Below are 68,517 nucleotides of genomic sequence, written 5' to 3' on the forward strand. Positions count from 1 at the left end.
CATTTAGTGGGGAGCTGATGGATGCAAACATGCCAAGTGCCAGTGGGGAGGGAATTTCCAGCTGCTGGAGGTGGCTGTAAAAAATACCAAATGCTCAGGGAAATGAGGGTGGCCCTGGGAGGGAAGATAAATGAGCAAGGAGAGGCAAGCAGGTTCTGCAAGGGAGGGGGCACACTCATCTACTACAAAGGGAGTGGTTTTCCTAGCTCTTGGCCTCACATCAGCATATGAGGATGGGCCTTTCCCTTCACACAAAAGGACAGGGAGGCTGCTGATGTGTAACAAGCAATAAAAGCTGACCTGGCAGTTGTCCTCCACCACAGGTCCCCATCAAGTAGGGCTAACTGTAGTGCTGAACCACTTCCTCCCACCTTGAAAAATAAATCAGGCTGCAGGAGGCTTGGCTATGGTAGCTTCTGGGCACGTTTATTCCAACATGTTCCTTTCCAATTGCATTCAGCTGTGTCTCAGGCTTGCCCTGAAAGGCGCTGCATTGTCTTGTAACTTTAAAAAAAAAATTCTGTTCCTGCTAGGAATTGACTTTGCCCTCTATGTGCAGTGCTGCCTGGCGCTGCCACCTTCCAAAGACCTGAAGAAAGAATCCTTAATTTAATGGCAAGAAAGCTCTGCTGAGTCCTGCACCCCATTTCCTACAGCAGCCAACTGGACACCTTCAGCCAGACAATAGCCCTTCCTCAGTGACAACGCTAGAGTAAGCCCCTGAACACTGAAATTTCCCTTGAACATAGAGTTGGAGAAAAGCTGCCTTTGGCCCTTCTGTGTCCCACACATTGGAATCCTTCCTCTGTCTCTCTACACAAGTTTCTGACTTAGAAGTAGGCAAATCTACAAGTATGATTATATGCCTCTGTGGCATAAGTCATGGGTGTGTCCTCGGAGCTAGGAGCTCCAGGGTCTCAGGTAACTTGTCCGCTCCCTTGAAGCCTTGGTGGCCGACCTGGAGAAGTGCAGGCAGGCAGAGGAGGACCGTGGGGAGACTTCCGGGGACGATCAGGCTTCGTCCCAACCTCAGGCGTGCAGCTCCTCGGCTGCCCAGGTGGGAAGTCTCAGGACTGGAGGACGTCATCCTGGAGAGGAGGGAAACAATCCCCTAGGGAGGACCCCTTCTCCAGGGGATGGACCCGTATCCGAATGCACTCGGGATACTCCTTGGCGAGAGGGGGGTCGGGGGCTTCTTGTAGTGGGGGATTCGATTATTAGAAACATAGAGAGGGGGGTTTGCGATGGATGTGAGGACCGCATGGTGACTTGCCTGCCTGGTGCGAAGGTTGCAGACATCACTTCTTGTCTAGACAGGCTAGTAGACAGTGCTGGGGGAGAGGTAGCGGCTGTGGTGCATGTCGGCACCAATGACGTCGGCAAGTGTAGCTGGGAGGTCCTGGAGGCCAAATTTAGGCTTTTAGGCAGGAAGCTGAAAGCCAGGACCTCAAAGGTAGCGTTCTCTGAAGTGCTACCTGTTCCACGCGCAGGGCCAGCTAGGCAGGCGGAGATAAGGGGTCTCAATGCGTGGATGAGACAGTGGTGTAGGGAGGAGGGGTTTAGATTCGTTAGGCACTGGGGAACATTTTGGGACAAGCGGGGCCTGTACAAGAGGGACGGGCTCCACTTGAACCAGAATGGAACCAGACTGCTGGTGCATAACATTAAAAAGGTGGCAGAGCAGCTTTTAAACTGATCCCTGGGGGAAGGCCGACAGGAGCCGAGGGGCATCCGGTTCGGGACTCCTCATCCCTATGGGATGAGGATGGGGAGGTTAGAGAACAACAAGACAAAGGCAGGGTAGGAGAAGAAATTGGCAAAGGTTGCGTGATGGGATGTAATAGACGGTTTGGCACAATGAGAGGATGCGGGGACAAAGGAGCGAATAAGCAGCCCATCCTAAGCAATCCGTGTACAAATGCTTTTATGCGAATGCCCGAAGTCTACGAGCAAAGGTGGGAGAACTGGAAGGTCTGGTGACAAGGGAAAACATTGACATAGTGGACATAACGAAAACCTGGTGGAATGTGGAGAATCAGTGGGATACCGCAATCCCGGGCTATAAACTCTACAGGAGGGACAGGCAGGGGCGTGCTGGAGGTGGGGTGGCCCTTTATGTTAAGGAAGGGATAGAATCCAGCAAAGTAGAGATTGAAGGTGGGTCCGACTCCACCGTAGAATCTCTGTGGGTTAAATTACCAGGCTTGTGCAGCGATGTAATACTGGGGGCGTGCTATTGTCCTCCAGACCAGAAATCGGATGGGGACCTTGAAATGAGGAAACAGATCAGGGAGGTGACAAGGAGGGACAAGGTTGTAATCATGGGGGACTTCAATTATCCTCATATTGACTGGGTCAATTTGTGTTCTGGTCACGATAAGGAAACTGGATTTCTTGACGTGCTAAATGACTGTGGCTTAGAGCAGCTAGTCACGGAGCCCACCAGAGGACAGGTGACTCTGGATTTAATATTGTGCAGTATGCAGGACCTGGTTAGAGATGTAAACGTTACTGAGCCATTGGGGAACAGTGATCATGCTGCGATCCGTTTTGACTTGCACGTTGGGGGAAGAATACCGGGCAAATCTCTCACAAAAACCCTTGACTTCCGACGAGCGGACTTCCCTCAAATTAGGAGGCTGGTTAGAAGGAGGTTGAAAGGGAGGGTAAAAAGAGTCCAATCTCTCCAGAGTGCATGGAGGCTGCTTAAAACAACAGTAATAGAGGCCCAGCAGAGGTGTATACCGCAAAGAAAGAAGGGTTCCACTAAATCCAGGAGAGTGCCTGCATGGCTAACCAGCCAAGTTAGAGAGGCTGTGAAGGGCAAGGAAGCTTCCTTCCGTAAATGGAAGTCTTGCCCTAATGAGGAGAATAAAAAGGAACATAAACTGTGGCAAAAGAAATGTAAGAAGGTGATACGGGAGGCCAAGCGAGACTATGAGGAACGCATGGCCAGCAACATTAAGGGGAATAATAAAAGCTTCTTCAAATATGTTAGAAGCAGGAAACCCGCCAGAGAAGCGGTTGGCCCTCTGGATGGTGAGGGAGGGAAAGGGGAGATAAAAGGAGACTTAGAGATGGCAGAGAAATTAAATGAGTTCTTTGCATCTGTCTTCACGGCAGAAGACCTCGGGCAGATACCGCTGCCCGAACGGCCCCTCCTGACCAAGGAGTTAAGTCAGATAGAGGTTAAAAGAGAAGATGTTTCAGACCTCATTGATAAATTAAAGATCAATAAGTCACCGGGCCCTGATGGCATCCACCCAAGAGTTATTAAGGAATTGAAGAATGAAGTTGCAGATCTCTTGACTAAGGTATGCAACTTGTCCCTCAAAACGGCCACGGTGCCAGAAGATTGGAGGATAGCAAATGTCACGCCTATTTTTAAAAAGGGAAAGAGGGGGGACCCGGGAAACTATAGGCCGGTCAGCCTAACATCCATACCGGGTAAGATGGTGGAATGCCTCATCAAAGATAGGATCTCAAAACACATAGACGAACAGGCCTTGCTGAGGGAGAGTCAGCATGGCTTCTGTAAGGGTAAGTCTTGCCTCACCAACCTTATAGAATTCTTTGAAAAGGTCAACAGGCATGTGGATGTGGGAGAACCCATGGACATTATATATCTGGACTTTCAGAAGGCGTTTGACACGGTCCCTCACCAAAGGCTACTGAAAAAACTCCACAGTCAGGGAATTAGAGGACAGGTCCTCTCATAGATTGAGAACTGGTTGGAGGCCAGGAAGCAGAGAGTGGGTGTCAATGGGCAATTTTCACAATGGAGAGAGGTGAAAAGTGGTGTGCCCCAAGGATCTGTCCTGGGACCGGTGCTTTTCAACCTCTTCATAAATGACCTGGAGACAGGGTTGAGCAGTGAAGTGGCTACGTTTGCAGACGACACCAAACTTTTCCGAGTGGTGAAGACCAGAAGTGATTGTGAGGAGCTCCAGAAGGATCTCTCCAGACTGGCAGAATGGGCAGCAAAATGGCAGATGCGCTTCAATGTCAGTAAGTGTAAAGTCATGCACATTGGGGCAAAAAATCAAAACTTTAGATATAGGCTGATGGGTTCTGAGCTGTCTGTGACAGATCAGGCAAGAGATCTTGGGGTGGTGGTGGACAGGTCGATGAAAGTGTCGACCCAATGTGCGGCGGCAGTGAAGAAGGCCAAGTCTATGCTTGGGATCATTAGGAAGGGTACTGAGAACAAAACGGCTAGTATTATAATGCCGTTGTACAAATCTATGGTAAGGCCATACCTGGAGTATTGTGTCCAGTTCTGGTCGCCGCATCTCAAAAAAGACATAGTGGAAAAGGTGCAAAAGAGAGTGACTAAGATGATTACGGGGCTGGGGCACCTTCCTTATGAGGAAAGGCTACGGCGTTTGGGCCTCTTCAGCCTAGAAAAGAGACGCCTGAGGGGGGACATGATTGAGACATACAAAATTATGCAGGGGATGGACAGAGTGGATAGGGAGATGCTCTTTACACTCTCACATAATACCAGAACCAGGGGACATCCACTAAAATTGAGTGTTGGGCGGGTTAGGACAGACAAAAAAAAATATTTCTTTACTCAGCGTGTGGTCGGTCTGTGGAACTCCTTGCCTCAGGATGTGGTGCTGGCATCTACCCTAGACGCCTTTAAAAGGGGATTGGACAAGTTTCTGGAGGAAAAATCCATTATGGGGTACAAGCCATGATGTGTATGCGCAACCTCCTGATTTTAGAAATGGGTTATGTCAGAATGCCAGATGCAAGGGAGGGCACCAGGATGAGGTCTCTTGTTATCTGGTGTGCTCCCTGGGGCATTTGGTGGGCCGCTGTGAGATACAGGAAGCTGGACTAGATGGGCCTATGGCCTGATCCAGTGGGGCTGTTCTTATGTTCTTAAATCCAGAGCTGTCACTCAAGTTAGAGGCTCAATGGATTATTCTGTTGCATCTCTGCAACCAAAATGATTACTGGGATGGGGCACCTCAGTTATGAGGAAAGGCTACAGCATTTTGGGGCTCTTCAGCTTAGAAAAAAGGTCATGACTGAGACATACAAAATTATGCAGGGGATAAAGTGGAGAGGGGGGGGGATGTTCTTTTCCCTCTCATACAACACCAAAACCAGGAGACATCCACTGCAATTGAGTGTTGGGAGAGTTAGGACTGACAAAAGAAAATCTTTCTTTAATTAGTCTATGCAACTCCTTGCAACAGGATGTGATGGTATACGGCATGGATGCCTTTAAAAGGGGATTGGACAAATTTCTGGAGGAAAAGTCCATCACAGGTTATAAGCTGTGTTGGGGATGTGCAACCTCCTTGTTTTAGAGGTAGGCTACCTCAGAATGCCAGATGCAAGGGAGGGCACCAGGCTGCAGGTCTCTTGTTGTCTTGTATGGTCGCTGAGGCATTTGGTGGGCCACTGAGATACAAGAACCTGGACTAGATGGGCCTTTGGCCTGATCGAGTGGGGCTCTTCTTATGTTCTTATATGTATGGGGAGTGGGAGAAAGCTCCAGGGAGGGGGCAGAACAGCCAGCAGAGTGCAGTTTGGAAGGGGGCAACACTATTAGTCCAGCAGGGTTTTAAAACTGACTGTTTTTCCCAGGATGGTGTGTACGTGCGTGTGCTGGCTCACAAGTGCCTTCAATGATTTGTTTTTATTTTTTGGGGGGTGACCAGTAGCAGTTCTCTTGTGGTGCTACCACCTACTGCGCTGGTGTAGCTCAGCCACTGCCCTGTGCAACAGGACTCCTGCCCTGAATTCTCTCTACAGCAGGCCTTTCCCTCTCAGCCTCCGTCTTCCCCATTTGCAAAATGGAGGTAATAAAACTTGCTCATCTTACAGGGTTCTCTTAAGGACACTCAAGAATACTGCAGTTTGTGTTCAGAGCTGCTGTTCTTACCCTCTCAAGCAATCGCCTGTCTGCCGCTTCCAGAAACCGCTCTGCCACCCAGCTCTGCAGGCACCGCCGTCTCCAGGTCTGCCAGCACCACTGCACAAGCCTGTGCCGCGCCTGCTGAGGCAGGGGAGAAACACAGGAAATATGGTGGGCTCTGCTATGCACCAAGGACCCGCTCAAAATGTGACAGTTTGGGCCCCACTGAAAAGCAGTTCCCCATTGCCTCGAGGGCCTCCAGAGGTGTTGTACAAAAACAATTCCAGCCAGCCCACAGGCACTCACTAAGTCTTGAACCCCCAGCGCCGTCCCACAGGCGTCCTTCCAGAGAAGCCAGGCCTTCACCAGGTAGCGCGCCTTCCAGGCATCCTGGAAACCACGCACATGGACATTGTCTCTCCATCGCCTCAGGTATTTTCTCCTGTGCAGAAAGGCAAAACAACCACCTTGAGTGATCTAGTATTTTATAGTAAATTAGCTGTTTTATTTTAGTTAATTACTAATAGTTTTATGCAACAATTCTTTAAAGTATTACATATTTACTGTTCTATAAACAGGACAGGTCTCTGCCCTGCAGCGCTTACAGACCAAACTCAAGGAGACCTTGAATATTTGCATAAAGAGCCAACTATTACAGCCAGAGTCCAATGTTACTCAGTGCTTAGTTTTGCTAAATTGAGATAAGAAAGTGGGTGATGTAGCTTTGTATATTTACTTGATGTGTGTTGTGTACTTTCCTCAGTATTTAAAAAGATAAACTCTAAAAAGACAGAACCAAGGCAGACAACACAGGAAGGGGAAGGAAATGGAGGCTGGGAGACTGAAATGCTCACAGGGGAGTAAAATGATGACTGCAGTTAACACAGTACATAGGCTTAACTATAGCAAATGTGGGGGGCTAAGGCCCCCCACCAAACATCTTCAGCAGAGGTGGAAAGCCAGTGTCTGTAATAGTTTCAAATCCTTATATACTTTTCTAGAAAGCAGAAGGGCAGGATAGAAGCTGGCTGCATAAATATTCTGTTTATCCACAGTAAGTTGGCACAGGATAAAAGTTGTGCCAGGATTTCTCTATCTGCTGCCATTTCTCTCACTGCTCTTTTCCAGCTCCCATCCTGTGGCCTCAACTGACCATGGCTTACCCCAGCCACCTTCCATAATCTGCTGCAATGTTGATCTGGGCTGGTGTGGATGTGGATCCTGCCACATGCCAGTTCTCCAGAGGTCGCTGCACAAGAGGCTCTAGGGTCCTGCTTTGGCTACGGTAGATCATCAGCCAGATGCGAAATGAGCTGCACATCAGCCTGGAATTGGGGGCTAGACTTGAATGAAGCCTGTTTGCTCTGTGTCCTCTGGCTGGAAGAAGAGAGTCCAGATTTGAACACATTTGAAGGCTTTTGTTCTGCGAATGAGCCTTTCTGCCCCCTCCTCCTTCAGATTCAGGGTCTTTCCAATTCAGCAGCCCAGCTACTTAGAGCAAAGCGAGTGCCAACAGGATCTGTGGGCACTCCTATTTAACTTTCCAGCACCGGTGCAGTCACAATGGAGCCCCAAGGTAAGGGAACAAATGTTCTTATACCTTGAGGCGGTCTCTATGACTGCCCCTCCACCACAGGATGCAGCTCACATCCCATTGACATGGCTGCACTGGCACTGGAAAATTGGATAGGATTGGGCCCTGCAGCATCATCAGACAATTGCAGACTTTCAAGATAAGTATACGAAGCTTTCATAGGTAGGGAGGGTAAGGTTGCATCTCTCTTCTTAAGCAACAGCTTCCAGAGGGGCAGCAGCCACGTTTGTGGGTTTTGCTACAACAGAGAGTTCTGTCACACCTGAAAGATTCATGCATTTATTTGAGCATGATTGTGTTATTCTATGGATGATCTGGTGACATGGATGCAAAAGCTTATGCTGAAAGGAGCAGGTTAGCCTTTAAGTTGCAATAATGAAGTTTGTGTATGCCAGGAACACAAATGGGGGGAGCATGTGTTTGAATGCTTACACACACAAAGCTTAGTGGCAGCATAGCACTTTTAGCTATGCTAAAGCATTTCATAGGTTGCAACAAGCCTGGGAGGCAAGTAGGGCATATTATTCCCAAACTGCAGCTGGGAAAGACTGAGGCCAAGAGTCTTGCCCAAGGCCGTTGTGTTTGTGGCAGAGTCAAAATCTGAACCAAGAAAGTTCCAATTCACATCTCAAACAGGTCTGTCCTATATGTGTTGTGTCTCCCTGTGCTCAGTGGGGTTGACTCTCAGATGTGAACTGGACTGTTCCACTAGCTCTTTGGCATGTCACTGAAAATGAGTATATCAGGGAGACGATTTGCCTGCAACCGTTCTCCCCAGCAGGCTAGCTTCCAAGTGCAGGAAATGAGCATTAAGTGTGTGTACAAAAGAGAGCATTTATTCATGTGATGGCCACCCACTTACTGTCCAGGACAGCCCTCTTCTAAAAGGACAATTCTCCAGTATGTGTAGATCGGCTTTCAGCTGCCCTCCACAGCCCTTTCTTACCACTCTCTGTCAATTGCAGCCAGGGGGATTGGAAGGTAAGAACTGGGATCCTTACCGATGGTCCACGACAAGAGAGGCATTTTCACGAACTTCCGGGCCCCGATGAGGCTGCTCCTCTGGCGGAAGCACAGGCCAAAGGCAGCTGCTCTTGTGCAGGCCTGTAAAAGGAACATATACAAACTTTGCTTGAGCCCCCTGTGAGCCCCACGATCCTTGTTACTTTTCCATTGCAAAGGAGACATCATGCTGAATCTGGGCAAAAGCTCATCTGGGTCAGCATCTTGTTTTCAACAGTGGTTGCCTTCCACTGTTACTCCCCAGCAACAGACACTGTAAGATAGACAGACTCTGAAAATGGAGGTTCCACACATCCATCAGGGCTAGGGGGCATTGAGAGGAGTAGGGGGCTCTGAGGGAGTATGCGAGCTACACTTTCCTGGTACTTCAGGGCAAGGCTCCTCCCTCACCCTTTGTATGGAGTCCATGCGCTGAGCCCGACACATCCAGGTCACTTTCCTCCAGCGCCGCCATGTGGCCCCCTGCCAGGAAGGTCTCCATTGTTGGTCTCCATCTCTCTGTTGCTGGATGATTCTCACCAACTCTGCCTTCCACTTCTCGAAGCAGAACGTGAGGAGATGCTGCTGCCTGGTGTGTTCAAACTGAACTAGAGTTATGCGCTGTGCAGTAGCATGGGCTACGGCCACAGCCCAGGGGATGAAAAACCTGGAATGTGCATCGAGAAGTAAAAAAAACAAGGGATTTTCAGCTGCCAATGAAAAGGGTGTGCAATTTCATTGGGGTGTACAGCCATTGGTACACACCACATGTGTGTTAGTCCCCTACAAGGATATTTGTTTGTTTAAAAGATTTATAAACTGCTTTTTCAAAGCTCGAAATGGTACACAGTTTATACTATAAGCAAAAAATAAAACATAAAAACAACAATAAAATCATCAGCAATAGAAGGAGCAGATAGAAATATCTAATGCAACAAGAATAAAACCACAAAAGCAGCAAGAGTAACTGTGGGTAAATTTATAAACAGCAACTAAGAAAGGGGTCAACTACTCCAGGGCCTAAAGTCAACAGAAGTCTGCTGTTTTCTCCTTGCTCCTAATATTTAGCAGTTCTCTGCTTCTGAATGTGGAGGTTTCACAACTAACTACCTTGATGAGACCTCTCCGTATCCATGGATTTGTCTCGCCTCCCCCTTCTAAAGCCATCTTGGGGCAGAGTATTCCACAAACTTCAGGGAAAGAAGAGCCCTCTTTTGTATGCACCAAATCTTCTGTTGATCGGTTTCATCCCCAAGTTCTAGGGGAATTATGTATACAGAGCTGTCTTCTATGAGGCAGAAGTGGGTGATGGGACAGCAGAAGGAGCAACATGGGAGAGGATATAGAGCAATGGGACAAAGGCTCTGTTCTCCATAGGCTGAAACGGAAAATATGAAGCTGCCAGACAGAGTTTGAGCCGTGAGCCTCCAGCTCGGTGGTGCCTGCACTGACTGACAGCAGCTCTCCAGAGTGTCCAGCTCAGGGGCCTTTCCTGGCCCTGCCCAGAGATGGCGCCAAGGACCAAGCATGGGTCCTCCTGACTCTCTGCCACCGGCCTCTCTGCCAGGGAGCGACAGCCCTCCATCCTGGCGTTTATCTTTCTCAATTTAGGGGCAAGCCGTTTCTTTTCATTCCTGCTGGGACTTGACTAAAGTAGGAGAGCATTCCTGTTTCTAATTTGAACGGATTATCCCAGCTTCATGGCAGGGGGCTTGCTCTGATGCATCACAAGTTAGGAACTCTAAGGAGCTTCCCCACCACGGCCTGAGGCTCCTCAACCTCCCCTCTCAGCTCTTTCCCAGCCACTGGCCTGTCAGGACTTCAGCCCCGCCTTTCATCTCTTCTCAGGCAGTGGCTGCTGCATTGCAGCAGAGACACCACCACGCTTGCCCTGGCCAGGCTTCCTGGTGAGAATGAATCATTAACAAGGGATGGCCAACCGGCATCAAAGGAGTCTTGTGCCCATATTGCCAGATGGGAGCACTGGATGGAGAGGGGGGCTCATTAAGTGAGATCCCGCTGGGCTGGGGCGAGTTAATTAACCTTCCCAGAGGTTGGGGGGGTGGGCTGGAATGCAGTACCAAATCAATGGAGTCTAATTTAGCCAGGGCACCTGCTCACTTCTCCAATGAAAGGCAAAAGGGATCAAATCTAGCAAGGGGGCTTCTTGCCCCATAATGTTGGCCTCTCTCATTGCAGCAAGAGGCATCTGTGGTTACTCAATAGCAAGAAGAAGGACTTCTGTGCATGCTCAGAGGCCCTCCTCATTTGGGCCTCTTCAGCCTAGAAAAGAGATGCCTGAGGGGGGCATGATTGAGACATACAACATTATGCATGGGAAGGATAAAGTGGATAGAGAGATGCTCTTTACACTCTCATAACACTAGAACCAGGGGACATACACTAAAATTGAGTGTTGGGAGAATTAGGACAGACAAAAGAAAATATTTCTTTACTCAGCGTATGGTTGGACTGTGGAACTGCTTGCCACAGGATGTGGTGATGGCATGTGGCCTAGATGCCTTGAAAAGGGGATTGGACACGTTTCTGGAGGAAAAATTCATTACGGGTTACAAGCCATGATGTGTATGTGCCACCTCCTGATTTTAGAAATGGGCTATGTCAGATGCAAGGGTCTCTTGTTATCTGGTGTGCTCCCTGGGGCATTTGGTGGGCCGCTGTGAGATACAAGAAGCTGGACTAGGTGGGCCTATGGCTTGATCCAGTGGTGCTGTTCTTATGTTCTCATTGCAATACCAGGGATTCCTCAGTACACCCCAAAAGGCTGATATTTTTTCAAGACAGTAATACTTGGCAACTGTGCAACACTTTTCATGTGCAACATGGCAATTTACAAAGTTGCTGCCTACTGAGTCAAAATGTCCATCCAGTTCAGAATTGCCAGCACTGACTGACAGCAGCTCTCCAAGTTTTCAGGTGGGCATATCTCAGCCCTGCCTGGAGATGTCAGAGACAGAATCGGAGAATAACAGAGTTGGAAGGTATCTTAGAGATCATTTAGTCCAACCCGCTGCTCAGTACAGGCAATGTGGAACCTTCTGCATGCAAGGGAAGAAAGCCCTGACGCGCAACTCTGTCTCTCATACCCTGTGCTACCCCAATAAAGTAGTCAGTGGTGACACAAGAGAAAATTGCCAGTATGTCACCCAAAACATAGGTTAAATAATTGATGCCATCTATGAGCTGAAGTGCACACACATGATGTGGAAGAGGTTGCCAACTGTCTCTCTGCTGCATCAGTATCTTTGCTCCTTTCCAAACTGTACTCTGCTGGACCAGCTGGCAATTCTGCCACCACTGTGCAGTACTCACTCACTTCCCATAAAAAGAAACTGAATCGCCCACTCTTAAAAGGACGCTGCCTGTAAGTCTCCGCGTGATCTAGGATTGTCTATTACCAATCCTAATGCAGAATGCAGAAACATGGGGGGCACTCTTCTCTAGTTTGGGGAACAAAGGAGTGGGGAGGCCTGCTTATCTCATACCAATGGCTGGGAAGCATGAGAAGGGTGACATGGCATTGCCACAAACACACATTATGGGTTACCTGGCAGCGCTTGTTCCAGGATGAGAAATCAAACCAGAGACTCTTACCGGGTAAGGAGGGTGCGTCTGTGAAGCTGTTTGGCCTTTAGATTCTGCCGAGTCTGAGCCAACCAAATTCCAAAGCATCTTGCCAGGGGCTGCTGCTGATTCTGGAGCAAAAAAAGATACACCAAGGGTGAGATACAGGAAGCTGGACTAGATGGGCCTATGGCCTGATCCAGTGGGGCTGTTCTTATGTTCTTATGTTAATTCAGTTACATGCTCAGTTTCCTGATATGCACACATTCAACTGTACCCAGTTATTAGCCTGAGCTAAGTTATTCAGACGAGCCGTTCAATGCAAGTACAACCTGTGTATTGATCAGTGGATGGTCAACCTGTACAGATGACGCCAGGCACAGGCATTTGAACAGAAACAGGAATATTTGCAGTTGGGCAATTGACGACTGCATTTGTGAATTTTGGGGGTGGCTGTTAATTTTTGTGTATCGTGAGCAAGTCTGACGAGGAAGGGGCAGATGATGAACAGTTTAAATCTATCAATGACAAGCTCACAGCACTGTCTCTTGTTTACCTCAGTTTTAATGCCTCCAGATGGTGTTCCCTCCCAAATCGAGGAAATGACAATGGGCTGGATCCTGCTGTTGGGGTCAAGGAACCCCAAGGACTGGAAGCCATCTTTAAGAAAATCATTCTCCCTACGAGACAGAAAATTGATTTTTTCTAAAATGCTGATCTGTTTTACATCTAAATGTACAAAATAAATTGTAGGCCCCTGAAGGTTCCCTGAACCCTAACCCCTGGCCTCTCAGGCATGGAGGAGAATGAGGGCTGCAGCTGCAGCCAGTTACTCCCCCCCCATTAGCTTTTCGCCCACAACCTCTCCTGGGAGCCAGGCTAACACCCGCTCAACATCCTCAGCCCCGTACCCCCCCCCCCCCGGCCCAGCACTGGTCAACATGCATTTGGTGTTCAAGGTACTGCATCAATACAATCCTGTTTGTAACTCCCCACTCTGTGATCTAGTGGTTTCTTGTGATTCCCCCATCACAGATGTGGGGTTGGAGGCTGAGAGTGGATTTGCCTAAGGCAGAGGCAAGATCTGACCTCAAGAGGTCCTGTTTGTTGTTTGACTGAGGCTGCAATCCTACCACACTTTCCCAGGAGTAAACCCCAATGATTATCATAGGACTTACTTCTAAGTAGACATGCATAGGATTGGGCTCTTAATTACTCCCAAAGCAAGTCCCAACATCCTGGTGACTCTGATCCTGATGCTGGAGGCTTAAAGACCCCACGTTGAAAATACGAATCCGCTAACCTCAAAGCCAGAATGATATCCAAATTCAGCAGTTTTGTTTTCCACTTTTCCTTCTTAAACTGTAAAGGCTTGACCCTTCCCCCAAAAGGGAACCTACCATACTGAAACTGGATTTAGCTTACCCAGCATAGCAGTTTCTCAGAGGAGAAGATGCTCGGATGCAGAACTCTGTAGACACAGCAACAAAATCTTCTGGGTCAGGAGAGTGTCGAAGAGATGGGGAGTCGTTTTGGGGAAGGTGGCCTGAATCTTCAATGGTCACCAATGAGGAGATGCTCATTTGGCTGTCACTCCCTGGGCTGTTCTCCTGTTCCCAACAATGAAAGGAGAGGAGTGTCAGTCCCTGTGTCTCTACATGATAGTTCATTTATTTTTCAAGATTTATGTCCTGCCTTCCCGCTTCCTTCTCCCTCCCAAAGTGCTAAAGGCAGATTGCAAGAATTCTGCCTGTTATGACAACAAAGCTAAACTCAAAATTCAGTTACTAAAGTAACAAAAGCAAAATTGGTCATTAGAAGCCTAGAAAAAAACAGGACCCACATGCTGTCTCCAACAGAAATCAGACTTGTGCTCCAAAGAAACTCACAAATGGGGGCATCAGATTCCCCCATTTCCTTTGTCCCCAGAGTTTGGTAACGCAAGCCCGATTGTCCCTGAACATAGAGGGGACATAGAGGGAACTTTGTTGGCATGGTTGATAGTTCCCTTGAGTCCATCTGTGGCTGTTTAGAGGAACCCTTGCTCAGGCTGAAAGAACTTTAAAAAGTTTGCCCTCCCATCTATAATTTTCACTTTGCATTATAGTGCTTGAATGCCAGGGTCTGCTCTAACCACTAGCAGCACTGTCTTATTAAAACAGGGACTGCTAAAGTGCCCACCCTGAACTAAGCATCCACTCCTTTAAACACAGTTTAACTGTTGCTCACACCTCATTACTATGTTTCACCTCATCACTGAATGTTTCTGAAGTGCACTGGAAGTAACTGAACAGCATCAAGGTCATTGAAGTGTATGGCCTGGTTGTTTCCCTCAACTTCAGCTAGCTGAGCTATCCCAGTGCTAGTTAGCAATGCCTGCATTCACCAGATCCCTCCCCAAGCTGAGTCTCTGATATCTGACACTAGTGCAGCCATCTTCCCTGCAGGGCATGACTCCTGCACTCTGAAAGAGACTGTTCACAAGATTCTCTCACCTTGACAAACATGCCACCAGAGGCAGGAAGGGCAGGGGCATTGCTGTGGAAGCCTGAGGACAGGGAGAACTCCTCCAAATCCAGTGATTCAAGGACAGGATCCTCAGTTAAGTCCTTGGGGTTGCCTGCAAGATTATTTAGACGGAGGGCCTTCTGGTGCCACCATCGCAGGTCCTCCCTCAATTGCCGCTGCTCCAGTATGTGACGGAAGGCACTGACAGTAAGAGTTGATAAATGCAATCAGACTCTGTAATCAGAAAAAAACCCTGAATTCTATTTAACCCATTTCTGCCCAACCCACAGGTATACACATTTTATCCCTGTATGTGCAATGTTGGGCAGAAATGGCTTAATCAACAAATTGCATGCTAAGAAATTAGCTTTCTCCATGAGGCACTAGTTTTCCAGATGCAGGGATTTTTGTGTAATGTATTGTATTGGCAACCTTCAGTCTCGGAAGACTATGGTATCGCGCTCTGAAAGGTGGTTCTGGCACAGCGTCTAGTGTGGCTGAAAAGGCCAATCTGGGAGTAACAATCCCTTCCACACCGGGAGCAAGTGCAGTCTGTCCCTGGTCTGTCTCCCTGGCTATGGGCCTTCCTTCTTTGCCTCTTTGCCTCAGACTGTTGACCAAGTGTCTCTTCAAACTGGGAAAGGCCATGCTGCACAGCCTGCCTCCAAGTGGGCCGCTCAGAGGCCAGGGTTTCCCACCTGTTGAGGTCCACTCTTAAGGCCTTCAGATCCCTCTTGCATGTCCTTGTATCCTTGCATGTCTTGCATGTCCTTGTACCGCAGCTGTGGTCTACCTGTAGGGTGCTTTTCTTGCACGAGTTCTCCATAGAGGAGATCCTTTGGGATCCGGCCATCATCCATTCTCACAACATGACCGAGCCAACGCAGGCATCCCTGTTTCAGCAGTGCATACATGCTAGGGATTCCAGCACGTTCCAGGACTGTGTTGTTAGGAACTTTGTCCTGCCAGGTGATGCCGAGAATGCGTCGGAGGCAGTGCATGTGGAAAGCGTTCAATTTCCTCTCCTGTTGTGAGCGAAGAGTCCATGACTCGCTGCAGTACAGAAGTGTACTCAGGACGCAAGCTCTGTAGACCTGGATCTTGGTATGTTCTGTCAGCTTCTTGTTGGACCAGACTCTCTTTGTGAGTCTGGAAAATGTGGTAGCAGCTTTACCAATGCGTTTGTTTAGCTCAGTATCGAGAGAAAGAGTGTCGGAGATCATTGAGCCAAGGTACACAAAGTCATGGACAACCTCCAGTTCATGCGCAGAGATTGTAATGCAGGGAGGTGAGTCCACATCCTGAACCATGACCTGTGTTTTCTTAAGGCTGATCGTCAGTCCAAAATCTTGGCAGGCCTTGCTAAAACGATCCATGAGCTGCTGGAGATCTTTGGCAGAGTGGGTAGTGACAGCTGCATCGTTGGCAAAGAGGAAGTCACGAAGACATTTCAGCTCGACTTTGCAGGAGAAATGCAGGGAATGACAGCCACTCTTTATAGCCTTCATAGATCTCACGAAGGCTTTTGACCTGGTCAGCAGGGACGGCCTCTTCAAGATTCTCCCCAAGATCGGATGTCCACCCAGGCTCCTCAGCATCATCAGATCCTTCCACAAGGACATGAAGGGCACTGTTGTCTTCGATGGCTCCACATCAGACCCCTTTGACATCCGAAGCAGCGTGAAGCAGGGCTATGTTCTTGCACCAACCTTGTTTGGGATTTTCTTCGCTGTCCTGCTGAAGCAGGCCTTTGGAACTGCAACAGAAGGCATCTATCTCCGGACCAGATCAGATGGAAAGCTCTTCAACCTTTCCAGACTGAGAGCAAAGTCCAAAGTCCAGCTGAAATGTCTTCGTGACTTTGTGTAATAGTGATCACTAAAACTTCCAATCCCTCCTTCCTGCACAGCAAAATAGCCTTGCAACAGTATGTCTCATGGCTGTGTGTTTCAGGAGAATCTCAGGCTAGAACTCTTGCTGGGCTGGATCATTTTTACACTGCAAAAGGGGGGGGGTGTAAGATAAATACTTGAAATCTCTGATAGAAAACAAGATGTCAAGGGGAAAAAAGGCTGTAACTAGGGTCATATGTTTTCCACACTAACAAAAATTATAAAAATTCTGAGTCACCATGATCCAAATTCCCTAGCAAGGAATGTAAATTTTGCAACATATAAAATTATGCTAAAGTGAATAGCTTCTCTGTTATTTTGCATAACTTTTTCTGCAACATTTGCTGTTCTGTATAACATATTCCAGTTTTGCTCATCATTAGAGGGGCAACAGCTTCAAAGACACTCCCCCAACAAATGCAAAATTATTCTTCAGCCATGTTTCATAAGGATTAACAAGATGCTTTTTAAAAAAAACTAAAACTAGGATGCTCAGGACATTTTCCACAACTGCTGTCCTTGGGGTTGCCTGCAAGATTTGGTTGCCTTTGGATAAGCACTTACTTAGCCTGCTGATGTTCCCGCCATCGCACTGCCCAAATCTGAAATGCTGCTTGCAGCCTCAGCGCATGGTAGAGTCCTTCCAGAGCATTGGCTCCATTCCTTTGGGACCACTTTGTGACATTTGAGCAGGTTTCTGTCATGGGAGCCTCTGGACCTATAAAACAAAGAGTTCTACTTTTAATCAGTTCACCCAAATAGAAGAAAGGAGGAGGAATACCTGGTTCCTGTAACAATCTGAGATTCCTCTTTCATTCCTGAATGAAAACCGTTTGTTGACGTTTCTCTTGGACCACTCAAAAGACGCAATCATTTTAACCGAGAAGGGTTTTAAGTGGGAATTTTGCAGTTCAGAGGCTGCACTCCCTAGAAGGTGGCTTCAAAAAGGGGATTTGAAGGTCCATCAAAGATTATAAGTCATGAGAGCTGGTCGAGCCTCCAGGTCCAGCAGCAGTCTACCTCTACACAGTCTACACAGTATTTGCTTCTACCCAAAACGCTTTCCCAGCAGTCAGAGAAGCCCCCTGCTCCTCACCATACAATTTTCTCAAGGCAAACAACTCCAGCAGCGATTTCCTGGTTCTCTCTCTGATCTGTGTCATCAGGGCCCACTGGCGGAAGCACCATCCCAAGGATCGGGCCTGCTGGTGTTCCAGGCATTGTCTGCCTTGGGCCTCCCGTTCAGCAAAACTCTTCCAGGCATTGAAACACCTGGAAAGATACAGGAAAGATCAAACTCTGAACCACTTGGAAAGACCCAGGGAAGATCAAACACTGAAACGGGCCAAGGGGATTTCGCAAGAGGACCTGAACACATTTCAAACACATAGCAGGAAAAAGCATGGCATATTTTTGTATTGTTCACACACACACACTCTCTCTCTCTCTTTATGTACTGGGGTATACTGGGGTATGACTACACCAGCCATTTTCAACCACTGTGCTGTGGCACACTGGTGTGCTGCGGACGGTCTGCAGGTGTGCCACAGGAATTTGGGGGAAGATCATTTGTTAGTAGGGCTACTGGGGGATGTGAGCCACTACTGTCAGTGTGGTGTGCCTTGTCAATTGTCAAAAAACTGATGGTGTGCCTTGACAATTTTAGTGTCTTGTCAGTGTGCCATGAGATGAAAAAGGTTGAAAATCACTGGACTACATCCTGACAAATCTGCAAAATGGAAACAGCTCAGTGGTAGAGACCACTAGTGTAGCCAGAGGCAGCGCAGTAAGTATTGCAGGTCATCATTGAGACCATTGGAGCAGTGAAAGCGATGTACAGGCGGTCACTGAATGGCGAGCTCCTGCACGTTGCCATCAGTGCCCCAATGGCTCCAACGACAATTGGAGGGGCCATTTACATGGCACATTGTGGCACCTACAATACTTACTGTGGCGCCTGCAATACTTACTGTGCTGCCCCCCCATCTGGCTATGCTATTAGTAGAGTGTAGCCAATGCAAGTCTTTGTTTTGCATTCAGAAGGTCCCAGCCTCTCCCCTGTAAAAGATCTCAGGCACCTCAGAAGCTAGGAAAAATTTTGGAGAGATGCTGCTACTCAGAGCAGGCACTAAGGTTAAGCTGAATTGGTAGTCTGACCTGGCAAAGAGCAGGTCCTTCACAAAACAAATACCGCCCTTCCTTACAAGGCTATTGTGAAGAGTGCTAAGCAATATATGCAAAGTAATTTGAATATTGAAAATGTGCTATTGCAATGAGGCTTTTTTGCTTACCGGCTGATCAATCCCCTCTGTACCCGAGCCTCCAGTGGCAAAATCCGCCTGCTTGCATGGCTGTGGGAGCGCCATGTCCGGAAGGCATCACACAGTCTTTTTTTCTCCAGGGTGGCAAGGGCTTCTTGGAGGTGGGCCTCCTCCTTCTCCTGGTGTTCCTTCTGAAGGCACCATAATCTGAAAGCTGCTGTGTTGCAAGATGTGGAAAGGGGAACGAAAGAGACAGCAGAATCAGGGAAAGAAATTACAGGCCAACCTGTGGTAGTGTGACCCTGGGCATGTCTACTCAGAAGCAAGTCTCACTGAATTCAATGGGACTTCTCCTTAAGTGTGCACAGGACTTGCTATGGCTCTCATATAGATCTGGAATATATAGGAAAATGAAAACATTCCCTTCCAGGTAGAAGGGAATTCCCTTCCAGGGCCAGTGTAGCCCTGCCCAACACCTTTATTATTATTATTTATTGAATTTGTAGTCCGCCTTTCTCCCCAAAGGGCACCCAAGGCGGCTAACAACATTTAAAAGTCATAAAATACATAAAATTATAAAATACAACAACAATAAAATAGATAATAATACAACCAGTAGCAATAATAAACCACACCCATTTAGCATTAGCACCTCCCATTGGTAGGGGGTGCTCCCTTCTCCCTCCCATTGGTAGGGGTGTCCCTTCTTAAAGAAACAGGTGCAGGAAGGCATAGACAAATATTTGTCCTTTGCAATGTTTTTTAGGCAGGTAATTACAGACATTCAGTCTGTTGTAGTTTGTGTGCTGTGCCTTCACTGGAAACAAATAAAGGAACTGTTTGATCCTCTAGAGAACAACACTTACCAGCCAGACGCCTGACATCCCGGACTGCCTGGGCCTTAGTGCACAGCTCAGCCATTCCCTGCGTGCGATGGAGCTGCAGCCATAGGTTTCCCTCCGCCCTGGAAAAAAATAGCCCAAATCTTCAATTTATCTTATAAAGGCAGGATAGCAGAGTGGTTAGAGGCGCAGGACAGACATACAGTTGACAGACTCAGATTAAAATTCCTCTACAGCATGGTCAATCTGAGGGTAGATGACTTCTCCAGCCTGTGAGGAGAGCATACCATCCTAACCGACCTTGCTGTTAGAACGTGGGTGAAGGTTAGGGGCTAACAGCTTAGTCGAATGCATGTTTGCTCAGAAACAAGACACACTGCCCTCAGTGAGGCTTACTGCTAAGTACGTTTGTTTAGGATTCACAGTCTATCCCCTCTGCAAAATGGGGACAATAATATTCACCCACCTTACAAGATCATTGCAAAAATTCCATCAAGAAAATATACATGAAGGGCCCCACGCACTTGGAAGCACCATACAAAAGCCAATTATTATTATTATAAAGCATTAGCATTAGATACACCCAAGTGAATCTAATCTGTTTTGAAGAAGAGCAGCACCCAAATGTGAAAGAAAAACAGTTGATTATGGCTCCAGGAAATCTCCATCACACATGGATGGGACTTACTTCTGTTCACATAAACTGTTATTTATGTGAACACATCTACAGTTCTGTACGACTGCAGGAAACTGCAGAATACAACTAAAAAATTACTCCAACTAAGTATCAAGGGAAGCATACCTTGATGACTGCATACCTCCATAAAAAGGGCCAAATCCTTTCTCACCTGCTGTATTGAGCAGCTCCTTTCAGGTGCTCTGCAGACAGCTGGCACCAGACGGGGCACTTCAGCACCCTTTCCTTCCCTGGGGGAACTGGCACATTTGTGCTGTGGGTCGCAGCCTCCTGTGCCACCCCTCGTTCTTTCTGCTTCTTGGCTATCACAGCCTGCCACTGAAAAGAAAACAGAGAGTGTGAACTGAAGAAGGCCCTTGGCCTAACCCTGGATCTGGGAAACTCCCATCACAGACGAGGTGCTAGAAAGCCTCTTCTGTCACATTTCCCTCTGAGCATGCTCACTCTGCGGAAGCTGGTGGCCAGCACTGCCAAAGTGTGGCTCTGCCGGGCAATGCCCATTTCAGTGTCCCTCAACTGCAGTGCCCATTTCAGGGCGCCAAGTCCTTTGCGCAACAGCTGCCTCTCATACATAGCCTGAGCGGCCTTCTTCTTCTCAAGGATGCGGTCACGCCAGGCCCCAAAACTTTTCTCCAGAAGGGGGTCCTTCTGCTGGGACACAGACCTGCAAGAAGAACAAAAATGGCATCTTTCCCCCTGCTTCAAAAAAATCTTAGTTGATCAATCATTCTGAGTTTAAGCCCATTGATTAAATCTGCAGATATCTTCATGTAAGGAAAAGCACATGTTTAAAAAAAAAAAAACACCACCAAATCCAGCTCTTCTTTCTTTCAGTTTTTCAATGATGTTCAGAAGAGGCATTCCCCCCATCACAGAGGAGAGAATGCTTCTTCTAAAATGGTGTTTGCTGTGCAGAAATGTGCACCATCTCCAAACAAAGATGAGAGGTGCCCTCTTAAAGAAGCATTTTCCTTCACCACAGAGGAGGGAATGCTTTTTCTGAGGTGGCTGTTACCACCTTCAGTTTTTATATTCAAAATAATTAAGTCACCAAGAAGCAAGCAACAGTGGTAGAAGACCATTGTCTTTATGCCACATGTGGTCTTCATGAAGTGGTTGGTCACTGTGGGGAGCAGAACGCTGAGCAGAATGCAGAACTTTGACTATTAACATGTTGCCTTTGTTTAACTGATCATTTTTCCAGCTGTTGCTTCCAAATATACATGCACAAGACACCGTGCAATGATGAATTAAGAGTTTTCATGCCCACCACTGACAGGTTGCACTATGTGTTGGGCACACACAAAGTTTGCGACATCCATATGCAGTTACATCCCCATGCGTCTGAATGTGGAAGAATAAGGGCACAACCCCAAACTACCCATCCATCTCCATCCCACTTTTTCCATTCAAGGCAGGTCACAACCATAGAGGAAACATCAAAACAACTATCATATAAAATTGATAAGTAATTTTTTTTTTAAAGCTAACAAACTTGAACATGTAGCAACAACCCCAAAAGACTGCTCTTTGCCTTTGACTGGATCCCCCAGAACTATGCCAACCACAAATCCTGAACTGTGAGTCCAAGGGACAACTTGCGGAGGCATGCACTGGCCTCCAGTCAACCAATAAGATTGAACACCAATAGGCCAGAGCAAGTCATGTGATAAGAACTGACTCCACTTACTTCTCCCAGGAGTCCCATGTAAGCAGCTCTGGGCTTTCAAAAAGAAAAAAGTGTGAAATCCATATTGCAATAATTAATATTGAACTCTTGGATTCCCAGTTTAATTCCCCTGGGCTGCTTTTGCTCCTCAAAGACCCTGTTACCTGATTCTCTGCCCGTCCATTGGCCCGTGGTCTCCCTTCAGCTTCTGCAAGTAAAGAGAAGATTGACAGATTCCATCAGACCTCAGGACAATCCTTCTCTTGCTTGAAATCTCCGGGGCCAGTTGAGGCCCAAGAATATTCTGCACCCAACAATTCCAAATTCCGTACTGTGGTAACCTGAGCTGGATCAAGCAGGAGAAAAAGCTGGACTTATGCAGATAAAAGTTATGCAGATGGAAACACACTAGGAGATGTTGGCTTATTTTTGTATAATTTCTCCTCTTCTCACCAAGATTGCCACCAAGATGCAGCCATTGACTCTGACAACTTCAAAAGGGGACTAGACAAATGAATGGGGGACATGTCTACCAGTGTTTGCTGGCCATGACAGACTCAGTCTCACCCATCTCAAACAGGGGGATAATAATCACTTATTTTACAGCATTGCCGTTAAGGACAACAGTAGAATAATCCACATGAAGTTCTTTGGACACTCAGAAAAAGATATACAACATGAAGTATTACTATTAATACCACCATCGACCAAGTCAGTTTCAGGTCTCATTAGCCCATGCTTTCCAGAATGTTCTATCAACTGCTACTCTCTCTGTCTCTCATATCAAAGTTTTCCAAACAGACCAAGCTCACCTTTGTTGGTCCAACGTCTTCCACATGGTGCTGCTTTTCAAGATGAGGAAATTTGGTGCTCTCTGCCAGGTCTCCCCTGGAGGACTCCTCTCTTTGATCATTGTCCTCATAGGCAGAATGCTGAGAACCCCTTGGGCTTCTCTCAACTATGGCCACACCAGTGCCACCTGTGTCATCAGCCATCCGTGGATGTTCTCTGTTTCTGGCTATTAGCCTAAACGGACTGGGTTTATAAGGAGGCAAAAATGGGGTGTAATCATCCACTGCATATGCAATTATTGGGGTTCCACCAATCCCTAATGGCTCATTCTGAGGTTCACAGATGCCAAGGGCTTCAGAACTAGTACGAAAATGGTGGACTGGAGTGATCCTTGGGCCTCTGGGCAAACCAATGGTCAAGTGAACATCCCTCTGGGTGTCGTACATGGCCACCCCCTTGTCCATTAGGGTCCCTGCACACAGTGTCTCTAGCGTCAACCCATCAAAGGAAGGAAGATCCAATGAGAAGTCCTTGTCACCTAAATTGGAGCAACCAAATAATCTGGAGGAATGGTCTTTTGGGTCGGGTATTCTTTGGTGGTAGTGGGATTTTAGCAGGTGACAAGTAGCCTTTCCTTCTGGAACCTTCTGGAACCCTGAGCAACAGCCAAGATAGCAAAAGGAAGGGCTAGAATCATCTTCTTTGGCTTGAAATGCCAATGAGGTTGAATCAATGCCACTAAGGGCAGCTGTTGGCCAGAACTGATCCAAGGCTTCCATTGGGCGTGCAAACAATCCAATGTTTTTACACCCAGAGCCAATGGGGATGGAATCAGCATCTCCCAAGGAACTGAGACCCCAATCCCTAGCAAAGGAGGTTCGCCATTTCATGCTGGCTTGCCTAGCACAGCTCTCTTCTGGGGTGCTCAACATGGCTGAGGTTGTGACCCTAGGATCAAAGCATGGCCGATAAGGAAGAGGAGCTGTCTTGGACTCCCAAGGGAAGGAACCAAGAGCCCCCATTTGGGCTGCTTCTCTCTTAAATTGCTGGATGGAACTGTGGAGGTCAGCAGATGTTTGTGAGGAACGTATGAGGGCCTGGAGAGTTGCAGAGGACGCTTTGTTCTCAACCGAGATGGAGGAGTTCAGATGATCCAAGGTAAGGGGAGGCCCAAGAGCGAAGGAGTCAACCGCTTGGCTGGAGTTCTTCGGAGGAGGAAGACAGTCACGGAGAAGGAAACCAGTAGGAGGGATGATGGACGATTTGATGGAAGAGAAGGAATCAGCGTGGGCTCTAAGGTTCCCACTGCTTTTTTCTGACATAGAAGGATGACCTAGTGGCAGGTTTAATTTGTATCCGTCCTTGTTCTCAAGTCTCCTCTTGCAGAGATTGGTGCAAGTATGAGAGAGTTCAAATCCTCCAGCTGGTTTCTGACTTTGGTATTGACTGCTGTCCGAGACGTCATTTGGGGAGCTCCCTTTCAATGTGACTCTCTCCAAGCAAGAGCGGCGGCAGTCCAAATCCGCGGTGGAAAGAGGATACAGGTCACCAGAGCATGTCATGTTTTCTGCCCTGCACCTCTGCAGCTTGGACTCAAGATTGCTTTGCTGCTGAGGGGAAGAGTTGAAGAAGCTGCCAGTGATATCCTGGAAAGGCCAGTCAGAGCAAGGCAGATTGGTCTGAACCAGAATGTGTCGTCGAGATTTTACGCCTTTGTTTCCTATGAAGGCCGCATATGGCCCTCCCCGGACAGTGGCTCCAGTATGATTTGACACAGTGATGGTGGGATCACCCCAGTGATGGGAAACTGTAGCATGACTTCCAGCGCCCAGGAACAGATTAACACTGATGTTCTTCTGAACATTTCTTTGTTCTGCAGGGACACAAAAAGCCAGAAAGCTATCAATATACACACACCTGAAATCGCTTCCCATTCCCTATGAGAGCTAATATTTAAATGCAAGTTCCAGGACAAAAAAACAAATCCTTTCCCTCTTACCAGTTAGAAGGTCTCTGAACATTCTGTGTCATCACAGAAGCAAAATCAATGGGAGAATACATTATATGGATGGACAGCAATGTTTGAGGCTGCACTCCTATGCACACGTAACTGGAAATAAGACTCATTTAACTCAATGGGACTTACTTCTGGGTGGACATGCCTAAGTCTAAGCTATAAATTAACTTGTCACTAGAGAGACAAAGGAGGAAGATAGCAAGATATGCTTAATTGTGCCCACATTAAGCCAATTACATTTAATTGGTCCACATTATTGAACACTGAGAAAATTAAAATCGCTCATTACTAGATTCAACAAATATATTTCATTTACTGTAAACACATACGCAGAAATTATAAAATGATGCAAGTATGTACAAATGAATCATTTAACATGTATATTTTTGTTTTGCAAATATTTTAATTATTAAAAAGTAGGAATAAGAAAAGCCAGTTGGGTGGGCAGAGGATCCATTTATGCATTAATATACCTGAGATAGATGGAGGAAAAAGTAGTGAATGGGTAGCCAGAAACTCTAAAAACATTTTATGCATTCTAAACACTTTTTGAGACACTGGTTTTTAGTTTCAAACCTCAAGGACTATGTATTTAAATTTTAAATGCCTTAGGGCGCAATCCTAACCCAATTTCCAACCCTGACATAAGGGCAATGCAGCTCCTAGGTAAGGAAACAAACATTCCCTTATTTTGAGGAGGACTCCATGAGTGCCCCCCAACTGCAGGATGCAGCACATGTCCCGTTGGCACAGCTATGCCGTGCTGGAAAGTGAGTTAGGATTTTGGCCTTAACTGCTTTTCTTTACAATGTTCAAAGCAGGGGAAGAGGCTATTCAAAGTAACCAAGTACATTTCCTGGAAGCATGGATGGGAAACGACTGAGAGTTCCATCAGAGGGAAATTCCAATCAGATGTGTGGAGGAGACGCTCTGCCTACTACAGAAACCACTGATTGGATCCTCAGCTACTGGGCAGGTCCAGTGCCAGGGAAAGGGCAACTGTGATTCCTTCACACCCACTGGAGTCCTAAGAAAATTCCAAGCTCACTTCCATCAGCTGCTGTTCAGACAAAGCAAGTTGATCTGTGTGCCATCATTTTAAAATTAGCAAACACCACACCCAACTTGGAATGAAGAAAAATTGAAGGGATGACAAGAGTCCTAACCCTTGTGCAAAGAGTCCTCCACAGCCCTCTTGGGCTTCAGAGATTTCCAAGCATCTACGTATTTTTCAAATATTGTCTCAAAGCAGAGGACTAGAAACCTGAAGTCTAATCTTAAAAGGGAGACCAAAACATGCTGCTCTGAGTTTACTCTGGAGCAATCCCTCACTGAATTTTGGAGTAGCAAGGCATACACAGCTGCCTCAAGAGACAGTTACGACCCATCTCTCATTACAGGTCTAAACAAGTCACAGTCAAGAGCTGTTACAGATAGCTGATTGTGCCTTGTTTGCCAGGAAATGTTTGCCAGGAAATTCAAACCAGCCCCTGAGCAAACCCATCATCGCCCAGAAATGAATTTCCAGCACAATGTGAGCCCATGCCACGACACACCTCCCGGGGTAAACCATGTCTCGTCCACATGAGGCCTTACTCACTGCGATCGCCACCGCGGGACATCCCCACTGCCTGGACTCAGGGGGCGAGACACAGGTGCCTTTTTGTGCTCCAACTTTGCTGGGAGGAAAACACCTTCTGCTCTGCACTGCCCCTTGGCAGCCAACCCCTTGCAGAAAGCTGAAAATCCCAAGCAGGGGACATAGGCCAGCTGAGTCTCTCTAAGAGGCTTAAGGCTAATGATTAAGGAGGCCAGTTACTCACTGTGACTCCAGATGTCTGGGCACAGGGAGTGGGGAATGAGAGGGCTGGGAAGGCTTTGATTCATACCTAATTACAACTGTATCCTCAAGATTGGCCCATTTGGAGTTCATTTATCCAGCTCACCAGGGTTGCCATCAAATGCTGCCCTCCCTCCTTCCTGCCCCCCCCCATTGCTAATAAGGACACAAGAAAAACCCTTGCTGGATCAAATCGAGACGTGTGTGTCTAATCCAGCCTCTTCTTTCCAGCAGTGCCAGGAACACGCCCACAAGAGGTCCACAAAAGCAGGACAGAGAGCTCACTGCCCTTCCCCACAGTCTGTTTTAAATCCTTGGGAAATTTTTTACTCCACCTTTGCATGCAAAGGAAAATGTCACGGTTTACAGGGCTTATGTAAAAGCATAATTGCAGACACACAGAAATAGCGGCAAAATAAACAACACAAGGACCTGGAAGGCAACATCAGACCTGAGCAGTTGGTGCTCAGAGATAGACTACACATGGAGGTTCTACTTAGTGGGCAGGAGCGCACCCTGCCAACTTGGTGCATTTTTATAGTGGCTGTCTTATATTTAGCAGGAGGAGAGCAACTGTACGCCTGTCTGTCTTCCGGTTGTTTTTTTTAAAGAATGGGACTCCTTTTCATATTACTTTGCTAATATGCTCCATGAAATTTTGTATAAGCCATCCTATAAAGAATTTGAAACAGGTTCTTGCCCAATGAAGTTTACAACATAGTTGCCGATATTGACTAGACATTGATACATGGCACCTCTGCCATGAATTTACTAATTTCCTTTTAAAGTTGTTTAAGCCACTGGCTATTACCACTTTGTCTGAAAGTGGATTCCATACAATAATGACAGGGATGGACATAACGCAATAGCAAACCGCACACCTCTGACTCAGGCCAGAGGTCTACCGGCTGTAGTGGTTCATCATAGCACATGGAGAAACCACAGATTCAAGACTATGAAGCAAACTATTTACCTGATCTCACATAGCTGCTGAAATGAGGTGATGTGTTCTCTTTCCTCCTGCCTCTGTGGAACCTGCTTCGGTTCTCCATGCCCATCTGAGGAAACTTTTGTGTCTTCAGACCAAGGTTGGGAAAAGTCCACTCTGACAACAGCAAAGCAGGGACATCTGCCAGTTACCTGGTAGGGCAAAGGAACAGAAAAACAGCAAAGGCGTAGAGGACACTGCACCAATGACCACAAGTGGCTAACAAGGGGCTTGGATGGGAAGGGGACCTCCAAGATTTGGTTTCACAGGCCTGCCCAAGCAGGAGCAAACTAGGCGGCCATAGCAATAGCTCAGCCTCAGTTTGCCACCTGCAAAATGGGCACAACCTGTCTCATGAGATCTGGACAGCATTAAATAGTGACACAGGGCACCAGTTCCTCACCCTCTGGCCACCTCTCACTCCTAACTTAAGATTTGGACATTTCGCCAGCTATTGCTCACCCAATTTCAAGGCTGTCAAAGGGACAAGAATTTTGCTTAAAAAGAAGAATAAAAACTGAGATTCTTTATCTGCACTCTGGTCTATTTAGGTGTTTGTGGACTGGTGGTTATGATCCTGAACTGGGTATAAGGAGAGGGGAACTCTGTTCTGCTCAAGGGTGCACAAAGCCAAGCGCTTCCATTAAAAAGGTATACAGTACATATTTAAATCTACTAGTCAGCTAGCAGACAGCACCTTTTCAATTGATTAAAAGAACATTAAAACATCAGTTGATCTGAAAAATCAGGTCCTTGTCACTGTCCTATGTCACACAAATGCAAAGCAGCCCAAAATCCAAATTCCTTTTAGAAAATACCTGCCTTAAAAGAGGGTGACAAGGATATCTTCAAAATACACGTGAAACACTTTTGCACACTCAGAAAGTAACAAGCAAATATTAAGTAACAGGAATGTCAGTTTCCTTCAATCCCCAGTCCTTACTGGAAGGACAAAGGGCCACATCTTCCATGCACTTCACCCTTATTTATTGATATTGTTCGATTTATAGATATTGCGTTTTTGCCTGCTGAGCAGTTTGGAAAAGCAGTCTACAAATACTCTAGCAAACATGTAAGCAAAACAATAACCACAAGTACAATCACCTTGGCGGCTAAGATGGTAATCTTGGCAAGGAGAAGTGAGTAACCACCTCCAGTCAAAAGAGAGTAAGGGGGTTCTACAGTCTATTTTAAATATCCTTGTAGCCATTTAAAGCAGAAAGGGGCCATCACACAGGGATAGGGTGGATATATTGCATGCAGAAGGTCCTGGGTTCAGTTCAACCCCAGGCAGGAATGTACTTCTGCCATACCTGGAGCAGGGATGTGCGGTGGGCAGGGCTGGGGATGCAGGTGAGGCAGAGCCTCCCCACTGGAGTCCTTTGCAAAGCACCGCCATGTGAGGCACCCAAGCAGCCACAACCCATGCGCAGAGCAGGTGAGGCAGCGCATGGGTTGTGGGTGCTTGGGTACCTCACATGGTGGCAGCACTTTGCAAAGGACTCCAGCAGGGAGGCTGTGCCTCACCTGCCTCCCCAGCGCCCCCCCACCGCACGTCCCTGCTCCAGGTAGGGCAGAAGCACTTTCCTCCCTGAAACCCTGCAGAGCCAGCCTGTGCTGACAGTTCTGACCTAGAGGGACCAGGGGACCTGTTAGTTAAGTCCCACTGAACTCAGCAGAATTTAACTTGTATCAGGTTGCACAGCAAACCAGGCTGATATTTGTGGGTCATATGATTTGAAGGGACGTTTTGGATTAGATCAAAGCCAGGTTTGCACTCTCTGTTTTGAGGTGCTCAATTAACTGGGGCTGGGTGGTGCCCCCATTTCAATCCCTCCTCTCCCCCTCCCCTCTTTCACCCTGGATTCCCCCTCCTCTCAATTGCTCCAAGAGAAAAGGATCTTTTGCGTACAGAGTGGCTGTGGGGGGGGGGGGGCTTGCAGGGACTGGAGGGTGGGGGTCTCACCTGTGCTGAGTGGAGGCGACCTGGATGCACTTTGCAGGAAAAAAGGACAGGGAGGAAGGAGAGACTGTGAGGCTGGGGAGGGGGCTCCTGCCATGGGCGAAGGAGAAGGAAAGGGGCTCATAAGAACATAAGAACAGCCCCACTGGATCAGGCCATAGGCCCATCTAGTCCAGCTTCCTGTATCTCACAGCGGCCCACCAAATGCCCCAGGGAGCACACCAGGTAACAAGAGACCTGCAAGGCCTCCTGGGAATTGTAGTTTAAGAACATAAGAACAGCCCCACTGCATCAGGCCATAGGCCCATCTAGTCCAGCTTCCTGTATCTCACAGCGGCCCACCAAATGCTCCAGGGAGCACACCAGATAACAAGAGACCTCATCCTGGTGCCCTCCCTTGCATCTGGCATTCTGACTTAACCCATTCCTAAAATCAGGAGGTTGTGCATACACATCATGGCTTATACCCCATAATGGATTTTTCCTCCAGAAACTTGTCCAATCCCCTTTTAAAGGCGACTAGGCTAGACGCCAGCACCACATCCTGTGGCAAGGAGTTCCACAGGCCGACCACACGCTGAGTAAAGAAATATTTTCTTTTGTCTGTCCTAACCCGCCCAACACTCAATTTTAGCGGATGTCCCCTGGTTCTGGTGTTATGTGAGAGTGTAAAGAGCATCTCCCTATCCACTCTGTCCATCCCCTGCATAATTTTGTATGTCTCAATCATGTCCCCCCTCAGGCGTCTCTTTTCTAGGCTGAAGAGACCCAAACGCCGTAGCCTTTCCTCATAAGGAAGGTGCCCCAGCCCCGTAATCATCTGAGTCGCTCTCTTTTGCACCTTTTCCATTTCCACTATGTCTTTTTTGAGATGCGGCGACCAGAACTGGACACAATACTCCAGGTGTGGCCTTACCATCGATTTGTACAACGGCATTATAATACTAACCGTTTTGTTCTCAATACCCTTCCTAATGATCCCAAGCATAGAATTGGCCTTCTTCACTGCCACCGCACATTGGGTCGACACTTTCATCGACCGGTCCACCACCACCCCAAGATCTCTCTCCTGATCTGTCACAGACAGCTCAGAACCCATCAGCCTATATCTAAAGTTTTGATTTTTTGCCCCAATGTGCATGACTTTACACTTACTGACATTGAAGCGCATCTGCCATTTTGCTGTCCATTCTGCCAGTCTGGAGAGATCCTTCTGGAGCTCCTCACAATCACTTCTGGTCTTTACCACTCGGAAAAGTTTGGTGTCGTCTGCAAACTTGGCCACTTCACTGCTCAATCCTGTCTCCAGGTCATTTATGAAGAGGTTGAAAAGCACAGGTCCCAGGACAGATCCTTGGGGCACACCGCTTTTCACCTCTCTCCATTGTGAAAATTGCCCATTGACACCCACTCTCTGCTTCCTGGCCTCCAACCAGTTCTCAATCCACGAGAGGACCTGTCCTCTAATTCCCTGACTGTGGAGTTTTTTCAGTAGCCTTTGGTGAGGGACCGTGTCGAACTTACCACTTACCGCTCCACTTACCGTTGCGCCTCTCGCCCTGCCGCGCCCTCCTTTCGAACAGGCGGAAAGGCAGCGGGGGGGGGGGGGCCTGGGAAGCCAAGGTGGGGCTTGCACGGCCAACGGGGCCCCGGCAGGGAGTCCCCGAGGGACGAAGTGCAATGGACCGTTCTCTGCAGCTGCATTAGGATCGCTCCTGCCCCAGGACTTTCAGGCGCTGCTGCCGGGTTGCCTGTGCGCCGGTGGCGTAGCCACGTAGCCGGTGGCGTAGCAAGGGGCCCCTCCCCTCAGGAGCCATTCCAGGCGGGGGGAGCAAAACGGAGGCTCCTTTGTACGCTGCGGGGCGGCTCCCTGCAAAACTTAGTGCTTTGCACCCCCTCTAGCTACCCACTGGCGCGCGCGTCTGTCCCCCCCCTTTTTTTAGGGGGCAACAGATTAGTACACAGGTGTGTGGGTGAGATGAATGATGTTCCAAGTGGGGCAGCCAACAACACATCGCTCAAGAGGGCCAAGGTCAATCGGGGCCAGCCCAAGGCCTCCTGGCAACTCAGATGATGTGCCCAGCGCTCCCTCTCCTTACCTGACTTCTGGTCTTCCACTCCCTGGACTGGGAAAGGAAGAGAGGGATGGAGGAGAAGAGACACTCCCTAACCACCTGCTCTCCTCTGTTCTGGCTTTTCTGCCCCCCCCCCCCCTTTTCCAGTACAGGGAGCTGGAGGAAGGGCAGTGGACACAAGTGGGTGGACAGAGGTGGGAGACACCGCCAGCATGCCCCCCCCAGGCATCCACCTAACTTGGCCTCATAGATGAGCCGGTCCTGCCTCCAGCTGGCGCCTCAACATTTCATAGCTCTTGGAGGGGTACTGAGCATGCCCAAGTCACATAAGGCTGTTCCCTTTGGGGGGGTCCTTTGTTTTTTGTTCTTCATTCACCAACTTACCTACTTCTGGATATCTCGGATGTCCCCCACATATGCAGAATCCACGACCTTGCCCCTGGACGGCCTAGTTTTGCACACAAATTGATAGGCACTCTATAAAATGAGCTCTCCATTAGATGTATAGATACTTTTTGTGACCAGCCACCTCCCCTGCCTGTCAAACAACAAAAGGTGACTTCCGTGGCCCAGCACAGGCCCTGTGAGCTCCAGCCTTGCTGGCACATAAGTGCACATACATGTGGCTGGGAGCTCTAGCAGCACTGCCCATGATGCTGAGCAAGTAGAGACCCTAGGATGGAACGCATATAAAATAGGACACACATTTGTCAAGCTATCAAACTTCAGGATGTAGGCTGTCCACCACAAGAGCAAACAGTCTTCACCTCCAGGCGACTAATCGAGGTCTTCCAAAGTAGCTTCTTAGACTTCGAATAACACCCCCAAGTTAACTCAGAAGCCCTGTTGAGTTCACCTGACTTGTAAACTCAACAGCATCAACAGCAAACGAATACAGAGAAACATTTTGTGGGCAAAGAAACATCAGGCATGTTTGTACATCTGTACCAAAAGAAGGAAAGCCTTTTGAAAAGACAAAGAAGTCAGGAAGTGGAATTCTAAGCAGGAAATCTGACAAGATACCAAAGAGTGACACTCACAAAAGAGAAACCCTGCTGCATCAGGCCAAGCAACCATCTAGTTCAGCATCTGTTCCCCACACTGACTCACTTCTAGGATACAAGCACAAAAGAAAGGCATACTTTTCTCTCCCATCGCTACTGAAGGATACTGTCACTAAAACCAGAATTGGCGCATAGTGGTCATGATTATTAGCCACTGACAGACTATGACTTCCACTGTCTTCCATGACTTGCTCCAATCTCCTTTTCAAACCATCCAGGTTAGCCGCCATCACCCCATCTTGTGCCAGTGAGTGCCGCAGACTACTCATGCACTGCGCAGAGAACACACCCCCACCCTATTTTCAGCTATGATGGCTCTCATGTTTCTCTTATTGTCAGATTGCAGCAGAATCTTATTGTCAGAAACCAGATTAACTGGAAGCAGTGATGCTTGTTCCTTAACTTGGGTCTATTTTCAGTGACAGATTCATGTAAAGAAACATGCTGTAAGACAGAAAGTTAGCTCACTGACCTCTGGTTTGTGTGCTCCAGGACACAGATCAATCTCTGGCAGCACCTCTAAGTAGGGCTAGAAAAGACCCGATTGAAATCCTGAAGAGATGCTGCCAGTCAGTGCTAAGCTAGATGGACTGAGGGCCTGACTCAGCAATTACATAGCTTCGTACTTTCCTATTCACTAACTCAAAATTGCCTGGCTGCTGAGTTGCCTCAAATCAGTCCCAGAGTTGCACATCTCCCCGTCTTGATGTAAAACTAGGGATCCCAGCGCTTTTGAAATGGTTGCCACATATCTCTTCTGCAGGACTCTTTTGTCTTCAGTTATCATGCTAGTGGCGTAATTCGGCACAGGAAGTTGCCACAAGGTCACCTACAACAAGCACGTGCAGGAAGACAATGACTGCAGCCATAGCAGATTAAAAGAGTTACATAGTTTTGGGTGGAAGAAGATTTGCTAGCAGGGAAAGCAGAACTTTGAGGGGGCTGTGTGGTGGCAATGCTCCCCCCTTCTCCTGTGCGCTCAGCAGCTTCCAAAAATGACCTATCCTAGAAGCTTGTTTCTGGCAAGGAAATGCAAAAGGGGGGGGACCTTTCTATGCCCCTATATTTGATTCAAGGCCAGCTGTGCCTCTAGGCCCCCCCATTTTCCAAACACCTGGCTTCATGTATGTCTCGTTTTAAATATTTTTAGCAGAAACACAATAGAGGAATATTTTTAAAATAAAGATTTAAAAATGAAGGCAATGTACAAATCTAGCAGGATTCAGCCTGACCGAGTCTCAGGCAGAAAGCCTGACAGCTGGAAAACATTTTTATTACAAATATTTAATTCTCCTTAGAAAGGTGCAAAACAAAAGCAAGAAGAGGAATGACTGCAACTGAAGGCACAAAGAGCTTGTCACAGGTGAGCTGATATTGGCAGCTGCTAGGCAGGGACTCTTTCCCAGAGCATGGCACAGACATTGGAAAAGGACACAGTCTTGTTACTTCATCCCAGAGAAGCTACTTGGCTCTTGTCAGTGGACAGACCTTTGACATACGACTCTTTGTGGAGTATTTACTCTCTTGGGTACGTCACCATCAGAGAAGGGCAAGTCAAGAGCACAAACAGGATATACTAGCCCAATTCCTGGAACCCAGGTCTTCCATGCCAATGTGTTTATGGGTTTAATCAGCAACAGCGTGGAGAGAACTTGGGCAGAGGGATATGAAGGCGGCACTTCAAGCTGTTTGTATGACATCCCACCACAGAGTATACAAAGCATTCTCCAAAGCAAACACCATTTCTGTGTTTGTGGCAGGAATATAAAAAAAAATATAGATACTAGTTCTGGCTCAAGGATCTGCAGGTGCTTTTAGACAATAATTCCTCTAGAGGAGGAAGGAATGTACAATGAAAAGGTGAGGCAGTTCATTTTCATGGGGGAAACCATGGTCTTTGTCTCCAAAGAGAGAGCCTCAGTAGGGACGAGGGGGAGCAGACTTGCTAGCCACATCTGGGTACAAATGTGGTGGCTGGTCTGGGTTATCGATGGATTGGTATGATGAGTGATCTTGGCCCACGCGGAAAGTCCCTAGGGAAGAAAAGGAATAAATATGTTTGTTAAAATAATCAGCAACTCATTCAAGTTGCACTGAAATGATAATTCACTGATTTTTGCCCACAGTACTCTGCAATACGAGCAAGCACTCTATGGCCTTGATCTCTATGATCGAGCACTCTATGGCCTCGATATTGTTTCAAAATATGAAAAGCATCATGTGGTTGGTTATTTGGGGAGCAGGGTGTCCACTGCAACATATGTTGTTGGCATCCTTCAGTCTCGGAAGACTATGGTGTCACGCTCTGAATGGTGGTTCTGGAACAGAGTGTCCTCTCCAGTGCGTGAAGCCTGGGTAAAGTAGGTATGGAGGATAGGCTGTTACCCATGCAGCAAATCCCCCCTCTCCACGTCGCTGAAATGGTCCAATGGAAAGGCAGAGGCCAATACGGTTGGTTCCAGCGGCATCGCAGGAGTTGCCAGAATGTGACTGTGTTCAGCCACGAACTGCCTCAGGGACTCCAGCTCCGGATTTTGCCTCGAGGTTAACTCCTGAAGCCTTTTCCATAACTGGATGTAGCCACAAGGCAGTGGAGGTTTGGGATCAGAGTTTTCCTTCTCTCAGATGAGCTGCCTTCCCAGGCTGACGAGTCCCATCTACCCGGTGGCTGTTTAGTCACCTCTTACAACAAGTACAGCCAAACTGAGGGCCTATTCTTATCCCCAGCCCCCAGGGGAGCTGCAACAGCTCCACTGCAACAGCTGACTTCTAAAACCAACAACCTTGCTGGAAGCTGCACCCCAAATCCCAGGTCTGTTTGCAGCTAATTAACAAATTAATTCTGAGTACCCCTACTCAGGCATCCCAAAGGTAAACTTGGCAGCTCTCAGATGGCTCTAACAAACTGCCAGGTAAATTCACAGAAGGGAAAGAGGAGTGTTGATAATGGTAACTGATGATGGCTATGTGGAGCCTCCATGTTCAAGAGTTCTGTACCAAGTTCTAGGGAACAACAATGCTGTTACAGGCTTCCTAGAGGCATTGACAGGGCTCTGTGGGAATTGAATCCCACTCTGAGGAGTTGACACCAGTCACTGAGGAAAAGCGGAGAGCTCTAGCAGCATACAATCATGTTAGCATTTATAGTTAGGAACAGAACCCCCATGTTCAGAGAAGCATTTTGCAACTCTTTAGGGAGGCCATGATTCAGCTATAACTGGAGAGGAGAACAAGGATAGGGGTGTGAATTTCATTAAGGCCCCCCCCCCTTTCTCTCAGTTGTATTTCTTCAGGTCAGATGTGGGTGATAAACAGCTGTGCTTCCCCTGCTGGTGGGCTTCTTACAGGTGTCTAGCACACACCTGTTGGAAACAGGAAGCTGGGCTAAGTAAACCTCCAGTCTGTCAAGCAATACTCTCTGTGCTGTGGTACATTAAACTCTGCCAGTCATGCCCACAAAGTCTCAGCAATTCACTTTGGCTGAGTGTGTGAGCTTGCATCCACATTGTGGAGCATGAAGTGCAATCGGAAGCACTTGATGCAGCCGCCTCACTGTGATCAGAGGGGATTCCTCCCAGGGAAGTGCATTTAGGATCACATCCCCAGGGATTCCCACTGCCCCCCCCCATGTGTCCCATTACAATAATCAAATTCAGTCACAAGGATGCCTGCTCACCACCTCTGAAGATTGGGCCCTGTCTTAAAATTATGCACCTAAACTATGCATACCTAAATTATGCATACCCACAGGTATGGTAGGATTTTTCTGTTTGGTCAAGCTAAGGACTTAAGACTGTATTCTGAGAGAATGTTGTGTTCAAAACAAGTACTCTTTTAAAAAAAATTAAGTTTTTTCTTTTTTTGTGTATTTTAAAAATGTGAATTCCTGGCCGTAAGGAATATGTTCCTGGCAGTGTTTATAAAATGGGGAACTAGAATGAATGAACCCAGAATGAAATGTATCTTTTGTCTTCCTTGTTGCTGCAGGTTGCAAAACAGCCAGGGAAGAAGGCCAGTGGACATATAGCTCAGGAAGCAGACAGAGAAACAAAACCAGTTCTGAAAACAAAGACCGTTTGTGATTAAGCTAGCAACATATTACATTGGCATGGAAAGCAGGGGCGTGTGAGGGCCAGGGAAGCAGCAGGAGAGGGCAAGTGGCTCAAACCATGCCCCACCAACTCACTCCACCTTTACACCAACAAAGCACACAAATCTTTCACCAACTTGCAGGGTTAGAAGACATCACAAGTGTGGCAGCATCCATCAAATGTGCCTGGCTGGTCATTGCCTGGCTGTGCCCGTTGTATCCCTCCTGCCTTAATTAAGCTGACCTTGGCAGGAGAATTAAGGACAAAATTGATACAGGACTCCCCAAGGGGCATGATGGGGCGAAGCAGAGCCAAGAAGGGAAACATTTTGCACAAAAACAGGAGGATTCTCAGGAAGACAGAAGATACACTTGCAGAGGCATAGAGGACAGTGGCACAAAATGCCAACCCCACCCACCAAAACAGGAGGAGGAAAAATAACTGGAGTTTTGCAAATAACTGGACTAGATTAGAAGGAGAACAACAGCAAAAAATTTTTTAATTTTTTGAACTGACAATTGCATCAGAGCACCCACATTTTGTGCCCAGGAATGGGGGACTCTTTCCAAAATGGCAGAAGGGAGAGACAGACATGTAAGTTAAAAAAAAAAAAAAGCTGGATCAGTAATGTCGCACAAGGGGAATAGCAGTCGAGTCAGCTGCATTGCAAGTGAAAGGGGTGCCTGGCGAAGACTCCAGATCTGAAAGGGAAGAGAGGTCAAAAACACAGACATGAACACCAGAGAGAGACTCAAGACCAAACGGAAAAGTGAGCAGGGAGAGTCATTCAAAAGGAAACTGGCATCCCAGGCTGTGTGAAGAAAAAGGAAGGGCTTGAGCAAGCAAGAGGAAGTCAGGGAAAGGGAAGACTTGGGACTGTTCCAGAAAATGGTGGCCTACCTAGGTTGAAGGAATACTCTCCCCCACGCTCCCGGTACATCCAGTAGGAGAGGTAGCAGGAGACTGGCTTCAGGATGAGGCTGAAGATTGCCATGCCAGTGCTAAATCGCAAGAGGTCAATTAGGGCCTTGGTGGAAGGGTAAAACAGGCAGAAGTGAATGACGTCCGTGAGGATCGTGAGCACCAAACCGATGAGGAACTGCAAGGAAGAAGTACATGAAAGAAACACAAGCCATCAACAGACGACATCTCCTCCCCCCCCTTGTTTTCTCCATCTTATTCTTGTAGGATCTGCAGTGAATTCACAGGCCAACACACATTTTGCTTCCTTAAACGTTACACCAATTCCTCATGAGGAAGCTGCTTGAACCATTCACTAGAGGCTATGCCATGTCTCCAAAGCTAGACGTGACAGGGCAAAACGGATGCCATTTTCTGAATCGGCACCCAAATTCATATCAAACCACCATAAAGTTTGGAAAAAACTTTTCTGACCCTCAATTTTGTAAGCCTGTGTTATCAAACATTTCATTACAGGTTACATCTTGTGCACATCTATTTTGTTGTACTCTTGTGTTGCCGCACAATGTTTTGCAGTGTAACTAGAACTAAACAAAGAAAACCAGGAAGAGAGGCAGGTCCCCACCCCCAAAAACCTGCAATCTCACATTTAAACACAGAGGAAGCCATAAATTCAAGGGGGGGGGGGATGAACGGTTTGTGGGGTTTGCTTATACTTTTTCTTGAGAAGTGAAAAATGTGGGTTTTTCTTTTCTAACACAGCACTGGAAGAAAAAAATGGTTTGCAGGTGCAGCTCCCCATGACTGCCCAGTTAGTCTCTGTGGGGCTTAGCAGGTGGTAATGCAGAATCTTGCTGCCCCTGGCTTGGGCTGGGGGTCCCCCCATCAGGTACATGGGGGGACCCCCCTCTGTGCAGGGACATGCAAAATCTTGCTCTTAATGCTGTTTTAAATTTTATTTTGCATTTTATGACTGCATTTAAGTCCCTAGGAATCCCTTGGGGGCAGAAATGTGGCTGACCGATCCCATCACTAATAGCATAAAAAAAAATAAACTGACCATGAGAATGGCGTCGACAGAATCCCTTTGGGCAACTGCCCAAACCCCAAGTGCAAAGGTGGTGAAGTTCCCCCACGCGTAAGATGATGGTAACCAGTCTGCCATGCATCCCCTGGGGGAGGACGCACAGAAATGGGTCAATGAACACCTGACATAATCCAATTTGAAGACCCACCCCCAAATAAAGCTGCATTCCCTAGACCACTTCATGAATAAAAATTGTCATACCCTAAGTGGGGCTGGGAAGGTGTAGGTGGCTATTTCTGTAACAGGCAGGTTGGGAAGGGAAGGAGCTTCCCAACTCTGCCTAGTTGCCAATCAGGATGATAATTTAGAGCTTTAATTCATAATTCAGAGCAAGATAATTAATTTGGAGCTTCCTGGGCAGGTAAACAAGCTTCACATGCATTAGCATGATGGAGTCTTTACTATCAGCTCAGTATTCTGTTCCCCATATTACAGATGGAGAAGACTGAGGCTGGAGAGAGGCTCCCACTTCATAGTTCAGCCTCTTTGCCTCTACACTTACACCAGCTCTTCAGGAGGCTTTTTATCTTTCTGTACCTTGAGACCTCTGGTTTTGCTCATGGCAAACCAGTTTCTCCTCCACACACATTCCTTTTCAACTCATTGCACAATCTAACTGCACTCTTGGCCACTGCAGCAGTCACTGAGCTGGCTGAAGGTGACACAAACATGCTATAAAGTGCAGTGTTGAAAACATGCAAGTAAGCAGCACTGGTGGGGATGCCTGTGCCACCCTCCCCACACTTCATTCAGCCCCTGGGCTGCTGGTGCAAGAAGGTAAGGCGCCAAGCTAACTAGGGGCTGGAAAAGGGTGGTGGGAGGGCGTTCCAGAGGTGGAGAGGGAACATTTTGGGGCAGAGGGAAGGTAGAAGGTGATGGAACAGGCACAGGAGGAGAGGTAGGAACAGTGGAGGTCTCGTTTCCCATATCCTAACCACCTTCCTGGGCCTTCAGGCACTACACTGGGCATCTCGGATTTGCGCCAACTATATAGCTGGTGCGGGACCAAGAAGCCCTAAGGTCAGGCTGCAGCGTTACTCATGGTAAGGGGGTAAGGGGATAGATTTTCCAAGAAGAACTCCAGCTGCCTCCTAACCTGTGCTGGAGAAGCACAGGCCATGCAGTCTGGCTGTGCCAGCGCAGATCAGGATTTATTTATTTATTTATATAATTTATATCCCGCCTTTTCACTCCAGAAAGGAGCACTCAAGGCAGCTAGGATTGTTCACACAGAGCTGCGTTCACTCCTGGAGCCGATTCCATGTCAGGAAGGCAGGAAGAGGCATCCCAAGCTGGCATTTTAAAACACCAGGTGGCATCAACCCAGGTACAAGAGGCAGTGCCACTTTCGCATGAGCCACCCTCCCCAAACTCACAAGATTAAAAAGAAACAAACAGTATGGAAGTTACTCACCAGGTTGTTAGCAGCCAGTGCACCAGGACAACTGCCTGCAAGCAGAAAGAGACCTTAATGCACATGGTCCTTCATGGAGTGGCACAACCAGAGAAGTCCCTGTCCCAAGGACTTTACTTTGCAAATGTCAACAACAGAGAAGGGAAAGGAATCTGAGAAGAACAAAACAACAACAGGATAGAGAGGAGGGGGAAAAGACCGCAGACTTGGATCCACTTAAGACTTTGCGTTGCTTGACAAGGGTAGCTGAAGGCAACCCCCCTCCTTCAAACCTGCATCCTTTATTACAACACAGGCCATTGTTCAGTGCAATCATTGCTTTTTGACACTTCACTCAAAGCCTGGGCTCAGCTCTGAATGGCTTATCGATTTCAGGAGCCAACAGGAGTCTGAACAGAAGCAACACTCGCTCTGCAGCCCGCCCCTCTCTGAACACCAACCAGCGCCCAGTGGCACCTTCCCCAATTGAAGGATGAAAGAAAGAGCACAGCACTTGCTACTGCAGGCTCACTGCTGAAGAACAATGGAGCTAAAGCCTTGGAAGACACAAAATCAAGTGCCTCCTACCTTCAGGGAAGCAGGTGTTTAAAAAACACCAGGGAACCTTCCAAAATGGCTCACCTACAGGCTGAAGTTGTGCTGTCCCAGCAGAGCGCCACTACATGGTTGTAATGTATATTGGGGGTCTGTAATCATAAGAAGGTTAAGAACCCCTGCTCTAGAAAGCTCAGAATGGGGGAAGGGAGCTCCCCCCATCCTCACAACACTCCTCCAAGGCAGGCAAGAATGAGAATGACCCACTTGGGATGCAATCCTAAACATACTTACATGGGAGTAAGTGCCATTGAGTTGAATAGAAATAACATCTGAATAGACATGCCTAGGATTATAGCAGTGGTGAGCTCTGTTGCCGAGTGGGGAATGTTGATGTGTCTCACAGTCAGCCTATCTGACTACACTACACCACCAGCATCCCATAACTGACTCCTGCAAAGCCTCACAGCAGTGCAAGAACCTTGCACCATTCTTTAAGGTTTCACCTGTGCTGCATTCCTGGCTGTTTTCACCACACCAGTGCAATGACAGGACCTGTGGAATCTCCACCCAGGCATACATTGATGTCTTCTCTCCCCGCACCCTAAAATTTATTTCATTCTGGCTCAGGCACAAGCCAAACTCAGTTTCACGGGCAATGACTCTGCAAGCCTTCTATAATGGTTGCCACTGCCCTTGATACAGTCACAGTTTTCTATTCTTCCTTGAATGGTGCAACACACAACATCCACTTGAAAGCAGGAAATGGGTCAAGAACCTAGCAGCTGACTGGGTCACCCTATGAGAAAGACATGAGCGCACCGGAGTTTGGTAATATGGACACAGCTGGGACAAACGTGTACTGCCTGTTCCAGAATCATTACCAAGAATGGACTCATTCTTTTCTATTTTTAATTCCTATGGAGCTTTTAACTATGATACGTCACTTGGAGCTTAGTCCAAGAATCGGTTTGTGACAGAAGGCCTGAGCCCCAGAAATCAGTGACAAAAGAAAGAAAAAAAGACAATGAAACTCATTGCCACAAGGCTTTTTGTTGGCAACCTTCAGTCTCGGAAGACTATGGTATCGCGCTCTGGATGGTGGTTCTGGCACAGCGTCTAGTGTGGCTGAAAAGGCCAATTCGGGAGTGACAATCTCTTCCACACTGGGAGCAAGTGCAGTCTGTCCCTGGTCTGTCTCCCTGGCTATGGGCCTTCCTTCTTTGCCTCTTAGCCTCAGACTGTTGGCCAAGTGACTCTTCAAACTGGGAAACTGCACAGCCTGCCTCCAAGCGGGCCGCTCAGAGGCCAGGGTTTCCCACCTGTTGAGGTCCACTCTTAAGGCCTTCAGATCCTTCTTGCAGATGTCCTTGTATCGCAGCTGTGGTATACCTGTAGGGCGCTTTCCTTGCACGAGTTCTCCATAGAGCAGATCCTTTGGGATCCGGCCATCATCCATTCTCACAACATGACCAAGCCAACGCAGGCGTCTCTGTTTCAGCAGTGCATACATGCTAGGGATTCCAGCTCGTTCCAGGACTGTGTTGTTTGGAACTTTGTCCTGCCAGGTGATGCCGAGGATGTGTCGGAGGCAGCGCATGTGGAATGTGTTCCATTTCCTCTCCTGTTGTGAGCGAAGAGTCCATGACTCGCTGCAGTACAGAAGTGTACTCAGGACGCAAGCTCTGTAGACCTGGATCTTGGTATGTTCCGTCAGCTTCTTGTTGGACCAGACTCTTTGTGAGTCTGGAAAATGTGGTAGCTGCTTTACTGATGCGTTTGTTTAGCTCAGTATCGAGAGAAAGAGTGTCGGAGATCGTTGAGCCAAGGTACACAAAGTCATGGACAACCTCCAGTTCATGCAGATTGTAATGCAGGGAGGTGAGTCCACATCCTGAACCATGACCTGTGTTTTCTTAAGGCTGATCATCAGTCCAAAATCTTGGCAGGCCTTGCTAAAACGATCCATGAGCTGCTGGAGATCTTTGGCAGAGTGGGTAGTGACAGCTGCATCGTCGGCAAAGAGGAAGTCACACAGACATTTCAGCTGGACTTTGGACTTTGCTCTCCACAAGGCACAACAGACTTATTTAAACAGCTCAAGAAAGATTGGGAAGAAATTCACAGAGGATTGGTGCATCCACAGTGATGAGCCTAAGAAAGCTACCATGTACAGATGCAGTATATCTCTGAATTGCAAGGGAAAGGCTTAATGCATTGAAATAGTGTTGAATATATACATTATTTTAATACTGTAAAACATCAGGGAAAAAGTCGAATACAGCAGAACTGGTCAGCTAAACACCATTCTTTGCAAATGTGCCAGTTTGCTAAACCAGTCATGTGGATCATCTTCAAACAATCACCCCCCCCCCCCCAATTTTTGCTTTCAAAATCCATAGGCACAGAGGGGAGAAAAATATTTAAGAAATTTATCATTGCTGTCAACAGCTTTTTTTTTTAGTTTGAAAAAAGCTCTGCTTAATTAACCACAGAGGCTTGGTAAAGGGTGGGGGCTGGTAAATCTGCAACAGTCATTAAAAAAAGAACCCCAACTAATTAAGATTCTCCCCCTCTTCCAATGTTGTGATCAACCCCCAAAGGAGTCAATGCTAATAAAATTTTGAGACTCTCCCCTAAAAAACAGTTGATAACTACCCAGCTTAATTACCCCCCTGTGGCTTCCAGAAGGAAGACTGGAGGGGGTGTGCATTTGTGCAGGGGACACAAACAACATAAACATATATATTTTTAATACTCATAATATCAAAACTTAATTAAAAAAACAAAAAGCGTGTCAGTTAGACTCCCAACAGAACTGGAGTAGCTGGCAGCTGAATAATGCTACAAATCCTTCTTAGTTTCTCCAGACACAAAAATATGGTGTGGACAGCTTGCTACAAAGTTGTCACCAGGCTTCATGAGTACTCAGACAAAGCCAAAAGGCTGTTCCTGAGGCCCCACAGCCATGAAACTGGACACAACCTTCTGACAAGACACTGTCTTTGTGGATTGACATGGAAAAGCCATCAAAGCTGGCTCGCTTCTGTGAGTTACCTATGCAGAAGGCACTAGGGTGCCCCCTCAGCCTTGTAAGCCCCACCCTTTCGGCCCCTTATGGAGTCAAAGGGCTTCCTGCTTGTGTCCAGCAGTCTTTCAAACCTTGAGGTTGGCCGTGCTAAAATGACATGGCCAACCTCTGCCCACAAATGTTCACTGAAAGCTGCACAATGGCTCCAGCCACTTCCATCAGCAAAGGGGCCCTGGAAAGCCTGCATTAGTGAAGCAACAGGAGCAGGTATTAATTCAAACATGAGTTGCTCGTAGATTTTGGAATACCAGCCTTAAGTCCTCCCCAACAGCCACTAGTTGTACAGCTGCCCTGCTTTCTGTGGGAAAGGAAGAGGGCAGAGAAGAGGAAGAATTGGAGAGCGCTGAGCAAAGCACTGGAGACTGGGAAGAGCAGAGGGTAGCACAGCACCGAGTGGGGGGGGGGCAACATTTGGAAGGCCACTTCCAAAGGTCTTGGGCCAGCCCTATAGGTCCTCTTTCAATCATGTTGGCTGCCAGAGGCATGTTCCCCTTTGCCTCCAAGGCAGTGATTTTCAATCTTTTTCATCTTGCGGCAGACTGAAAGGGCAATAAAATGGTCAAGGCACACCATCAGTGTTTTAACCACTGACAAGGCACACCATGCTGTTGGTAGGGGGCTCACATCCCCCAATGGCTCTACTAATAAATGAACCTCTCCCAAATTCCCACGGCACACCTGGGGACCATTCGTGGCACACCAGTGCGCCATGGCACAGTGGTTGAAAATGGTTGCTCCATGGGATCAGAAATCTAGCATGTGGAAGAGCAAACATTAGGTCCAATCTATGTCAACCAATTCTGCGTAGTCCAGTCTTGTTCCTATAAAGCAGCTTCTCTGAACAATCCAAATTATGCAAAAGCCCAAAAGAGAGTAACAGCCAGCCAAAGGCATGGACCTCAAGTATAGTCACTGAGTGAATCACCTCACCAAGAAAATTCTCATATAGCCACAGCATCAGGAGAGAGGAAGTCAAGGGTTTTTCCCACCCTCTAACCTGCCTTTTCTCAGGTGAGCAACAACTATCACTTCCTTGTACTCCACTGGAACATTTTCAACTCTGCTGTGTTTGCAGAACTTCACTGGTGTTTCTACAATTGTAAATGAATGTCAAAATCTCTGGGGGTTAGCGTTGTGCGACAGGAGCGCCTGGTCTGTGGATTTTCCCTGAGATGCTCCATTAGCAAGCTGGGTGGGGAGGGCATGATGGTTAGATGAAGACTGGGAGGCTCAGGTTCAAATTCCCACTCAGTGGCCACTTGAGCAAGTCAACAGAAAATCACTATTCTGGATTGCTTCTATGCAATTTGTCACAAAGACACAAGAACATCTACCTAATTAATAACAGTGCAAGTGGTTACATTTGCTGGACACAGTCCCCCAAAACCAAAATGCCTGTATTAGTAGAACAATGCATACAGCTGAGAGGGGAGAATATCCTTTCACATTTCCACTGCCACTCAGTTAAACTGAATGGCAGCTTGCCTCTGCTGCAACAGAGCCTTCTGCAGTCAGGGAACTTGTAGAAAAGCTTTTGTTGCTAGGTGCACACCCCTAAATTTCATGCAGCGTCACTAGGTTCTAGGTGTGCAGTCTGTTTATGCAAGAATACCCCAGGAACCCAGAGATATGATCCAGCCTGGCTTAGATATACTGCCTCTCCATTGGCAGGGGTTAATTTATTTTACAATGAAACCTCCAAGTTAATAACTAATCAGATAAACAGCTCACAGGTCTCCAAAATCAAAGTGATTCATAGTGCTTGTTCTCTCCCTCTCTTCCCCCCACTCTCTAATTTCCAGGTAAGATAAAAACACCAGCACCCCTTCTTGCCTAGCTCATACTTGACTCAACTTTTTTCATTCAATTCTTGATCCCAGGATCAACTAACAAAAATAAAACTTGTCTGGGAACCAAACTGAGAAAAGTTGTTCAGCCCCCCCACACCAAGCTTCTGAAGTTCTCCCCTTTTCAACACTCCACATTTGCTTTTTAACATGAAACCACAAAGGCAACCCAGTTTTGGGACTATTATCAATGTGAGGGTGGCACCCAACTTTTATCTCTGCTTTCTACCTTCACTCAGGGAGGTCACAGAGGTGGCTGGAGTCAGCGATGGGTTGGGAGAGGCCAAAGAAGCTGAAATTTATTCCGGACAGACTACATGCAATCCAGAGGTGTTACCAGGAGATTTGAAACCCAGGAATTGGTTCATTCACCTGTTCTAGACAGAGCTCTGCTTCCCTCAAAGGACTGGGTTTGCGCTTCAAGGGTGCTCCCAAACCTGGATGCCCAGGTGACAGCTGAGGCTTAATGCACCTTCACCCAGTTTGGTTGGTGCACCAACTGTGTCCTTCCTTGGATCTGTCAGATATGGCTATGGTCACCCATGCATTGGTGAAATCCAGGCTACTACTCTATGTGGGGCTGTCCATGAAGACTGCTCAGAAATGGCAATTGGCACAAAATGCAGACACTGGGGTCTTGGACCACCTTTATTGGCTGCCTGCACATTTCTGGGCACAATTCAAATTATTGGTAATTTAAATTTAAAGCCCTTAATGGTTAGGAGCTTAAATGCTTTAAGGTCCCATCACTTCCTGTAAAAATTTGCCTACCCCAGGAGATCATAGAGGACTCTGCTGAGCTCACCATCCCCACTGGCGAGGACTTGCAACAGGGTCTCCTCTTGTGTTACGAGCCCGTGGAACTCTCTCCCACCTCATATCAGGGTTACTCCATCTTTGCTAGTGCTCTGAATTGGGGCTTAACTTTTATGTCCCATAAAGGGTATAGTCCCATAAAGTTTCTACTGCATGGTTTTTAGAAAATGCAACTCAATCAGCCATGCACCTCAATGGAATCAAGGACTCTCCTTGCATGTTGCAATGAACTTTTAATATATGTATTTTACCCACAAATAACCCTGGGAGGTAGGCTTATATTTTACAGAGCAAAATCAGGCCCAGAAACGGGACTTTTCCCCAAGGTCACGGCAAACAAGCAGGCCTTGAACTTTTCAATATTGTGCCCCAATATTACAGCAAACCACTGCTACATTTCAGTCATCTGGTTTGAGCTCAATTGACAAACCAGAAACTGCCATTTGAAGCAGGTTTGCTTTAGCTGTGTTTGGCATTATGTCCATTTTAGTAACCCAGAGTTTTGGCTCTGGAGGTCACTGTATCCTAAGAGCAGCTCAGCTGCCAGACAGACTCCAAACATCTGTCCAGCTAGGTCAACCTGGTCTGCACTTGGCTAGCAGCAGTTCTCCAGGGTTTCAGAAAGGGGCCTTACCCAGTCCTCTGTGGAAATTCCAGAGACTGTATGAGGAAATGTCCAGAAGCAAACCAGTGCCCTTCCCCCAGCAGTGCTGAACAACTGAAAATGAAAGAAAACTTTCACGGTTTCTCTACATGCTTGGAGGTTAAATTATGGCCTGTGAAAGCCACAGTTTGGTGCAGGGATACAACTGAGTCCTTTAATTTTGCTAACATCACAGTTCCTCATTTCTACAACTTCTGAACTGCACCTGCTGGCCTTCCAGAACTGACAATACAGAAGAGACACACATCATTAGTGCCACACACAGACATAAAATAAGTGAGTAAGAGGAGATCTTGACTCAAGGGGCAGTGGATGTTAACACTTGGAGAGTGGGAGAAGCAGTGGAGCCAATTTGCGTAGAGAGGATTCTTGGTACAGCCCCCAGCAAGGGGTTTTTCCCTATCAAGCGGCTGCCAGTCAGTGTAAACAATACAGAGCAGGACGGATGAAAGGTCTGACTCAGCAGGCAGTTGCGTCCCAAAGATCCAGCATGGTGGGGGTGGAAAGGCCATTTGCCCCACCAGCTGATTCAAAGCATCAATAAGGAAACATGACTTCAAAAGGAAGGTCTGGCCCTGGCAATCAGGTGAGTAATGCTGGGAAGTAGTTGCGTTCCCCAACAGCTGCAGCCACAGCCAGTCCTCTGCCGGGGGGGGGGGGGGGAAATGGTATCAGTACACTCCGACTGTTTCAGAAACGCTCACCACTCTTCTGCAAGGGTTTCAAGGTGGGTGTCTGGAGAGCCCATGCATGCAGATGGCACGCTCCTCAAGTGTGTGAGCTGGTGTCCAGAACCTGCTCACTGCAAGAGCACACGTGGTCCTAGAAGATGTGGGATAATCTGGAACAGTCTGCTATGCAAGAGCCCCAGCTCCAGTGCTGCCTGGGCTTTCCACCCACGGTGGCACCAGTCTTCTCTTGTGCATTCTTGCACACCAGCCACCCCTTCCCTCCTTCTTCAGCAGCCTTCACAGCTCAGCAGCCCCCTGTATGCCTCTAAGCTCCAGCCTAGCCATGAAGTGCAAACATGAAGTCCCTGGAAGTCTTCTGGTCTGAGCTGTTAAGGTGCTATAAAACCACCTCCTCTCTGCCTCAGCCCTCTCCTACCTGCCTGCCACCCATACGGGGGGGGGTGTGTGTGTCATACTGGCCTACCTTGCAGGGTTGTAAGAATTTCAGGACAGAGGAAGTCCTGGTTGCAGCACCTCCAAGTAGAGCTGGCCAAAGACACTTCCCAGATACTCAGGACAGCTACTGCCAGTCAGGGAAGAAAAGACTGGTTCAGGTTAGCCAAGAGCCTGACTCAGGAAGGCAGTGTCATATGTCCGTTTTGGTACATCAAGTACATGCCCGTCATCCTACTGCATGACATCACAGGCAGGGCCAGTCTAAGACTGCTTGACACCTGTGTCAAATGCTGTTCCCACCCTTACATGTTGATGCTACAGCCCCTGCACTGGAGGCAAGTGAGGGAGACAGAGATGCAGCACTCCCTATCAATGTGCTGCCTGAGGCAACTGCCTCAGTTGGCCTCATGGAGGGACCAGCCTGGTCCCAGGACTCCTTCAGCCTTGAGCTTGCTCACTTTGCTTCCTCCACTCACCCAACACAGTTTCCTAGCTACACACCCTTCGGGCAAGTTTCTGGCACACCAGATCCCTCTCTCCCACCCAGTCCCCCCCTTCACCCAGGCACACCCTCCTTTTCTCACCCCCCACTGCCTTGGTCACAGGGGCAGAACCATGGGGGGCCATGGGTACATGGCCCTCCCAAACTGTTGCGCCAGTGGGGAAAGGCACCTGCCTGGAAGGGGAGCACCCCAAGCATGGCCAGGTGCTCACGACTGCCCACCTGGAAGAGACAGCACCGGAGGGCAGTGAGAACGGGAGCCCAGGTCTACCCGCCTGGCTGACCTGGCTCTGGAGTTAAGGCAGTGCTGGTGGCCCCCGGATCCGCCCCTGCTTGGCCTCCACTCCCAGCCCAGCACGAGCAGCCCCCCGGGTGTGCCACCCCCTGCCCGTGCGCGCGCCCTGCGCAAGGCAGCCCCTGCTCCACGCCAGCCTTGCGCGCTCCCTGCACACCAGCAGCTCCAGCCCCCCGCGGAGAAGGCGCTGCGCCCAGCCACACGCACCTTCAGGTTGACGGCGGGCACCTCCATGCTCCGAGCCAGCGTCCACACGGCACCGCTCGCGCTCCCTGCTCCTTCCCCGGCCGCGCCCCGCCCCGCCCCGCCGGACCCGTGACTGCCTCCCTCCCGGGGGAAGACTCCTCCCTCGGGCAAGGGACGCGGCACAGGCCGGGCTGGCCTGCCCCGGCAGGCGTGGCTGATCCGGAGTGACGCCTCTCGCAGCGGAGCCGCTTTGCCCGGGTCGTCACGGGTGAAGGAGAAGGGGCCTCTGACCATGTGCAGAGAGCGCTTTCCTCACCACACCCCTGAAATCAGACCTCAGACTGTGTGATGCCTCCGTTTTCTGCCCCCATTTCCAGCGTCGGGTCATTTATCCAGAGAGGAAAGGGCACTGAGCACGTGCAGTGTCTTTCCCTTGAATGGGGCAAAACTTCTTTTAAGGGGCTCATGTCGGTTTGCTATCGATTGTGGCGTCAGGCTGCAATCCTAACCACGCTTTCCTGGGAGTAAGCTCCATTGACTATAATGGGACTGGCTTCTGAGTAAACAGAAGATTGGGCTCTCATTCTGCTTGTTTCGAGAGGGTGAAATATGAGACCAACACACTCAGCTTTCCAGGAGCATCTTCTGCACCCCATTTTCCTTCTGTGGACAAAGTGAGTTGTTGTTGTGTTTTGCCAGGGGCTCCGGCTCTCTTTTGCCAGGAAGCAGCTTCTTTAAAAAACCCCAACCAGTTGCACACAAGGATAAGAGACTATTAAGCAAACCCTAGCGCTCAGTCCTGTGGTTAGCCTGTCTCTTCCCCCAACTCCCTTCTTCCTTTTCCAATCCAGGGAGGGGGAGGGGAGCAGTAGTGGGGCAGGCAGATGGTCTGAGGTAGGCACCCCCCACCAAGAAGTTTTTCACCTGATGTGAACAACTCAATTGGCCTCATGGATGAGCTGGCCCAAATGGTGAAGGATCTGCCCTCTGCAGCTCCTTGAGAACTGTATTTTTTCCCCATCTAGACTTCCTTAGAAGCTCCAGAGGTGAAAGGTGGTGTTGGCAACATGCCCAGGGCACAAGTCTGACCATCTACATAAGCAGCAGATGTTGCTGAGTCCTTCCTGGCACACTGGGGCCAATTTCTAGTGGGGCCAGTCAGATCTGTCTATGGCCTCTTTGGTGTACTCTTCTCAGGAACAATTTTCTGGAACCCATTTCAGGAATGTGCTAACCACACAGGAGAAAGGGGGAGCTCTTCTACCCCTTCCCACAGACTCCTCAAAGTTCCTCTTTCCCAGCTAGCAGATCTCATTCCACCCAAAACAATGTGACTCTTTTAATCTGTCTCCTGGGCTGCAGACATTGCCTGACCTTCGCATGCTTGTTAGCATTCTTGTGAGGGATCCTCACACCAAATCACATCACAAGCACAATAACTGAAGACACAAGGAGTTCTTCTGAAGAGATAAGCAGCAAACACAATGAAATGGCTGGGATCCCCCATTCTACACCAGGACAAGGAAACAAGAGAATCTGAGGCTGATTTGCTGCCACTCAGCAGCCAGGCATTGAGTTCAGTTGCTGTAAAGTCATCTGCTTGCTGAGTCAGGCCCTCAGCTCATCTAGCTCAGCACAGACAAGCACTGACTGGCAGCATCTCTTCAGAATTTCAGACAGGGGTCTTTTCCTGCCCTGCTCAGTGATGCTGCCAGTAGTGGGGCAGCATTTTGCTCCACCAGAATCTTCTTTACAAAGTGTATAACTCTTATGGATGAACTCACCACAATGACACAATGCACACTGCCATTTAACAGCCCAATCCTAGCTACACTTTCCTGGAAGTAAGCCCCATTGACTCTAATGGGGCTTACTTCTGAGTAGACATTCATAGGATTGGGCTGTGACGTGTGATGGCTACAGTGTGAAACAGCAAGTGTGGAGTGGTTCATGTTAATTGTGCCTACAGCAACATCTTTGCTCTCTAATGACCAGACATGCTTATTTCCCAGAGATTAAATTTCTAGAGACAATCTGGGAAAGAAGCTGAACCCTGTAGAATGACCAGACTCAAGATGTGCAACGTTTAAAAAAAGGAATAAGAACAGTGTATTACTAAAGATGCGGACCAGAAAGAAGGTTCTGTGTCTGATAAAAGGGGTATAGAAGTGCTGATGGACTTTCTGTTGGCTGAAGGGTAGTGGAGAACCAGTTATGGGATGTTGAAAAACAGCACAACTTCTGCAAGTGAAGGTGCAAGGTCCGTTTTTGTCCATGGTGGGGGAAGTCAACCAGCAAGAAGTTGGGAGGCAGAGGTGCGAAGGATAACTATCTCTTTATTTACACCTCATCAAAATAGAAACATGCAAGCACATCACAGCCTTGACTAAGTGGCAATGGGAGTTGCTCCATTTCCCATCACCAGGAACATTCTTTCCCCCTGACTCTTGAAAATACCCCTCCCTGCTTTTCCCTTAGAAAAAAATTCTAAAATAATGATAAATAACTGAGCCTTTGAAGAGCTAACCAAATGAATTAGCTGCTGCAAGCTGGCAGAAAATGAATCACTGATTCCGACATGGATTGGTTCCTGAAATAGAAAGATGCAAAGAGGCAGACACATGCAAACACAAGGCTTGTGTATTTTGCTCTTCCATCACCCCATACTCTCAATCATGCTTCTAGCCGCTATGATGGTCAGACATCTAGACAAATGCCTGTTGAAATCAAAGAAGGGGCAGAGCAAGACTTAAAGGGATCAAGCACTGATGTCCTGCAAAACTCCTTTCCCGTATGTATGCAAACCAATGCATAATATGCAAAAGTAAAATGTTTGGGAAATTGGCTTAATCATGTATAACTGATTCAGGACCTGGAATTGGCTTTCCCAGGTGCATAATCTGAGTGACCTCAGTGTGCCGTCAACATGCTGTCCATTCCTTGCTTTGAAATGACTCACACAGGGACACAGCAGGAAAAACTACAAAAATGGGTGTTTCACACCCTTGTGCATCATAAAGGAACTATTTTCAGTTGTTAGTGAAATATGTCACAACCTGAACTCAGAACATTTTGAGAAAACTGCTCTAGAGTCACTGGTGTTCAATCTTGAACCACTATACAGCTGCCAAATCATTTGGTTGGCCTTCCCCTCTCCGTCCTCATTGCTAGTTATAAATTAATGCCTTCCACTTCGGCATTTGGAAAAGTGTCCCAGGATCCTTCTAGACATTAATGAATGAGCCTTGATCTCCATCGGTGGATTCTGGCTCCACGCAGCGGCCTTTCCGTCGGGTCACCCTTCGGTTGCGGTGGAATTTGGCATAACATCGTAGTCCTGAGGTGGGAAAGAGGAATCTTTATTCTCGGCGAAGGAGCATTTCTCCAGGAGGAAAGGAAGCCACAACACAAGTGTGTTCCACAGATACTTTGAAAAACCCTCTTTGCCCCCTCCCCACCTAAGAAACATATTTAATCTCAAATATCTAAATGGGTACCAAATGCTCTGTCAATACCACCAGTCATGAAACTGGAAAAGCAGAGATTCTGTCTTCCAGTTCTCTGCCACTGGGAAGGGGACAGCTTTGACTACCTTCCATTGGAAAGTCACCAACTCTCACCTTCGGTACACATGCAGTCATCGTAGCATTTGTTGTTAAGGCCACGGTTGTGGGGCTTGCAGAGGTGTTCGCGCAGATCACAACAGCATCCTGCCAATTCAAGAAAGAAGCCTGTTAACACAGCTTTAAGCTTTCACTGACTGCTGCCCCACAGAGCAGTGTGAGGAAGATCGGACTCTGAGATAGTTCCTGCACACATTTGGCTTGCATCCACCTCTTCCACTGATGCTAGTCCTCATGAAAACTGATACCCACCTGGGAGACAATCGAGGTGATGGTCACACGGCTCTCCTTCGGTGGGAGTGGTTTCATTGCCACTGTTCTTACTCCGACGTTTGTCTGGGTGGGTGTACAAGGAAGATGGGGGGAGAAAGGCAAAAAAAGAGAATGCAAGACTGGAAAACACAGATGTACACTTCATAAACATAAATCAGTAAATTATTAAAAATTAATTCCTTATTTGATTTATTCTTTACATTTAAAATATTGCAATTTGTTTCCCAAAAGTAGTTGTGCTGCAAGTGGTCCTGGGGGCTCTTTTCAGGGTGGAAAGGTGGAATGCAAATTCCTGGATAAACTAATTTTTAAAAAAAACTTTAATGTCCAAAGCCTTCTCCTTTGGAAGCAGATGGGGCAAACCTGTGTCTCTGGACTGGTCCACTTCAAACAGCAGGTGGGGAAAATAACATGACTGAATGAATCCTCCATACCAAAAATATTTTTTTAGGATGCACATAGAAAATTAGCATGCAGGGAAAAGTGTTCTCACTTGGCCTTCTCCCCTCCCCCATGTTGTTATTATTTCCCTGCATGTTGAAAAGGAATAATTTCCATGCAGGAGCACTGAATCATGTAACTCTCCCTCTGCAGTGTGAAAAGGTACCATCAAGATTCCTATCAGCAAGCTCACCTGCTGTTTACAGGAAGTAGGCCAGTAAGTCCTCTGTATGCATTAAGGCAGTGGTTCCCAAACTTTATCAACTGGCAGCTCCTGTGACCCCCTGGGCCACTGGCCGCAGCTCCCCATTATGGCTACACTCCTATACATTCTATTGGGCAGCAGGTTTTTTGCAAGGATTCTGTGACTCCCCTGGCTGGTTTCCGTGGCTCCCTGAGGAGCCATGGCTCACAGTTTGGGAACCACTACATTAAGGAAATATTTCTGGATTTCTGGCTCTAGCTTTTGGGGGGTCCCCCAGTGGTGCTCTCCCCATGCTTTGGATACATGCAGCACCCATCCCTGTAGTACCCAGAAACTGGGCTCCTCTCAGCAAGGCTGAGAGGAGGTTCTCACTCGTTGATGACCCAGTGTGGAGATAGCATTTGTGCACCACCAGCAATGCCTTGCTAGAAAAGCCAACTGGGCCGTGGATGGGGAAGACCCCTCGGTCACAGCCAGCCTGATAGCTGGAGCTGCCGAGGCCAAGAAGGACTTCTGCCCACTGTTGCCCCTGCATCCCTCCCGGAAGCGGCTTCATGTCTCGTTCACAGGAACAAAGGATGTGCAGGAGGAGGAGGCACCTTTTCTCCTGGCCGAGGGCCACATGTCTGGCCGGAGGTCTTCGTAGTCTGTCCAGTCAAAGAGCATCATGTCCAGGGTTGGAGCCACCTCCCTGTCATGCCTCACGCGCTCCCACAGTTGGGGGGATGTGGCTTGGAGAGCTGGAGGCTCCTCTGTGGATGTCTTCAGCGTGGAGAGGAGGAGGAAGGTAGGAGCCAGGCCTGTGGAGGAGCCTTCGGCAGGGAGTGTCTGGAACTGTGCCTCAAAGTGGTCAGGCTTCTTGTATAAGGCGCTGTGACCGGGGTCAGACCCTTTGCCTGCAACAGAAGGAGAGTCCTACCACCCTTGACTCAGGCCACCATTAAGAAAGGAAAAGAAAAGCTCCACATCTTGAACATGGAGACTTGGCAGCCCAATCCCCCAAAGAATGTAGGTCTCTAAAATGTTCTCTTCTCAATGAATGAGATTGTCACCAAATGCCTGTTCCTTGTTAAGCAAGAAAGTACCTCTGAACAAGTGCAGAGTGCTCTTCCTTCACTAATGGTTAGGGATGCCCCTGAGCTCATGCAGAGTGTGAACAAGGAAACAAGAGAGTGCAAGGGAAGGACTGAAATCTAACAATTCAATGTCTTAGAGACTGAGAGCTCTCTGCGCTGGCTTCTTGCTTGTGCAGCACTGTCACAAACGCGCTGTCTGGTGCTGGGCTAGCGGCAGGCAGGCACCTGGCCTCTGCTGCTCAACAGTCGCATGGACTGCCGAGCAGCAGAGAGGAAAGCGGGGGTGGGGGGAGGCAGGGAGGAGGCGTTCTGGGGAGGTGGGCAGAGAGCGGGGAGGAGGCAGGACAGGGAGGCAGGAGGTGGGGAGAGGGGGGGAGGTGTGCCAGGGGAGAGAGTGGGGAGGGAGGGAGGTGGGATCTGGAGCCTTCAAGTCAGGCTCGGACCGTGACATGAAGGCTCTTACCTCACCGTCAACCTTTTGGTCAGTGGTGAATCAAGTAGCCCCATTTGGGGCTACTCACTTTACCCCAGGAAAGGGGACAAAAGTCCCCTTCACCCGAGGTGCTGCTGCAGCTGCGTGCCCTGGTTGCTCAGGATTGGGCTCTAAGTCCGCTTACATTGCCTCTTCCATGTCTGCTTGTATGTCTGCCTTTCATTTGGCTTGTTTGTTAACGCCTAATAAAGATTTTTGAAATTGACTAAAATCTGAGAGTGAAGAGGCCACAGTCAAGGGAGCAACAAGCTATTTTCTACTTGGCTTCAGAGAATTTGCTACCCTTAGCTCTGCCCCAATGCCCATCAAGCTCCACCCAGACACAGCCAGGTCTTGCCTTGACCCACCAGGTCCCATCCCTTAGTTATAAGGTAATGCCCTTTGGCTATATGTTCCACCTCTTGCTCATGAGATGGCGCCCTCTAGCTTCCAGGCATCCCTCCTGGGTCTGAACATCTTTAGGGGGCCTGGCCAGCTAAACCAGTCTCTGTCTCCCATCCACCACAATACCTTGGTGCTGCTTCAACCTGTCTCTCCGGTTGTGCCGTCGGTGCTCTCGGTTCTGCTTCCTCCCTTGCTCAGACCCAGGGGCATGGTTCTCCTGCTCAGGATAGGGGAACTCAAACCCCATGAAGATGTCCTTTTGTTGGAGGCCTGCAGACTGTTCCATCCGTCTTGGCTCTTCCCCCTGCATGGACCGACTTAGCAGCTGCAGGCTCCCTTCCCCAGAGCCTCGGGCCCTGGAGGGCATCTTGTGGTGGGCCCGGCTGTGCTTGTTGAGGCCGTGCCTGCGGTGGTGCGTTGTGGCTCGGGGTGGCCAAAGATCCTGGCTTTGGAAGGCATTGATGACCTCTGGGAGGGTGGAGGCCCCAGGATCTGGTTCCAGGGAGTCTGTGAAGCTGATGGCCAGCAGGCAGAAGACGAAGATGGGGGAGAAAGAGAGGTGGATGCGGCCCATGATCCCAGATGCTGAACCTCACCTACAACATCATAAAGAAACAGTCATGGTCAGCACCTTCTAATCCTGGAGAGCTGCTTTGAGGAGCAGGTGGAGGCTGGGGAATGTACAAAGCTAGCCTGATGGCCTGTAACCTTAGAAGAGGCATTTTACCTATTCTTAAATTATAAGCATCTCCTTCTGCTGCCTGCCAATGCAGAAGAGGTGTTCCCTCCCACATGGGAGAGGCAGAGGATGCCTCTTCTAAGGAGGCAACAGATACCCACAGGTACCACCTGATAATGCATGCTTGTGTCTTAGAAGAGGCATTCCCTCCTGTCTGTAAGTGAGAAGGGGGAAGAAGTCTCTTCCAGTTTAACAGCAGTGCTTATTACCTACTTTCATGAGTATTAAAAATATTCTTTAAAAAAGAATCTGGTGTGTGATTTATCTGAGTACCTGTCATGGTGTAAAATTACTCCTGGAGACAGTAAGCCAATCATGGCGCTTCTGACACATTGCTCTGCAACTGCACATGTGTGGAAGCAGGCCCACACACCCATGCGCTCACATACCGCTTTCCTCACTGCTGTTGGTTTCAGCATCCACAGAGAATGAAAAGCCAGGCAGTGATTTCATGTGCAAATGAAAGCCATTAATCAATGGCAGCATCCCCCCATGACGTTAGACCAGCTCCAGCAGAGGGTGATTGCTGCACACCAGCTGTTGCACGGGCCCTTGTGCCAGGACTGGTTGGCATTCCAGGCCAGGCTCCATCTCACAGCTGGCTCGCCTTCCACAAAAACTTCAGGAGGAAGGAAGAGCTGGAGCAGATGGCAGATTTTCAAAACCAGTGGGTGGCTCTGAGCCCCCCCACGCCCTTGAGCAAAACTGAGTTTATGGGGGGGGGGGAAACCCAGCAAGTCAATTCTCCCTGGGTGTCATAAGCTTCATTTTCCCAGAGACAGTAAACTTGTGTCTGTGTTCCACCACTTCAGATAGCAGGCTCACACAATAGACTTCTGAACAAATCAACAATCCCCGCACTAGGAAAACTAGCATGTCTGGCTTCTAAGCTAGCTTTCCCCCATGCTTTCTAGCAGTTTTCTGCAGTTTTCTAGCTGCAGGATTTTAAAAGAACATTTCTGGAAAGCATTCCTTCAGCTGAGCCCATCTTGTTGTCAGTGGAGGAGTTGAAACCAAACTGGTCACTGTTCCAAGTTTTCTTCTCACCCTCACACTGCCAAAGCAACATGCACAAGCCAGCATGCCCAGATTGCCACATATTCCTCTGTCAAGGCAGTGGAAACAGAGGGTCGTTGTAGAGCAAGAAACAATTTGCCTCTATCCAGGATGAAACTTCCTCTCTGTTCCTCCACAAAGCTCCTATTCTACAAGAATCTATGATTGCAATGAATAATATTCTGTTGCAGAGGAGCTCCTGGCCGGCTGTGGTGGCAGGTGAGGGGTGGCATTCCTGGGGCCCAGCAATTCAACTCTGATTCCCTCTTGTAAAACTAGCTGTGCAGACTGTGGTGCAAAAAGCTCTCAGGCCCTGGAGAGAAAGGCAGCAATGTTTACTACCAGGCAGCAATGTTTACTACCTTGGTAGGTAGTGTAGGGGGGCCCTGGAAGGAATTTTGTGCACAGGTGTGATGTACTAACTGGGCAAATAGGCCATTTTTTAAGGCTTTGATATAGCATAGGGAAAGCAACTGTCCCTACTCAGCAAGGTATCGCATCCCTCCCAGAGGCTCTTGTTTGTGCTGTTTCCCTTGTGTTTCTTCTCAGATTCATTACACAGGCCTACAAAATTGAGGGTCAGAAAAGTTTTTCCCAAAGTTTATGGTGGTTTGATATGAATTTGGGGTGCTGATTCAAAAAATAGCATCCATTTTGCCCTATCACCTCTAGTTTTGGAGATATAGTATAACCTTTTTAGTGAATGGTTCAAGCAGCTACCTCATGAGGAATCCATGGTGTAGGCTTCCTCATGAGGAAGCTGTTTGAACCATTCACTAAAGAGGCTATGCCGTGTCTCCAAAACTAGACCCCAAATATACCCAGGAATTGGTGTAACGTTTAAGGAAGCAAAATGTGTGTTGGCCTGTGTTATCAGTCCTTTTGGGAACAGCCTGCTTCCTGCAGTTGTGGACTCTCCCTCATTGGAGGTTTTCAAGCACTGATTGACTGGCCAATTGTCAGGGACACTGTAGTCCCCTGCACCAAGCAGGGGTTGGACTAGATGTCCTCCAAGCCCCCTCCCGACTTTAATATTTAAAGATCCAATGACAAGGAACCATTTGCTATGTGAAAAGTGGTATATAAATATATTTCTATAATTATTTTTAATTAATAGTATGAGTTGAATTTTTAAAGCAAATCCACCCACCTGTGGCCAAATGGAAGAGGAAGGAACTAGACTGTTCCTGCTACCCAGAGCCAGCTGGAGTGTGTGCATCACGCCACGGAAGGGCCTACTAATTTTGTGGAATTTCAATGCTGTTCCTTCTGGCCATCCACCAAGCCAGCATCAAACATCTCTGCCAGCCAGAGAAACAGGTGCAGCCGCATCTTCTTGTTCGTTGCAGCCAAGCTGGTGGTGCACAGGAAAACTTGCCCAGGGGGATTGTTTGCACAAAAAAGGGAGAGATTTTCTTTGCGCCTTCCCAAGCGGCGTGCACAGGCCTCCATTGTCGACATGTGTGAGCATGAACGTGTGTGTGTCAGAGGTGATCTGCAGCACTGCCCCAGCCCTCCTGTGCCAAAAAGCCTCAAAAATGGAGCTTGGCAGGGGTGCACGGATGATGTATGAGGCTCTTGGAAGCGCACAGTGCCGGCCAAGCTGTGCAGGCCAGCAGCCATGGGGTGAGTGAGCTGGAAGCGGGAAGAGCACATTGTGCTGATAAATGAGGTTTCTCTACCCCGCTGGGCTGGTCTCCATCTGCTTTCTCCAGTCTCGAAGGCAAACGGTTGTGCCGGCAGACATGCTTCGGTGCCTCTCTGTAGCCATGGCATAGGCCCACCCGCTCCCCCCCACCACAGAAACTTCACAAGAAGAGGGTTGCCCCACCTTCCCCCCCAGAAAACACCCCCTAGGGTATCATTTAAAGCGTCTCTCTTTTTTACTGTCAGATTTACCCATTATCCCAGCCTGTTTCCTGAGCATTCACCCAGCTTTGTAAAGCAGGTTCTTTGCCTGGCCTGTTTTCAGTGCCAACCCCAGCATCCGTCTTTAGAAAATGGCCCACCAATAACTCACAATCCCATCCTTTCCAGTGTGCCTCCCTCCTCATTCAGACCTGTCCCTACTTTTTCAACCTATTCATGAAGGTGCAGCTGGTTTTTCCACTCTTTCCTAGATACATACAGCACCAAGCACAAAGTGGGGGGGCCCCCACTGGCTTCTCTCTCCAGTCTACAACTGCTATTTAAGATTTATTTTGAGCACACGTGTGCAGGTCTAAATTAGACCCCAAGTTCTTATCAGGAACCCATTTCAATGCCACAGTTCAATTGTGGAATGCTCAAGAAGAGAATGACTCTGAGCATGCACAGAGTGACATTTCCTCACTAACAACAACTAAGGGCACAATCCTAACCAACTTTCCAGTACTGGCATAGCTGTGCCAGTGGTGCATGTGCTTCAGTTAGGGGGCATTCACAGAGGCCTTCTCAAGGTAAGGCAATATTTGTTCCCTTACCTCAAAGTTGCATTACCCTTATGTCGGTGCTGGAAAGTGGGTTTGGATTGCACCCTAAGTGGAACAGATGCCAAGAAGTCTGGCTACAGATCTGCTGGCAATGGTGAAGAAGGACAAGACAAAACCCAAAAGATCTAAGAGAAGCACTGAATAAATGTATGTCAAAGTGATCATCAACCACAAACTGTGCATCATTCTCCTTTGTCATTTACTCATAGGGTAAATTTGCACCCCAAATATCGGAAGGATCTATGTCTGATAGTTTTCTTGCTTTTGTTCAAGGCATTTCATGCCAGATATTTTTAAAATTTGCTTGGCCCTTGGTATTTGTTATGTTAAAAAACAAACAAAAACTCCAGCAAGATGAGTAGATGAGGTTTTGGAAAGAGAATACTGCTGAACTGCAAAATAATTTCCATGAGGCGTGTATGGTGCCATAATGGAGATGAGGCTGCAAGGATGGATTGGATTAATGTCTAATAAATTCCCTGTGATGAATGACTGCTTGTTAACAGGCCATTAGTTAGCTGATGCCCAGACTGATTTCATTCAGAACCGCCACTCCACTTTTCTCCTAGGGAGAAAAAAAGAAGCCAGGTGGCATGCAGAGGAGAGTTTGTGGTTTGCATTTTGAGAGCATGCTTTGAAAACAGACCTCAGGCAAGGTTCTTTGTAAATGTGAGAAGCAGGGGCGTGCGGTGGGTGGGGAGGCAGGTGAGGCAGAGTCTCCCCACCGGAGTCCTTTGAAAGGTGCTGCCACGTGTGAGGTGTGCAAGTACACACAACTCACACATGGGTTGTGAGTGCTTGCACACCTCACATGATGGTGGCGCTTTTTGAAGGACTGTAGTAGGGAGGCTCTGCCTCACCTGCCACCCCACCCCCTGCATGTCCCTGGTCAGAAGTTTAGGAAGAAATATGAGATGTAAAATTTGCAAATAACCTCAGTCTTTCCTCCACCCCTATTTCATGCGGCTTTCAGATCTTCAATCTATTTTCTGTATCAGTATTTTCAGCTAAGTCCCAGAGTGGATATAGTAATACATTAAAAAGTGCTTCTGAGCATATGCAAAGGGTCCTCTCTTCAATGACCATGCCCTGACCCTACACACAAAGGATTCCATCTTATCGAAAATACGACCAGTCAGAAACTGGATTTAGATAGGCATTAAACCCACATCCACCAGCCACTGAATGAGTATAACATCTCTCAGCCTAACCTACCTCACAGGGATGTTGTGAGGACAAAAAGAGGGAAGGAACCACGTTCACCAACCTGCACTCATTGGAGGAAGGCTGGTATAAAAATCTGAAAAAATTAAAATAATAAATAAGGGTGCAATCCTAACCAACTTTTCAGCACTGGCATAACTGTGCCAGTGGGGAATGTGCTGCATCCTGTAGTTGGGAGGTAGTCATGGAGGCCTCCTCAAGGTAAGGCAATGTTTGTTCCCTTACCTCAGAGTTGCATTGCACTTACTTCGGTGCTGAAAATTTGGTTCGGATTGCACCCTAAATAACTTGCTAATGAACTAACAATGGTCTCAGGGTGATTTTAACCTTTTTATAATAGAAAGGTTTCTTGTTAAGCACACCCTCTAGTGGTGAAAGCTGGTATTACCCTTCCCCCCACAAACTGGCCGTTGGTAATTCCATCCCATGTTGTAATTTCAACCATTATTATTAATAATAACAGTATTTATATACTGCTTTTCAACTAAAAAGTTCACGAAACAGTTTACAGAGAAAAATCAAATAACTAATGGCTCCCTGTCCCAAAAGGGCTCACAATCTAAAAGATGCAGAACACCAGCAGAAAACACCACCACCACTAGAAAAAGACACTGCTGGGATGAGGTGGGCCAGTTTACTCTCCCCTTGCTAAAAAGAGGAGCACCCACTTGTGCCTCTTATTCAGTTAGCAGGGGTAGCCATTGACACAGGAGGGCACCTACAAACGACATATTTGCTACTCATAGTTGACATGGCCAAAAGATCCCCTTGTAGTGAATTTACCACATGAAAATTATAGAACAAGACCTAGAAATGTCAACGAATGCTAGAGAACAGCCCAGTTCCTCCCTGCCCTGGGAGAAGGGAAACACTAAAGAGTAGAAAACCCTTATCCTGCTTGGATTTCCAAAATAGCAGGACAGCCTCTTCTCTCCCTCTCAGTTCCTGTTTGCTGGGGAATGAGAGGGAATGGGCTCACCAAAACAGTGACTGGCATGATGTCCCTGCTCAGTAAGCCCTGCTAGCATAGGGAGGAGCTGGAATGCCCAGCAGCAACCAAGAACCATATGCAAGAACATAGCACTATCAACATTTCTCAGTTCATATCAATTGTTATCTACCATATCACACTTATAGGATATCCTATGCCCCCTTTGATGCATTATAAAAGATGGAAGACCAGTCTTTTTTTTGTTTTAAATCCTACTCTAGTATCTCCCTTAAAAAATTACATAAGAAGATAAGCCCCATAATATCCAGCCCCACTGGATCAGGCCATAGTCCAACTTCCTGTATCTCACAGCGGCCCACCAAATGCCCCAGAGAGCACACCAGATAACAAGAGACCTCATCCTGGTGCCCTCCCTTGCATCTGGCATTCTGGCATAGCCCATTTCTAAAATCAGGAGGTTGCACATACACATCATGGCTTGTAACCCGTAATGGATTTTTCCTCTAGAAACTTGTCCAATCCCCTTTTAAAGGCATCCAGGCCAGATGCTGTCACCACATCCTGCAGCAAGGATTTCCACAGACCAACCACACGCTGAGTAAATAAATATTTTCTTTTGTCTATCCTAACTCTCCCAACACTCAATTTTAGTGGATGTCCCCTGGTTCTGGTGTTATGTGAGTGTAAAGAGCATCTCCCTATCCACTTTATCCTTCCCATGCATAATTTTGTATGTCTCAATCATGTCCCTCCCTCAGGCTTCTCTTTTCTAGGCTGAAGAGACCCAAACGCCTTAGCCTTTCCTCATAAGGAAGGTGCCCCAGCCCAGTAATCATCTTAGTCGCTCTCTTTTGCACCTTTTCCATTTCCACTATATCCTTTTGGAGATGTGGTGACCAGAACTGGAAACAATACTCCAGGTGTGGCCTTACCATCAATTTGTACAACGGCATTATAATATTAGCTGTTTTGTTCTCAATACCTTTTCTAATGATCCCAAGCATAGAATTGGCCTTCTTCACTGCCGCCCACACATTGGGTCGACACTTTCATCGACCTGTCCACCACCACCCCAAGATCTCTCTCCTGATCTGTCACAGACAGCTCAGAACCCATCAGCCTATATCTAAAGTTTTGATTTTTTGCCCCAATGTGCATGACTTTACACTTACTTACATTGAAAAGCATCTGCCATTTTGCTGCCCATTCTGCCAGTTTGGAGACATCCTTCTGGAGCTCCTCACAATCACTTCTGGTCTTCACCACTCAGAAAAGTTTGGTGTAGTCTGCAAACTTAGCCACTTCACTGCTCAACCCTGTCTCCAGGTCATTTATGAAGAGGTTGAAGAGCACAGGTCCCAGGACAGATCCTTGGGGCACACCACTTTTCACCTCTCTCCATTGTGAAAATTGCCCATTGACACCCACTCTCTGTTTCCTTAAATCAACCTTAAATCAACATTGAAATTTAGCTTTACCTTTAGCTTAGCTTTTACACAAACTCTTTTTACACAAATTCAAATCAACACAAACTCAGTCTAAAGCGGTCCCCCTTCCCCCACAGCTGGAAATTCCTGGAGGCCCTCTTAAAACTGCAACTTTGAGGAGTGCTTGATTCTCAGAGGTTCCAGAGCAGTCCTAAAGGGCTGGCAATATTAAATCCATCAGCCTCACCCAAAGTATTTGGGAATGGGGCCATGTGGCCGCTGACTGCACTGCAGGTAGCAGGGTCCAGGTTCAATCTTTGGCAGCATCTCCAGGTAGGTCTGGGAAAGACCAGTGTCTGAAACCCTGAAGAGATGCTGCCAGTCTGTGTCTGGCAATAGTGAACGACCTTGAGCACAGGCCTGTGTCAGGAGAAGGTAGCTGTATATGTAAAGAGAGAAACAGCAAAACAGGATGGATGGATCTAGGGAGATCAGAAGGCAAATGAAAAAAGAGGAGCCTTGTTGGAGTCCAAGGGGTCTGGAAGGACTGAAGTCTTAGACCAGGAGGATGGAGGCAACCAGCAAGCACTATGTGGTCCACCAGTGGACTGAGGCCAGTTACTGGTGGACCCTCTTCCAGTTGCTAGGATTCAGGGTGAATCTTGGCCAACCAAGCCCTGATGTTCTCAACTCAAGAGCCTGAACACATATGAGCCTGCCCAAGCCTTGCACTCTTGGAGGGAAGCCTCATCATCTCATCGGAGCATGAAGATTCAAAACTGATCTTGCAAGACGGACTTTCATGCTTAGCCTAGGACATACTTAGCCTAGGACAACCCTGCCGACATCTCTGCCCAAGAGTCAAACATTCCCATGGCAGTAACGATGTGGGGCTGAGCTCACTTTCCATTCTGGAGCACACATCTCAACCATAGGAGCACACCAAGACATGAACACATCAATCCTCACATTGGCTTGGGCTTGGGGTACATGCTGGTAGATCAGTGGTAGAGCTTTGAAGAGCCCCCCATATATTATTTCAGAAAGTCATCATTCAAGAATCTGAATGCAGAGGGCTCAAGTTCCATTCTTCGTGGTTTTTAATGGGGGGAAGGAAAGGTTTTGGAGGTGACTTGTGATGGAATTTATCACATCTGGTGGTCCTTATCTCTCTCTCCACCTCTCCCCAGAATAAGCCCTTTAACCAAGGCAGTTTGATGACTCCGAAGCATCCATGCACTCACTAATCATTTGCAGGATGGAGTTGACTAGTGGCAGTGGCATAGCCAGCACTAGCAAAAGCACTAAGTTTTGCAGGCACATGAATGCACCCTGCAAGCAATCCCTCCCCCTTCCCTTCAGAGCCATTCCGACCAGTGGGAGCAAAACAGAGGTGAATGCCTGGCTCTGAAGGGGAGGGGTTGCTTGCATGGCGCATTCATGTGCCTGCAAAACTTAGTGCTTTGCACCCCCTCTAGCTACGCCACTGCCCTCCTGGATGCTGCCTTCCACCATTGGTACCCACCAACTGGGAGACCATGTTGACCTCCACATTTTCCCCTGAAAGCCAAACCCAGCGCAGGTGGGGAGAGAGTGGGGGGTGGGATGTCCTCTTTCCCCCTTTCCAGAAGCTCTTCCAATCTGCCCTTGTCTCCGAGCTCCTTGGAAGGGGAGGTCGCAGGGCAGGGTTGTTCTCCTAGAGAGTGAGTACTGTCCCCTGCACCTCACTGGCGTGCCACCCCGTGGGAAGGTCTCCCGCGGGAGAACTTCCCGCTCCCTTGTCCCTGAACGGTCTCGGGACAGCGCTGGTGGGGACGGGCGCCCGGCAGCGATGCCAAGTGTCCGGTTCAATCGCTGGCGTCGAGGCTTCCGGTCTGGCTTCACGCCCCGTCCTCGTCCGTCCCGTCGGGGCAGCGCCAGGAAGGGGGAGTCGGAGTTCTCCCTCCCTGACCTCTGGTCCTAACCTCCCTGACCAGACCTCCCTGACCTCGGGGACCAAGGAGTGCCGGAGAGGGAGAGAAACGGGGGGAAGAGCCCCCCACCTTGGTAGAGATGTGCGGTCGCTGGGGAGGCAGGTGAGGCAGAGCCTCCCCGTCGGAGTCCTTCGAAAAGCAGCGCCACTGTTGCGCGTGGGTTGAGTGTGCTTGAGCACCTCCCACAGCGGTGGCGCTGCTTTTCGAAGGACTCCGACGGGGAGGCTCTGCCTCACCTGCCTCACCTACCTCCCCAGCCACCGCACCTCCCTGCCTCGGATCCTGCTTCGCCAGCCTCCAGACACGCTCCGAGTTCTCCTGTACCTGGACGTGGGCAGGAGATCGACGGGACAGTCTCTAGTGTCGCGTCTTCCAGCGACCCGCCCGCAGCTTGAGGAGTGAAGAGGGCTGGACAGTCCGCCCCCGGGCTCTGCTGCCCCCCTCCCCAGCCTTAGTCAAACCGCCCCCCGAAGTGCCAAGCGGGCCCCACTGGCCACCTACGAAGCCGTCGAGGCTTACCTGGTTCCCACCGAGTCTCCCCGCAGGCACAGGAGGCAGGACAGGCACCGCTTCCTCCAGCGAGCCGAACTGCGAGGCGGGGGGAGACGAAGAGGCTGGAACCCCCACAGGAGGAAGAGGAGGAGAGGGGCGCCCCTTCTCTGGCTGGGCTCCCGAGCAAAGAGTGCGCGAGGGCGCCTGGCGTGCCTGCTCGGGATGGCAGAGGGGTGGGTGTGGTTTGCATGCTTTCTTGGAGGGGGGGGACCAATGGGTTTCGATGAATGGCAAAGGATGGAAGCGCGCTCACGTCTCGCCAGGCGCGCCCCCGAGGGGGCTGAGGCTCCAGAAAGAGACAAAGGAGACAAAGGGAGCTGGTACCCTGAACCTCCCGTTGGAAATCAGCGGAGCAAATGGCTCCCGCTGGAAATCAGGGATATTTTCCTCTCCAGGGAATTGGGGGGGGGGGTGTTTGAAGTGGAGGCCAGGCCAGGGCAGGCTGATCACTCAAGACTTCCCCCTCCTACTACTGAGTAAAGACCAATTTCTTCCACCTCTGTTTCCCTCATCAGCAGCAGCAGCAGCAGCAGCATCACTTCTTCAGCCTGGTGGATTGTGGGAAACTCCCCAAGGTCCTGATGCTAAGAGGAGGGGAGTGATCACTGGAGTCAACAATAAGAGCCAGGATCCTGCTGAGCTGGTCAAAGTGACACCCCCTCCCGCCTAGTGGCAGGGGGAAAGGGGGGAGGGGAAATCCCACCTGGGTCCTTGAAAGAGATTATGCTCTATTACTGTCAAAGGAGATGGAACAAGTCTAGAGGGAGAGGGAGGAGGGTTGGTTCGAGGAAAAAGCCCCCTTCCCTTGGGAGTGGATAAAATGCACAAAGACTGAGAGGGGGGGTCTGTCAAGGGGGGGAGGGAGAGAGCGCCTGCAATTAAGTCATCTTGATGACTGAATGGCTTTACTTCAAGCCCGTTTAGCAAGGTTGACAACTTTCTCTTTGACTCTGCTATTGCACAGTACTTTAATAGGAACTTCCCCTGGTTGTGCAGGAACAGGGAAAGGAAAAGAAGTTGGCAACCCTATCTTTAAAAAAGAGACCATTTAGTAGGTAAAGTGTTGTGTTGTGTTTTTTTTAAATTGGTGTGGATACAAAATTATGGAGGGGAAGCCTGAAGTGCCACAGTACATGTCAAGCTGCAGTAGAGGAGTAGGACAAAGAAGTTGGCAACATTCTTCAGTCTCTGTTGGGAGCAGTCTGGGGCAAAGTCTGCCAACATATTTTGGTTCATTCTGCTATTCAGACTTTAAGATTGGCATTGTACCTATAGATTTAGCATCTGAATCTTTCCTGTCTCACCCCTGTTCTTAAATAATCTCCATGCCTGGGGGGGGAGATGACCCTTCATTCGATAAATTTAGTTTGGGCTACATACTTTCTTCTGAAGGCTGAAGAGCAGAGCTTGGGTGGAAAAGTTGGCAACTGGAACTGAGAGTCAGTGAGGTGTAATGGTTCCCGTGTTGGACTTGAATGTGGACTTGAATGTGGAAGATCTGGTTTTAAATCGCTACAATGACACTGAAGGGCAATGACCTTTGGGCCAGACACCACCTCTCAATCTAACCTACCTTACAAGGAAGATAGGCGGGCAGGATTCCCCAAGGAATCATGTGTACCCTCTGAGCTCACTGGAAAAGTGTGGCATATAGAGGTGCAGCCTGGGAAAGAAGGGGTCTAAGGGTCTCCCCTCCCAATAGAGCTGCCATTGAAACCATTTTTAAGGTCTTAGCGGAAAAGAAGCATCTGGCTCAGCATGCGGCAAACTGAGAAATTTGCCTAGGAGCTGATCTTAAGATCTTAGGGCCCAATCCTATCTGCTTGCCAGTGCCAGTGCAGCTGTGCCAATGGGTGCACGCTGCATCCTGTGGGGGAGGGCACAATCATGGAGGCCCCCTCAAGGTCAGGGAACATTTGTTCCCTTAGCTTGGAGCTGCATTGCATTGCAGCTATGTTGGTGCTGGAAAATTGGATAGTGTTGGGCCTTAAGTCTTTCCTAAGGGCTGCCTGAGAGACAATATGGAACGCAGGTCATATTAACGCTACAATCCTATGCCTACTTAACAGGCTCTAAATCTTACTGAACACAGTGGGGCTAGCTTCTGAGTAAACCCGCACCAACTAAGCTTGCAATCCTATGCATACTTCTTTTGGAGCAAGCTCCACCAAACCCAGTGGAACTTCTGAGCGACCACGCACAAAATTGTGGTGTGGTAGCACCCTAAAAATCCTCTTTTCTTGATCTGGGCTACTTTTAAAATCGCACTGTCCGGGTTTTTCAAGTTGTTTTAGGCTACAGTCCAACCCACACTTTCCAGGGAGTAAGCTCATGGGACTATCATGGGACTTACTTCTGAGTAGAGGTTCGCAGGGAGCCACAGTCATAG

The 68,517-nt window shown here is 48.3% G+C and overlaps 3 protein-coding genes across 3 annotated transcripts; all 3 read right to left on the reverse strand.

The window, feature by feature from the left end:
- Positions 1-13,477: 13,477 nt before the first annotated feature.
- Positions 13,478-23,554, reverse strand: C9H1orf167 (chromosome 9 C1orf167 homolog). The gene is made up of 10 exons (XM_066637352.1): positions 22,738-23,554; positions 22,090-22,133; positions 20,701-20,920; positions 20,408-20,574; positions 19,584-19,681; positions 18,748-18,934; positions 17,553-17,728; positions 17,021-17,174; positions 14,552-14,765; positions 13,478-13,666 (listed from the first exon to the last, which is right to left on the reverse strand). Exons 1-10 carry the CDS (start codon positions 23,494-23,496, stop codon positions 13,478-13,480), a joined length of 2,208 nt encoding a protein of 735 aa, XP_066493449.1. The 5' UTR covers positions 23,497-23,554.
- A 10,362-nt stretch (positions 23,555-33,916) lies between these two features.
- AGTRAP (angiotensin II receptor associated protein) lies at positions 33,917-49,339 on the reverse strand. The gene is made up of 5 exons (XM_066637674.1): positions 49,261-49,339; positions 40,178-40,212; positions 38,737-38,848; positions 37,656-37,854; positions 33,917-34,697 (listed from the first exon to the last, which is right to left on the reverse strand). The coding sequence occupies exons 1-5, from the start codon at positions 49,285-49,287 to the stop codon at positions 34,582-34,584; spliced, it is 489 nt and encodes a 162-aa protein (XP_066493771.1). The 5' UTR covers positions 49,288-49,339; the 3' UTR covers positions 33,917-34,581.
- A 3,124-nt stretch (positions 49,340-52,463) lies between these two features.
- Positions 52,464-56,308, reverse strand: DRAXIN (dorsal inhibitory axon guidance protein). The gene is made up of 5 exons (XM_066637353.1): positions 55,861-56,308; positions 54,381-54,677; positions 53,115-53,198; positions 52,860-52,949; positions 52,464-52,576 (listed from the first exon to the last, which is right to left on the reverse strand). Exons 1-5 carry the CDS (start codon positions 56,306-56,308, stop codon positions 52,464-52,466), a joined length of 1,032 nt encoding a protein of 343 aa, XP_066493450.1.
- Between the last annotated feature and the right edge of the window lie 12,209 nt (positions 56,309-68,517).

Source organism: Tiliqua scincoides, chromosome 9 (assembly GCF_035046505.1).
Source record: "Tiliqua scincoides isolate rTilSci1 chromosome 9, rTilSci1.hap2, whole genome shotgun sequence".
In the NCBI taxonomy this organism is placed as follows: domain Eukaryota; kingdom Metazoa; phylum Chordata; class Lepidosauria; order Squamata; family Scincidae; genus Tiliqua; species Tiliqua scincoides.

Bases quoted from the DNA above. Each gene is read 5' to 3' on its own strand.
- C9H1orf167 (XM_066637352.1), bottom strand. From the start codon at position 23,496: ATGGAAGCCTTGGATCAGTTCTGGCCAACAGCTGCCCTTAGTGGCATT. The intron at 18,935-19,583 runs GTAAGTGTTGTT...CTTGCAACACAG, and splicing joins GGATGTCAGGCGTCTGGCTG to CAGCTTTCAGATTATGGTGC. The intron at 17,729-18,747 runs GTAAGCAAAAAA...GTATCTTTCCAG, and splicing joins CAGAGGGGATTGATCAGCCG to GTGTTTCAATGCCTGGAAGA.
- AGTRAP (XM_066637674.1), bottom strand. From the start codon at position 49,287: ATGGAGGTGCCCGCCGTCAACCTGAAG. The intron at 38,849-40,177 runs GTGAGTAACTTC...GTCCTCCCCCAG, and splicing joins CACTGGCTGCTAACAACCTG to GGGATGCATGGCAGACTGGT. The intron at 37,855-38,736 runs GTCAGTTTATTT...TCTTCCTTGCAG, and splicing joins CTGTCGACGCCATTCTCATG to TTCCTCATCGGTTTGGTGCT.
- DRAXIN (XM_066637353.1), bottom strand. From the start codon at position 56,308: ATGGGCCGCATCCACCTCTCTTTCTCCCCCATCTTCGTCTTCTGCCTG. The intron at 52,950-53,114 runs GTGGGTATCAGT...TTGAATTGGCAG, and splicing joins TCACCTCGATTGTCTCCCAG to GATGCTGTTGTGATCTGCGC. The intron at 52,577-52,859 runs GTGAGAGTTGGT...TTCCCACCTCAG, and splicing joins TGACTGCATGTGTACCGAAG to GACTACGATGTTATGCCAAA.